Genomic DNA, 72,089 nt, shown 5'->3' with positions numbered 1-72,089 from the left:
TAGTTAGAGTAGTCTCCGCCCCTGTCAAATCAAGTAGAGGTAAATAAAACTCATTGAGTTGCCGAAGCGAACCTGGAGCAAGCCAGAGTAATTAAAAACATCTTACCTAATCGAATTGATCGGGTCATGTAGGAACAAGGTTCAAGTCTACCGGTCTGTTAGGATGCCTCAGCTGCATAAATCACTTCCCAACGGGTAGAGGAGCACGCAGCTGAAAAACTTGAATATCCGTCTTACCTACATACCCCATCGTCACCACGCACCCTTCTCGCGCTAGGTTGCGCAGAAAAAGTTATTATTGTGCCCAGCCAGAACCTTTATGCCTATAGGGGCTATGTTCCACACACATATCTGTCCGGATGCAGTGATCGGATTGGAAGAAAATCAGGCCTTGCTTGACCCGCGGACTTGAAACTATTTAAAGGCGACGGAAAGAGCGACAAGCTAGGTAAGATGATGCAGGGGTGAAGAAAAGACACGGTGATCCTTCCTCTGTCACTAAATGAACCCAATTGCACTTAGTTTTTACAATCCTAAAATTTAGTATTAATACAAACTAGATAAAAGCCCGCACATTGCGGGGATATAGATATAATTTCAAATAACTGTGTTCAAATTTTTATAAATACAATTGACATTAAACGAGTAATAATATAAAATTAAAATTATATTATATTTGTTTTATATATAATACTCCATCCATTTCATATTACATGTCTTTTTGGAGAGTTGTAACAAAATTAAGAATATTAGGAAAAAGATTTTACTGTCATTTATTTAATCTACTATTTATTTATTATATGACAAGTCCATTATTTTAATTAATTTTCATAAACCTATGTTTTATAGCACACAAAATGTGACTTAATGTGTATTGATCATATAATATGACATGTAATATGAAACAAAAAAATTTCTAGAAAGACATGTAATATGAAACGGAGGGAGTACAACATATAATATATAAAATTCGTACATAAAAAAATATTAATTAGGAGAAAAGCTAGTCACCAAAGCGACCAAATGTATTTAGTCAGTCACGATTAGATCTAAGTTTATTAAATCTAAACTGTAAAATGATTTTAATCTCTACCCCATGATTTAAATAAAACAAAATTTAACAATGATTGACTAAATATATTTGATCAATCACATGAAACTGTTCCTAATTATGAAACTATGAACATTTCGTTTCCTAATTATAAGAGCATCTCTAATGGTGGTAACACCCAAGTGATGCCACCTAGACACAAGTTAGACTCAAAAGTAACGTCTCATTACTCTTTGTTACTTCACAATTTTGAGGAGTCAAAAACAAAAGAAAAAATAAATAAGAAACTTGACAGAAATTTAGGCATTATAAAGTAACTTTCTCCATACACTTTATGGTACGCCACACTCTCCTAGTGATATAGTGCAAGCCACTCTCTTATTTTGTGATGGCAGGGATGACCACTCTCCTATATGTGAGTGTTTGTTAGTTGTTACTTTTTCTTTTTTGTTAACATACTAAATTAAGTGATGGTTGAGAACAACCAACTCCCTCTTAATAACACATGTACTCGGGATGCTCTAATATCAACCACATTGTTTTAGTCATACTTAATATTGATCAGACAGAAAATAAAATGAAAAATGTAAAACATCTCCTAAAATTTATGTCTTTTGCTATTAGCAGTTTGTGGCATTAGGTAAGGCTGTAATCGAGCCGAGCTTTGGTCTGTTCAAAGTCGACCCGCTATAAAATTAACGAGCTCGAGCCTGAGCCGAACTTGCTATAAAATTAAGGGTTAATTACAAAAAACTACCATGTGGCTTGGTCGATTTGCGATGTGGTACCTGTGTTATTTTTTTTTCAAACACAACCTTGTGGTTGTCACCGTCAGTAAAATCAAGGAGACGACAGAAATTCTATTAAATTGTTGATGTGGCATAGGGGCATTTCAAATAAACGATTTATTTTTTATTTTTTGATTTTTCTTTCTCTCTCTCCTTCTTCTTCCATTTTTGTTCCTCCATTCTTCTTCTTCCCCATCCTTCTTTTTCATTCTTCTTTCTACTTCTTCTTCTCCATTCTTCTTCTTCCTCCTCCTTCATTTCCTCTTCTTATCTTTTTCATTTTATTCTGGAATTTCTAGAATTAAGCTGAAATTTTCAAGCGTTTAGAACGCTGGAATCAACATTCAAAACGCTGGAAACTTTCAGCGTGACTGGAAAATTTCCAGCATTGTGCTGGAATTTCCCAGCCTTAATGCTGGAACTTCCGGCAGTATGCTGGAAAATTCCAGCACTAACACTGGAATTTTTCCAGTTTAATGCTGGAATTCCCAGCATTGTGCTGGGAAATTCCAGCACAATGCTGGAAATTTCAACATTAGTCAAACGAAAAGAAAAGGAGGAAAATAAGAAGAAAGGAAGAAGATGAAGAAGGAGGAGAAAAAGAAAGAAAGAGGAAGAAGAAGGGAAGAAGGATGAGGAGAGAGTGTAGAAAAGTCAACAATAATGGTCAAAATGGTCATAAATTGCATATTCCGAAATTACCCATCTGATTTAACAGAGTTAAAAAAAATTGCCTTGATTTTGTTAACAGTGACAACCACAAGGTTGTATTTGAAAAAAAAAATACCACATGTACCATATCGCAAATCGGCCAAACCACAAGGTAGTTTTTTGTAATTTACCCTAAAATTAACGAGCCGAGCTTTGACTTGCTCAACGAGCTTGAGCCGAGTTTCGAGCCCAAAATCCTCTTTTGGACTTGGTTCATTAAGAAAATTATCTAATCATGAATTGTTTGTAAGTAAATCGTTAATTATATTTGTGAAGTTTGCTCGCAAATAACTCTTTAATTGTGTACATAAACAAGTTCACAAGCAAAGTTTGTGAATAAATAAACAAGATGCTTACAAATAGTTCGTCTATTACTCATTTATTATGTTTGTGAACGAACTCATTTAATCGCAAATGAAATAATATTAAGTTTAGATATTTCTGAACTAACACAAAACTATATAGTTTTCTACAAAACTAAAATTTGTTCATAAATGTTCTAATCGAGTCTGCTCGCGAACTTTCGAGCCCAGTTTGGCCTGCTCAAGCTCGACTCGTTTACGAACCGAGTCAGTAAATCATGTTCACGAGCGGCTTGTTTACAAATCGAGCCAAGTCGAGTCGAGTTTTTATCGAACCGATCACCAAACCGCTCATGAGCGGCTCGACTCATTTACAGCCCTAGCATTAGGCAATGAAGTTTATTTATTCATTGCAATGGCTCATCTTGTGTTTCTAAAAAACCTTGTTGCCAACTTCTATTGCCTTTAGACCTGTCCACGAATCTAGATATCTGACCCGCCCGTCTAGACCCATATCCCTTGGACCAATCTTGGATAATAAAAATCGACTTTAGTCCTAACCCGATCCAGACCCACTAAAGTCTGCCTATTTTTTGGACGAACTTAGGACAGATGAAAATAACACGAACCGACCCAACCCGACCTGCCTTATTAATATTAATTAAGAAATTTATACATTTATAATTAAATATTTATTTTTAAGTATAAATTTTAATTTTTATAATTAAAAACTATGTATATTTTTTTTATGTAAGCTGGACTTGGGATGAGCATTTCCACATAAAAGCCCGTTAGACTCAACCCATCCCGACCCATGACAAGTCTAATTGCCTTAAAAACTATACGGTCATGATAGAAGATTGGTATGGAACCTCATCAAGGCAGAAGAAAAAATTGAAATTGACTAAATAATTCAGTCTAGATTTTAAGTGCCTTGAAAAATCCCTGTATATTTCTACTAATAAAAACATCCATCTGAATATTGTTCTTCTTGAAGACCTAATGAAAAAATCAAACCTTTAACTCACATAAAATATAAAAAACGAGAGCCAAAAACAAATAAAGCAAGTTAAGTTGAGAAAGAGCAAATCTATCCATAAAAAACAAAGTCATCATCTAATGGTGGAAAAAACAAAGTAATGATTACTTTGTAAAAAACAAAGTAACCATAGTGTCTATCAAAGCAATTATACTACATTTGTAGACATAACTAATATGGAGATTCCAAGAAATCTAAATAATGAGGTAGAATTTGAATTAACCTTCATCGTTCAAAACCAAAATTCTCAATCATGTAACGTCCCAATCAACTTAAGTTCTTGCCTAGCTCGGCTTCGCACCTTGCTTTCAAAGTGGTCCATAGATAATTCAGGGTTAGACCATCAACAGAAGATCGGCAAAAGAACTAAATCATCCTTAAATTAAAAAAATCAGAACACCCCAAGTGAAACTCACGAATAATTGACCTATTCATCATCTTAAAGCTTACGTCGCCACCAAACACTATCCTCTATAAACCTAATCACCACCACGACTTAAAACCCGACCATGCCTTCTGTGATTTCCCTTCTTCCCTTCGTCTCCTTCGCAATTTCACCCTTCCATTACTGGTATCAGTGGAAAGAAAACAATTGGTGAAGGAATACCAATCCAGAAAGAGCGGGTTTGGCAGATCTAGTCCTAGGGTGCCAACACTTCTTGTAAATTCTCGGATAGATAATTCTATAATTAAACCATGATATTTAAGATCCCAAGACATGCAGTATGCTGAATGAATTTTACAAGCTTGCCTACTTGCCTAATTCGACGTCCTAATGCGAGTACTTGAAATGTGTAAGCAACCACATGCATCTTTGATGACCAGTGACAACATTCAACAGCATCAATCATGGAAAAGTACTTGAAATTAACATTCTAATTCAGTCTCAGAAAGTTGTCACAACTTGGAATCAAAATTTGCATAAAATTATAATCAATAACTTAATGTTAATAGATAGATACTTGAGAAATGACAGTAGCTTTAGCATTTGTTTGTTCAGAACACATGTTGATCAAGCACTTCAATTCTTACTAACGAGGTAACTGGTCTCTATTATAATTTAGGGGGCATATATGAACAAGCGACTTGACAGCAGTAAGGTTCATCATTGACGGGATTCGACTGCATTTTGTAGCTAAGTTTGATAACCATGGAAAACACTCTACCCTTCCATCTTACTTTTACTTCTACTCTCAGATGGGAATCGCCCCTGCAAGTCCAAATTAGAAAAAAATGATTTCATTAGGTGATTAAGTAAATCCATTCAGCTCAAGATCCTTCGAATGGCTACGTCTTTTCCCAAATAATCAAGTTATGGTCAAACAGAGGCTTGTTATGAACTGAAATGAAGTCATACGGCTACCATAAGTACCGGAAATTAATTACGCAAATAGTGATGACACGAACAAGAATACACAAGCCATTGATGATCAATGTTATAGATTATGGAAATAGAGGAAAGTCCATGGGATACCATATAGATTAAGATACTAAATGAATATATTTACTTAAAAGCAATACACATATGTATACAAGGTTCTCCTTATTATAGGCCCACACCAGCCTACAACAGTCCTATAGCAGCCCAACCGTATTTTAGCTCACTTGGGCATGTACCATTTATTACATTGAATTATTATGTATTGCCTTCTGCTTCTTTCTAGATGCATTCTTCACTGGCCTTCCAGGATAGGGAAGGCAACTAATGGAGGGAACGAAAGCAAGGCAAGCTCAACTGTCGAGTCAGGGGAGGAAGAAAGCTTTAGCCCTAAATCTGTTTCCCCTCAAGCTGAAGCATAGATTTTAATTTAATCATGCTCAGCTTGCTACAAATACAAATATCAGAGTCTTAAAGACAAGTACATCAAGATATTTTGGAATATAAAATAGGGATAAGATATCAAAATAGGTCTAAGGTTTTTAGGAAAGTATCAATTTAGGCTCCACGTACCAATTTAGTCCTCGACAACGAAATGTGATACATCATTCATATTACTCTGTGAAGTTCTGATTTCTCTCTTCACGTACAATTGAGAGAACTTAACGGAGTAATATGAATGACGTCTCACGTTCCATTATCGAGGCCTAAATTGGTACCCTTTTAAACGTTATGCCTACATTGATGCTCTTTTAAACGTTATGCCTACATTGATGCTATTTTGGTACCTTATCCATATAAAATATAATCTAGGATACCCAACCTAGAAGAACAAATCAGACAGGAGAGATGACAACGGAACATCAAACTTTGTCAATGCACAAAAGAAGACGGACAGGTTGAAAACAGAGAGGCAACAGTGATGGAAGAAGAACTGAGACTTGGAACCCTAAGTCCAAAAAGTCTGCTCACAAGGCAGACAATAATGCTGAAAGAAACAACCCAAAAGTACAAACCCAGAAACCCAAAAAATCTTTTCACAAAGCAGCATACAAATTTTGGAATCTCAATCCAGAAACCCAAAATAGAAGTCAAAACAAGGCTCTGGTACCATGTAATAAACCATGTAATACACTAATAAACCATGTAATACACTAGAAATACATGGAATACCATGTAGATTAAGAGACTACACTGATATATTTACTTAAAAGCAATATACACACATATATATATATACAAGGTTCTCCATCAATCAAGGAGACATTGTAGACCCACAACAGCCTACAACAGTACTATAGCAGCCTAACCATATTTTAGCTGACTTAGGCATGTAGACATTTATTACATTGAATTATTATGTAGCGTTCCCCCTCAAGCTGAAGCATAGATTTTAATTTAATCATGCTCAGCTTGCTACAGATACAAATAACATAGTCTTAAAGACAGTACATCAAGATATTTTAGAATATAGACTATGATCTGGGAGACCCAACCTAGAAGAACAAATCGGACATGAGAGACGACAGCTTAACATCAAGCTTTGTCGGAAATAGAGGAGCAAAACTCTAGGGACGCCAATGCACAAAAGGAGACATAAAGTTGTATAGAGAGGCCACTGCGACGTAAGAAGAACTGAGACTTGAAACCCTAGGTCCAAACAGTCTGCTTACAAGGCAGACAATAATCATAGTTGTTAAAGGTGCATGGCGCACTAATGCACTAGAGGTCCTGGACCCTTGGCGCACCGCGATGACGCGCACCATAGTGAGACAAGACGCACTTACAAAAACAAAAGTTATAAAACTATAAAACTAACATAAAAATGCAATAAATACTAAATCATAAAATATTCTTAAGCATAAATAACTTTTAAAATGTAAAATAAACCCCATGTTAGAAAGCTAAAGTTGAATACTAAATCCTAAGTTCTACTCCTGATCAAATCTCTCCAAATTCATCACTCCGGTTGAATTCGAATTCCCCTTGGCTGCTTTGTTTCTGTTTGAATTCGTTTTCTATGTTTTGTTCTACTAAACTTCTTCCTCTTATAATAAGACTCTGTCACTTCCTTTTCTAATTGTGTCTTCCTCTTCTAATTAATTCAAACAAGCTCTCTCTTCCTTCTTAATATTTGTTTTTTTCCCTCATTTGGGACCCTTCAGAGCACTTATTCCAGATATGTAACTGTCAAAAAAACCCATAAAACCGCCCCTATGTCACCAACCTTTCGCAACTGCCCCTTGGCGCAAAATGGCGCACCACAGCAGTTGCACCACGCCATGGGGTGTCATGGGGGTATTGAGAAATTTTTTTTTAGTAATGGTGTATGATAATATTTTGGAGAGAATTATATTGACTCCATGTAGTATTATTTCAATGTTTAAAGGTAGAAGAGATGGTTAAGGATGCTTGTTTCTATTTGAAAGGTCCTATGTTCAACTCCCTCCAACCTCATTTTCTTCTAAAAAGTTTTTATTTATTTTAATTTTATTTTTCAATAATTATAAAACCATTTTACCATTATTAATTAATTTAAATGGACTCTTTATTTTTATTTTGATAACACTTTTGAATTCATTTTTAATGTCTTTACCATTAAAAAAAGTAAACATATTTAATATTCATTTTTATTATGTCTTTACTATTAAAAAAAAGTAAACATGTTTAATTTTCTATTAGTTCAATGCTAGTTTCTAAAAAATGATAAAAAATTTACAGTTTTAACGCGTTGGAGGCTAAAAAAATTTTGCACAGCCTAACTGGATGGACTTTGAAAATTTACCGTCAACCGCACGGTTAAAATTAGCCCCCTAAATTATTGTGTTAAAAATTATTGAATTTTACGTGATATAATATTTTTAACGTTATAAAAATTTATTATTAAATATTTAAGCCCCGGGTTAGTTTGGGTTCTGGTTCCGCCACTAGCGCTAAGGCCTTTAATAACTATGACAATAATGCTGAAAGAAACAACCTAAAAATACACCAAAAATTCAGTTCACAAAAGTAGAATACAAATTTTGGAATCTCAATCCAGAAATCCAAAATAGAAGCCAAAACAAGGCTCTGATACCATGTAATAAACTAGAAATACATGGGATACCATGTAGATTAAAAGACCACATTGATATATTTACTTAAAAGCAATACACATACATATATACAAGGTTCTCCTTCAATCAAGAAGACATTGTAGACCCACAGCAGCCTACAAACAGTCCTATAGCAGCCTAACCATATTTTAGCTGACTTAGGCATGTATACATTTATTACATTGAATTATTATGTAACAACTTAAAAAAGAAAAGAAAAAGCAGAGCCGCTACACAAACCTGATGCTATTTTCCGTCAAGTGTGCATGCAAGAATTAGTAACCAGATTAAGTGGTGACAAGTTAAAGAAATTACTAACCAAAGAAGTTTCCATTAAACTTGTTATCATCCTTCCTGGTCCTCTGCATCCAAATCTTCTATGAATTCCATTTCCTCTACACCATCATCCTCCTTTTGCATCTGGATTGTTATCTCCCTCCCTCCCACCATGATTTTCACTTCCGAATTGGCCTCTTCAGAAGCATCATCTGCCGTCGAAAATATATGTGAAAATATATTCACAATGGCCTCAGTACAAACAATATCCTTTTTTTGTAAGAACAAAACATTTTCAATCGATATATAAAACCTCATCGCAGAAAAGTATATGCACATGTCATAAATGCCAACATATATGAATTATATGCCCGTTCCATCTAGACCCGTATCGCTTAGGCCGAACTTTGACAATGAAAATTACTCTTAAACTCAACCCGTTCGGGTCTACTCAAGCTCATCTATTTTTTGGACAGGCTTGGGACTAATGAAAATAACACGAACCGGCCCAGTCCAGCCTGCCTTATTAATATTAACTAGGAAATTTATACATTTATAATTAAATATTTATTTTTAAATATAAATTTTATTTTTTTATAATTGAAAACCTTGTGGTGGGAGTCTTAGGAGCGGCCTCTTGCCAATTAAATTGGCAAGGGAAGGCTTGCCCCCAATACACCCTTGTGGTGGGACCCCTCCCCGGACCCTCGCTCAGCGGGGACGCGTAATGCGACCGGGCCGCCCTTATAATTGAAAACCTTGTATATTTTGTTAGGTGGGCTTATATGGACTGGGTTGTGATTTGATTTTTAAACCCAACTCCATCCCGACCCGAGGATGCCTAAATTAATAATAGACTGTACTGAGCTTGGGATGAGCAATTTTACATAAAAATCCGTTAAAAACTATAGTCATGATAGAAGATTGGTATGGAACCTCATCAAGGTAGAAGAAAAAATTGAAAGAATTGACTAAATAATTCAGTCTAGATTTTTAAGTGCCTTGAAAAATCTGTCTATATTTCTACTAATAAAAACATCCATCTGAATATTGTTCTTCTTGAAGGACCTAAAAACAGAAATCAAACATCTAACTCACATAAAATATAGAAAATGAGAGCCAAAAACAAATAAAGCAAGTTAAGTTAAGAAAGAGCAAATCTATCTATACGATCTTTAATAAGTGAAGCAAATCCTACATTTAAAGACATAACTAATGTGGAGATTCCAAGAAATCTAAATAATGAGGTAGAATTTGAACTAACCTTCTTCGTTCAAAACCAAAATTCTCAATCATGTAACGTCCCAATCAACTTAAGTTCTCTTTGCGCCTTGCTTTCAAAGTGGTCCATAGATAATTCAGGGTTTGACCATCGACAGAAGATCGGCAAAAGAACTAAATGATATCCCTAAATTAACAAAATCAGAACACCCCAAGCAAAACTCACGAATAATTGACCTATTCATCATCATTGAAGCTTACCTCGCCACCAAACACTATCCTCTATAAACCTAATCACCACCACGCCTTAAAACCCGACCATGCCTTCTGTAATTTCCCTTCTTCTCTTCGTCTCCTTCTCTATTTCCTCCTTTGCAATTTCGCCCTTCCATTACTGGTATCAGTGGAAAGAAAGCAATTGGTGAAGGAATACCAATCTAGAAAGAGCGGGTTTGGTGGATCTAGTCCTAGGGTGCCAACTTATCCAAAAGGTCTCTAAAACACTTATTGTAAATTCTCGTATAGATAGATAATTCTATAATTAAACAATGATATTTAAGATGCAAGGCATGCAGTATGCTGAATGAATTTTACAAACTTGCCTACTTGCCTAATTCGACGTCCTAATGCGAGTACTTGAAATGTGTAAGCAACCACATGCATCTTTGATGACCAGGGACATCAACATTCAACAGCATCAATCATGGAAAAGTACTTGAAAAATTAACATTCTAATTCAGTCGCAGAAAGTTGTCACAACTTGGAATCAAAATTTGCATAAAATTATAATCAATAACTTAATGTTAATAGATAGATACTTGAGAAATAACAGTAGCTTTAGCATTTGTTTGTTCAGAACACATGTTGATCAAGCACTTCAATTCTTACTAACGAGATAACCGGTCTCTATTATAATTTAGGGGTCATATATGAACAAGCGACTTGACAGCAGTAAGGTTCATCATTGACGGGATTCGACTGCATTTTGTAGCTAAGTTTGATAACCATGGAAAACACTCTACCCTTCCATCTTACTTTTACTTCTATTCTCAGATGGGAATAACCCCTGCAAGTCCAAATTAGAAAAAATGATTTCATTAGGTGATTAAGTAAATCCATTCAGCTCAAGATGCTTCATGGTCAAACAGAGGCTTGTTATGAACTGAAATGAAGTCATAAGTACCGGAAATTAATTACGCAAATAGTGATGACACGAACAAGAATACACAAGCCATCAATGATTAATGTTATAGATTATGGAAATAGAGAGAAGTCCATGGGATACCATATAGATTAAGATACTACATGAATATATTTACTTAAAACCAATACACACGTATATACAAGGTTCTCCTTCAATGAAGGAGACATTGTAGGCCCACAACAGCCTACAGCAGTCCTATAGCAGCCCAACCGTATTTTAGCTGACTTAGGCATGTAACATTTATTACATTGAATTATTATGTATTGCCTTCTGCTTCTTTCGAGATGCATTCCATCTTCACTGGCCTTCTGGGATAGGGAAGGCAACTAAGGGAGGGAACGAAAGCAAGACAAGCTCGACTGTCGGAGTCAGGGGAGGAAGAAAGCTTTAGCCCTAAATCCGTTTCCTCTCAAGCTGAAGCATATATTTTAATTAAATCATGCTCAGTTTGCTACAAATACAAATATCATAGTCTTAAAGACAGTACAGCAAGATATTTCAGAATATAAAATATAATCTGGGAACCCAACCTAGAAGAACAAATCAGACAGTAGAGACGACAACGGAACATCAAGCTTTGTCGGAAATAAAGGAACAAAACTCAGCTGAAGCAACACGCACGAGGCTGCCAGGAACGTCAATGCACAAAAGGAGACAGACAGGTTGAAAACAGAGAGGCGACAGTGACGGAAGAAGAACTGAGACTTGGAACCCTAGGTCCAAAAAGTCTGCTCACAAGACAAGACAATAATGCCGAAAGAAACAACCCAAAAATATAAAACCCAAGGGGGGTTGGGGTAATGAGTTTAGAAGACTTTGGGGTCTACTCAAAACTAAAAATGGGTAAAGGGTTTCATCGTTTTGTTCAAACAAACAATAACAAAGGGAATTATAACTTCTCATTCCCTTACCCAGCGCCTCCTTAATTTAATCATGCTCAGCTTGCTACAGATACAAATAACATAGTCTTAAAGACAGTACATCAAGATATTTTAGAATATAAAATACAATCTGAGAGACCCAGCCTAGAAGAACAAATCGGAAAGAGACGACGGCAGAACATCAAGCTTTGTCGTAAATAGAGGAGCAAAACTCTAGGAACGCCAATGCACAAAAGGAGACAGACAAGTTGCACAAAGAGGCGACAGCGACGTATGAAGAACTGAGACTTGAAAACCTAGGTCCAAACAGTCTGCTTACAAGGCAGACAATAATCATAGTTATTAAAGGCGCATGGCGCACTAAAGCGCTAGGGGTCCTGAAGCCTTGGCACACGGCGCACTAAGGCGCTAGGGGTCCTGGAGCCTTGGCGCACGGCGATGGTGCGCGCCATAAAAATGCAATAAATACTAATTCATCATAACAATATTCTTAAGCATAAATAAATTTTAAAATGCAAAATAAACCCCATGTTAGAAAGCTAAAGTTGAATACTAAATCCTAAGTTCTACTCCTGATCAAAACTCTCCAAATTCTTTACTCCGGTTGAATTCGAATTCCCCTTGGCTGCTTTGTTTCTGTTTGAATTCGTTTTTTATGTTTTGTTCTACTAAACTTCTTCCTCTTATAATAAGACTCTGTCGCTTCCTCTTCTAATTAGTTCACACGTATAATCTCTCACTTCCTTTTTAATATTTGTTTTTTTTTTCTCATTTGGGACCCTTTAGAACACTTCTTCCAAATTTGTAACTGTCAAAAAACCCATAAAACTGCAACTATGTCACCAAGGCGCGCCTTGGTGCGCCTTTGGCAACTATCCCTTAGCGCATCAGGCGCGTGCCACGGCGGTTGCACCACGCCATGGGGGTGTCATGGCGCTAAGGCCTGCAGCTGGTGCGCTAAAGGCGCGCCTTTAATAACTATGACAATAATGCTGAAAGAAACAACCCAAAAGTATAAATCCAGAAACCCAAAAATTCTGTTCACAAAGCAGAATACAAATTTTGGAATCTCAATCCAGAAATCCAAAATAGAAGCCAAAACAAAGCTCTGATACCATGTAATACACTAGAAATACATGGGATACCATGTAGATTAAGAGACTACATTGATATATTTACTTAAAAGCAATACACATATATATATATATACAAGGTTCTCCTTCAATCAAGAAGACATTGTAGAGCCACAACAACCTACAAACAGTCCTATAGCAGCCTAACCATAGTTTAGTTGACTTAGGCATGTATACATTTATTACATTGAGTTATTATGTAACAACATAAAAAAGAAAAGAAAAAGCAGAGCCGCTACACCAAAACCTGATGCTATTTTCCGTCAAGTGTGCATGCAAGAATTAGTAACCAGATTAAGTGGTGACAAGTTAAAGAAATTACCAACCAGAGAAGTTTCCATTAAACTTGTTATCATCCTTCCTGGTCCTCTGCATCCAAATCTTCTATGAATTCCATTTCCTCTACACCATCATCCTCCTTTTGCATCTGGATTGTTATCTCCCTCCCTCCCACCATGATTTTCACTTCCGAATTGGCCTCTGTCGAAAATATATGTGAAAATATATTCACAATGGCCTCAGTACAAACAATATCCTTTTTTTGTAAGAACAAAATATTTTCAATCGATCTATAAAATCTCATCGCAGAAAAGTATATGCACATGTCATAAATGGCAACATATATGAATTATGAGAGTCGAAGTGCGTAAACATGCAGTAGTGCTTTTAAAGAGGAGAGGATTGAATTGATATGACAATTTGCTAAACTCTTTTCCACTCTCTAACCAGCAATTGATGAACTAGTCATGGAAGCGTTATCATTTTTCATATCCTCAAGAAATGGCCCAAATACATGTGATTTAATTAGCTTTTTTACTTCTCTACTATGTATACACACGCACAAACCAGTCCACTGTCACACAAGATCAGAAAGCCAAGTTGGTAGCCCCACCACTGCTAATGGACTATATAAAGCACAACAATGAGCCAGAAAGTTCAAATATCCCAGTCTTAATTGTTATTCCAAAGCAATAATGAATACAAGTTAAGACCCTTTAACAATAAACAGGGCCAAGGATAGTCCACATATTTGATGGTAATTCAAATACAACAAATTAAGATCAGCTCAAAGTTCGTGGTTGAAATGAAACAGCCAAAAAGGTAACAGAACTTGGATGAGCTGATTGGTGAAATTTGTGTTGTTTTGTCATTGGTGGATTTGTCATGCGAGTATAGTCTTCTGAAAGGCAAAAGTGAGCTACAGCTTAGTAATACGTAAGACTTGAGGCTGTTGCTTACACTATTTCGTGTGTTCTCCTTCTCACTTATAACTTATGACGCTAGCTCATTGGTTTGATATAAAGAAAAATTTAAAATATAAAATTATTGAGAGAGGACGAGCCTTGGCACAACGGTAAAAGTTGTTGTCATGTGACAGAGAGGTCACAGGTTCGAGTCTTAGGAGCGGCCTCTTGCCAAAAAAATTGGCAGGGGAAGGCTTGCCCCAATACACCCTTGTGGTGGGACCCTTCCACGGACCCTCGCTTAGCGGGGACGCGCAGTGCACCGGGCCACCTTTATAAAATTATTGAGAGAAAAAAAATTGATATCCAGTTTCTTTCGGTTAACAAAACAAAGATACTTGAGAAAATAGCAAAATTTATGTGCAGGCATGTATTCAGCGACGGGTCTATCAATGGTGAAGGAAGCTAGGCAACAGAAAGCGTGTCTCCCACAACTCTAGAAGCTAAGGCCTTTCTAATCTTTGAAAAACTCTAGGTAGCTCTTCTAGTTTTCTCACCTTCTATTTCTAAGTGAAAACATGAGAATTGGTGTATCCATTTTCGTTTTAACTTTCCTATTTGAAATCTTTAGTTGAAGTTACTTTTTTAAGTCCCAACTCCCAATATATTGAAAAGAAAATTATTTATACAAGATTATTGAAATGGTTTTGTAAAATAAAATATTTAACTAGGTTGACAGAAACAGAAATAGTATAAACAAGAGTGTAGCTAGGTTGCTTCGGTTTCAGAATCCAATGGCATTTCACAGCCAATAGCCCAAAAGATAAATAAAATGAAATATCAGACAGAAAAATAAAAGTTGCAGCTAGACCTCAAACCCCAAGGATGAAATGCTCAACTTCCAAGATGATATGCATATTCACAAAGAGCTACGTAATTTAAGCTACAACAACTTAATATGCAGGTGGTTGTTCTTATTTCAAAGGATCAGGTAAGTTGGAATGTCAATTTCATTAAACATTTATAAATCTATTTCCAAATAAACTCGGGTTTGCCTATGAGTTTGAATGGTTTATTTAGTTGCTTTTGGTAAATTATTTTTGCATTTAGATGATATATCATTCATTATTAGGAAGATATCATTTAGATTATTACAACTCTACCTTTAACTCCACGTTCTAGTTTTCTCAAAATCATTTTCTAGAAATAGGCATAGTTTTCCACATTTAAACAGACACTGTTGTTAGAATCTTACGATTCACGGTTCGAATAGTACGATTCGAATCAGCTCTATTTCGAGCTGAATCTAAATTGTAACAAAATCTTACACGAATCACATGATTCGATTCAACTCTATTTCGAGTCGGATCTTCCTCACTATTCATCAAAAACTTCAACAACACTAACTATTAAATCCACTATCCTCTAGTTCGATTGTTATTTATCAAGTTATCAACTCAAATTAGTTTCATTCCATCATTATCAAGTTCACAAGAAGGCAAAAAAAGAGAGTAGGAAGCTCAAACTCTCCATCTCCACTAAGTTATTAACCAAAGTTCAATTTGTGAATTAGTTTTACTAGGATTGTATTTGCATTAGATTTGAATTATAAGTACTTGGTTGATATGATTTTTTTTTTTTTTTTTTGACATTAAAATTGTATTTCTAGACTAATATTTGATAATATTTTTAATTTGAACTGAATCTTATGATTTGATTCGATTCACGATTCACAAAATATGAATTTCGATTCACGAGTCGAATCTCGATTTGACAACTATGTAAACAGATCAGACTGGATTGACAGCACATATCTTCTTTAAGCTAGTGTGCACCAAAAGAATCTTGATAGAATTCCCCATTTGCTATCTTCTCCTCTAATAAGACACTGCCATAATAATACTTAACTAAGAATTTGGGTAACAAACTAACAATATAGCAGTATTTGCACTCTTCTCAGTTTCTTTCTTCTTTTTATTTTTCTTTTCCTTCTCCTTTTAAAGCTTAGGTCCAGCCAACAGATTTCTTTTATTCTAAAACTTAATAAGGATATAATCAAATGAAAACTTTCAATTTTAAAACCTCAAGCAACAAAACTGGGAGGTCTTAACATACAACCCAATCGACCATTGGTTGCTTCTGAATTCCATGTTTTGCTAATATCCAAATTTACTTGTAGACTATTTCAAAAATTAAGCGTTGCTAATTCATGCTCTACATACACTACTAGCATAATCTAGATACAAATTCTGACAAGACTGTTTAGCCACAAGCATTATGACATGTTAAATTCAACTGCTATCTTCCATTGATCTCGAATGACTCCATGTCCCATCAATTTCAAATTCTGAGTCAAATTTTGAACGGATTTTTTCTTGTATAGCCACCGATTATTTTCTCACATAGCTCATCTATTCGCTATATTCTACTCAATTACGCACGTATGAATAAGAGAATTTAGAATATACTGGGAGTACCTGAAACGAAATATTCATAGGAAGGCATGCCGCGAGAAGTAAGAGCGATGAACTCTTCTGCCGTAAACGAATCAACCAACTTCTGATCCAAATACGTAGCATTCAAGCAAGGGTTAGCCGGTGGAACCCAGAAAGAAGAGCCAGGAAGGAAAGGAAGCCAGTCGGGAGTAGAATTCCGGAGCATAACACGATTAACTAAGCCCTCCATCATCCGAATCCTTTCATCTCCGTCCACTTCCGATGCTGTGGACGACGAGCATGAAGCAAGGTCAATTTCAGTAAATTGAGGCTTGAATGAACAATATCGGCGAACTTTCGCCGTAAGAAAAAAGGAACGGTGAAAGGTTTTCGCCAGAAATCGTGACATTACAGAGAGTTAATTATGGATTGGGAATCTGATAACTCAATATAATAGATATATATGGACTGGGCTTAAGACTCAATATAATAGATGTATATGGACATGGGCTTCAATCAACTTCAATGAGGTCACGACTATAAATAAGGGCATGAATATCCTAATTAAATTCAAAATTATCTGATTATGTTATATATAATAAATATAATATACTTTCATTTCTAATTTAAAAATTATAAACTTAAATTCATAAATTCTAAATCATAAATAATATATTTTAGATCCCCAATTTATAAACTCTAATTGTTAAAATAGATTAAAAGTAGTAATTTTATTAATTTGATATAATTTAAAATTATAACTTGACATAATTATAAATAGTTTTTTAAAAGTGAATTTCTATGTAAATTGTTTATAAATAATAGAGAAAAGTTAACAAAAAAATCATGTGTTTTCGTGCTTTGAGTGTAACGATTAGGTGGTGCCAGAGTAAAAGACATAAGCGATGAGTAGTTTTAAGGGATGTCAATAGGGGTATGAATAAATAGAATCTCACATCAGAAATAGATAAAGTGACTAGAGCTAATTAGTAAGGTGAATTTTTAATACATATAGATGCGTTTTAAAGTCGTGAAGCATAAAATATTGTATTTGGATAAAAGCGTACAATATCTACATAGTATTGAACAACACTTTTACAATTAGTATCAAAGTGAATCCCTACGTACAATTTGTGGTTCGGGGACAAACTGGTCGGAAGTCAGTGGATCTTTAATGACCCAGTTCGGAGTAAGTGACGTCGTGATAAAAGGTTTGAGCAAGGAGCAGCCAAATTGATGGCGATGATGGTAGTAATGAACTAAATCTCACGTAAAAAATAGGAGAATGTGAATGAGAGTTATTAGTAAGGTGGATTTTTAATATATGTAGACGCGTTTTAAAGACATAAAATCCGGAGTGGATGACATCGGAATAGAAGGTGTGAGAAAACAGTCTCTTGCTTGAAGAAACAGCAAACTGCGGACCCGAAAAAAACAGAAACCGCCCGAAGAAACAGAAAAACGGCCCCTGGTAGAAGAAACAGAAAAATGGCTATTGGCTAGTGGAAGTCATTAGACTATCACTGCAATTCAAAACCAACTTCCTAAATTGGAACAAATAGATGGTAAGAAGATTCAAAACTTGCTACGATAAAAGCAAAGAAATCTTATACTTTTATAACACTTTGCAAGACAGCTAACTAATTAATGTGTTTCTTAAATATCTTCCACACCTACAATCTTGTATACACTCTTTTCAATTTGGTTTAGACTTGTTCATGAGTTGGGCTTGGCCGGGTTCGGACCAGGCCTAACTGAGCTTGACGTATAATTAAACTAGAAGGGCACAAATGTACGATGTGTAATACACGTATGTATTGAATTAAAAAAATATAATGTATTAAAAATTAACTAATATATTTTTTCAACAAAATAATAGTAAAAATATAATATATAATATAAAAAAAAAACAGGTCAGATTTGGCCGGGTTCGAGATTTTGAGAAAATCTCAAATCCAACCCAGCCAAATATAAACCATACATGTTTAAGCCCAATTCATAAAGGATAGATTTGGACGGACCAACGGGCTCTTCAACATGTATAATTTGGAGAAATTTACATAAAAATTCACTTCTAAAAAAATATTTACAATTATGTCAGTTCATAATTTTGAATTATATCAAACTCATAAAATTATTATTTTTAAAGACTAAAGTTTATAAATTAGGGGTCTAGAATATATTGTCAAGACTTTGAGATTTATGGATTGAGGTTTAAACTTTTTAAATTAGGTGTAAAAGCATATTTTATTTGGTATATATAGAAAAAATGATATATTGAAAATTAAGTTTAATGAAATGATTTAGTTGTAATTTTAAAGTCAATTATGATATTCATGTAAAAAGTCCTATAATTTGGCTGAAGAAAGTTGAAAGAGGATGACGGAAAAAAAGCGGATCTTTGAGATTAATTGAAGATTTTTTAAATTGAAATCTAACAACAAACACAATAATTCAATTTCTTTTATTATTATTTTTTCCTTCGAATTCCAATCTTTAAACGATAATATAATAGAAAATACAATAACATACTATCTTCATTTTATATTACATGTCTTTTTAGAGATTTTTTTTCATTATACATGTCATTTTATATAATCAGTACACGTTAAGTCATCTTTTCTTCCTGTTATAAAACATAGGTTTATGAAAATTAATTAAAATAATGAACTTATTGTAGAATAAATAAATAGTAGAATCAATAAATAAGCGGTAACGATGTCTTTTCTCTATATCCTTAATTTCTATGCAAATCTCTAAAACGACATATAATATGAAACAGAGAGAATAATTTTTATAACATTATTTCTTTTACATTTTCCAGAGTTCACTTTTAGCTAATACTCAAACACCCAATTACTTTATTAAACCAAAAAGAGTTTAATAAAATAGAATATTTTTATCCGTGGAACTGTATCTGCTCTCTATAATTATTTTATTTATATATTTATAAAGTTCTTAAGAGCGAAAATAGTAGATGTTGAAAGACTCAAGTCTGAATGTTCGAAAAGATCTAAATGATGAAGAATAGATTGTAACTGCTTTTTTGTGGATTTAAATTTACGAGAAACATATGATTTATAATTCGTGTGTGTTTTTATTTACATTTATGGGTTTTTTTTTTCTTTGTAGAACTTGTATTAGTTCTAGCATTTACTTGTGTAGGGTTTTACTCCATGCAGTTAGAACACCTCCAATGAAATATAATGAACTACTCGTTATATTCCTTCATTAAACTCTCTTTCATTAGAGTGAGAGTGAGTGTAATATATTAATATTTATTGATCACTCAATAGATATTGAATAGTTTATTATACTTTTGAATATTTTTATAATATATTTTTAATTTTTAAAATAATATAATAAAGTTTAATTAATTGATGGATCTATTATAATTGGTTGGATCATTAATAATTTAATAAAATGAAGTTTAGAAAAAAATGTGCTTATAGTTTTATATAAAAATGTATATAAAAAAAAATTGAGGGAGGTAGGGTATAGTAAGATTGTTGAGACATCATTACCAATTATGTTTATTTGGTATAATTCAACATGGCTGAAGTAAATATCCAACTTGTTCCATCATACTGACAACATCTATCTCTTATTATATGTAAAATATAAAAATAAAATTTATATTCTTTTTTAAATGCTCAATTCCATATATATATATATATATATATATATATATATATATAACTAAACATTGCCAAACAATTATGGATAGAAATTCACTCCGGGAGCAGAACCGTGTTGCAGATCACTTGGCGGCGGCAGGCCATGAGGGGGTGTTAGGTGTTTCTACCCTTACCGTTCCCCCTATCGCTCTTTCTCCTCTTCTTTTAGATGATAGGATTGGGGTTAGCTTTCCTAGACTAATCTCGGTGTAGTTGCTTGTTTTGCTTTGCTTTCCTTTCCTTTTCTACCAAAAAAATAGATAGAAATTCACTTTTTAAATATTTTTATCATAAATAACCACTAATTTTCTAGTATATTCTCTTATTACAGTTTAAAATTATTAATTTTAAAATAAATTAAATGCTCTACATTTTAAAATTAATTAATGGTATATTAAAATATTAATGATATTTAATATTTTCTTATTCTATGTAAAATTATATGTATATCTATATATGTGGGACAAAATGTTACTCTCTCCATTTCATGATATTTGTGTTTCTAAAGAAATTTTTTGTTTCATAATATTTGACGTTTCGATACAATCAATGTACATTAATTGATGTTTTACCAAATATATCCTTATTTAAGTTGTCTTTTTACTTTAGGAATAGATAAAAATTAATTAATAGATGCAATTAATACAAGGGTAACAAAGTCTTTTAATTAACATTAATTGCATTTCTTAATTCATATGTTTTAATCTTAAGAAATAAATATTATGGCCAATTTCCTTCTTTTAAAATTATGTGAACATACCTTCGAGTAACTAATAAAACTTCTATTATTGCTTTAAAAAAATTATTAACTTTTTTTTGAATGAAAAAACTAATAACTTCTATCATATTCGGTAGTGGTGGGGTCAAAGGGGCATTTGCCCCCAAAAAAAAATTAGTCCAAAAAACATTTTGCGTCAGGAGCAATTTTACCCATAACGACTAAAATTGTGCAATTTTATTCATAATGTTGGAAGCCAAAAGAAGTTTTACCCCTAACGTTGATAAATTGGGTCAATTTGAGAAATAATTCATCAAACTGTCTTCTCGGTCATGAATCTTGTCATCTACACTTTACACATACGTTATTTTATCAGTTACAAATCACAAACATATGTTGGGATGTGAAAAAAAAATATTAAAAATATACTTTCTTTTGTACGAATTAGACAAAAAAAAATTTAAAAAATTCACCGAATTTATAAATATTAATCTCCAATTTTATTATTAAATTGCAAAAAAAACATTATATCATTTTTTTAGAACAAATTGATATGCAATTGGTGCAAAATAAAAAAAAATGACTGTATGTTATAATAGTATCTGAAATTGATCCAATTTATCAATGTTAGGGGTAAAATTACTCTTGGCTACAAACATTAGAGATAAAATTGCACTACTTTAGACGTTAGGGATAAAATTGCTCCTGACCCAAAATGTTAGAGGTATTTTTTGCTCTTGGCTACAAACATTAGTCTAAAAAAAATTTACATAGAATTTTACCCCTCCCTTAAATCCTGGATCTGCCACTAATCATATTGCACTTTATTAATAACAAATATATCATTATGGAAATAATAATATCTAATTTTCTATAGGTACTTTAAAATTTGAGTTCTCTTGAAAATAAATATAAAATTTTGTTATATTTTTTTATTTGATAGACAGGTAATATTTATTTATGAGAGGTGAATTAAAAGTAGATACTATATATAATGATTGGAATTTGATTTGATTATGAATTTCAGTTATTGGTTGATAATAACTTGATAATTATCTCAAATGGAACAATTTGAATTCAAAATGAGAAGATATACTTACAAAATGAAATAGTAAAAAGAATAAAATTGAAAAATGTGTTATAACTAAGGAAGTCGATGCCATCATGTGATTTTACAAGATAAAAATCAAGATAACATAATCCAAAGAAACAAACAAACAAACATGTGTGTTTATCTTCATATTTTTCTAAATTTCTTTTTTCTTTTGAAGCATATTTTTCTAAATTCTAATATTTTCTAGATACTACTTTAAAGGCTGTAAGGCCACTGTCTATTTTGTCCTTTTCCTATTATGCAATATATATAAATTTTTACTATGAGTAAAAGGGCATGTTTCATTTAAACTTTAGTTTATTAAAATACAAAATGGCACATGTGACATATCCATATATAGATCAATTTCATGAAAATATATTACTTTTTATCTAAAATTTCATGTTTAATATATATATGATTTATGGGCCATTTGAATTTGATTTGAGTTGTAAAAGCTTTCAGTAATTTAAATTAGGTATCCAGATTTATTTTTAATATATAAAAGGGTAAAATACATGAATATCACAATTAAGTATAAAATTACAATTAAGTCATACATGAATATCAAACTTAATTCTTAATATGTCAATATTCTCTATATATTATGATTTTACACTATAATTTAAAAACTCTAGACTCCAATTTATAAATCATAAACCCTAGAAAATATATTCTAGACTTCTAATTTATAAATTCTAATCCTTAAAATATATTAAAAGTGCTGATTTTACTAGTTTGATATAATCTAAAATTATAGTTTTTAAAAGATGAATTTCTGTGTAATTTTCCCTATATAAAAATCTTCATTTAAAAAAACACCTAGAAAATATTTGATTAGCGATTCATTTATATCTATTATTAATATATATATATATATATATTTATATATATTTATTTATTTATTGAGTTCAGACATTAAATTGTGTCCAAATAATTGTGTACCAAACAGTAATGGATGCTATCAAAAAAGAAAATGGAGAAGTATTTTTTGTTTATGCATTTGGAGGCACAGTTCATATGGAAAACTTCAACATCATTTTTGAGATCCAAAGGAGATATTGTACTCATTGTAGCATCAATTGGAATAGTTTCTCTTCTTATTCCTCGGGGAGAACTATGCATTTTCAGTTTAGTATACCGATAGTTATAAATGAAGCCTCAACATGCAACATCAAACAAGGAAGTGCATTAACCGAGTTAATCGTTAAGGCCAGACTTATCATATGAGATGAGGCACCAATGGTACTATTTTCCCCCAAAGGGGTGTGACTCTAGCAAGTGCACTATGTACAAGTAATAAAGTGTAAGTAAATTATCATCTCCACAGGGATAGAACAATCAAAAGTCAAGGACATTTCAATAGAACAGTCAGATTCTTACAGAGAGTTGGTTGTTTTAAGATTGGATTTTGAATAATTAAAATTAAACATAATAAAAACATTAAATAAATCAAAGATAATAATAAACATGCAAGATAAATTGATGGTGAATCAAGATAAAAGAGAACAGACTGGAAGCACAACCAACCGGTCAATGAACAAGCAGATTCCCCCTATTGAGCAATATCATGCACATAAATCCAATGTAACTTCCACTAATCTCACTAAGGTCAGGTCTCCCATTTCACGTCCATATCTAAATTTCTAGAATTTATACCTTGGTATTAATATATATTATAATTATTGGGGGTGTGATTTTTATTTGGTGCTATAGAAAAAAAAATTGGAGTTAATTTGATGGTTTTATGTCTAAATTAAAAGTTTAGAGTAACTTTTAAAAGATTATATAAAGATGGAGGACCAAACTGGATATTCGTCAGATTTGGATATATATATGCGAAGACGTGGAGATCAGGATCATCTTTTCTTGTTTTTTCTTTTTCTTTTCTCTGTTTCTTTCATTTTTCGTTTTCTTCATCGTTCTTCGACTGTTTCTCCACCGTTTCTTTGATTTACGGAGATTCGACCGTCCGAATTACTCGAAATTGGAACCATAGCATCCTTATGCATAGATCTAAGTCCTAACCGAAGATTTTTTGAGTTTCGGCAGTGATTGGAGGGAACGTCTTAGACAGAATTTAGAGGCGAATTGAACATGTGTGTTTTCTTCAATTAGTAGCCAAGGTAAGTAACTATCAACTATATTTTGAGTTTTATGTATATAGATAATATATAATCAAAGAATTTTCAGAAATTGATATTTTTTAAGGTTATACATGAATTTTGTAAATCATAATGAATTTTATAAATCATAAACCCTAGAAAATATATTCTAGACTTCTAATTTATAAATTCTAATCCTTAAAATATATTAAAAGTACTGATTTTACTAGTTTGATATAATCTAAAATTATAGTTTTTAAAAGATGAATTTCTGTGTAATTTTCCCTATATAAAAATCTTCATTTAAAAAAACACCTAAAAAATATTTGATTAGCGATTCATTTATATCTATTATTAATATATATATATATTTATTTATTTATTTATATATATATTTATTTATTTATTGAGTTCAGACATTAAATTGTGTCCAAATAATTGTGTACCAAACAGTAATGGATGCTGTCAAAAAAGAAAATGGAGAAGTATTTTTTGTTTATGAATTTGGAGGCACAGTTCATATGGAAAACTTCAACATCATTTTTGAGATCCAAAGGAGATATTGTACTCATTGTAGCATCAATTGGAATAGTTTCTCTTCTTATTCCTCGGGGAGAACTATGCATTTTCAGTTTAGTATACCGATAGTTATAAATGAAGCCTCAACATGCAACATCAAACAAGGAAGTGCATTAACCGAGTTAATCGTTAAGGCCAGACTTATCATATGAGATGAGGCACCAATGGTACTGTTTTCCCCCAAAGGGGTGTGACTCTAGCAAGTGCACTATGTACAAGTAATAAAGTGTAAGTAAATTATCGTCTCCACAGGGATAGAACAATCAAAAGTCAAGGACATTTCAATAGAACAGTCAGATTCTTACAGAGAGTTGGTTGTTTTAAGATTGGATTTTGAATAATTAAAATTAAACATAATAAAAACATTAAATAAATCAAAGATAATAATAAACATGTAAGATAAATTGATGGTGAATCAAGATAAAAGAGAACAGGCTGGAAGCACAACCAGCCGGTCAATGAACAAGCAGATTCCCCCTATTGAGCAATATCATGCACATAGATCCAATGTAACTTTCACTAATCTCACTAAGGTCAGGTCTCCCATTTCACGTCCGTGTCTAAATTTCTAAAATTTATATCTTGGTATTAATATATATTATAATTATTGGGGGTGTGATTTTTATTTGGTGCTATAGAAAAAAATTGGAGTTAATTTGATGGTTTTATGTGTAAATTAAAAGTTTAGAGTAAGTTTTAAAAGATTATATAAAGATGGAGGACCAAACTGGATATTCGTCAGATTTGGATATATGTATGCGAAGACGTGGAGATCAGGATCATCTTTTCTTGTTTTTTCTTTTTCTTTTTTCTGTTTCTTTCATTTTTCGTTTTCTTCGTCGTTCTTCGACCGTTTCTCCACCGTTTCTTTGATTTACGGAGATTCGACCATCCGAATCACTCGAAATTGGAACCATAGCATCCTTATGCATAGATATAAGTCCTAACCGAAGAGTTTTTGAGTTTCGAAAATGATTGGAGGGAACGTCTTAGACAGAATTTAGAGGCGAATTGAACAGGTGTGTTTTCTTCAATTAGTAGCCAAGGTAAGTAACTATCAACTATATTTTGAGTTTTATGTATATAGATAATATATAATCAAAGAATTTTCAGAAATTGATATTTTTTAAGGTTATACATGAATTTTGTAAAATTGGAGTTTTTCACGATTTTGCTTTTTACTGTGAAATTATGGTTCAAATGAAGCTATTGACTATGCTTCTATGTAAATTTCAGATTTTACTTGTTTATGTTGATTTAAGGCTTAATTTGATAAGGATTGATATTTTGAAAAATTATGGTTACTTTTACAAAAGGGCTAATTGAAGCCAAATGATTTATGGTTATGAAATAGTTTGGAATTTGATTGTGAAAGGAAATTTGAGCACGTTGTTAGACAAGGTGCCGAACGGCCTCGCCTGGGCGGACCGGGGGGTGGACACCTCATGGCGACGTATGCGGTGATTGGCGCCGAAAGCAACCAATCGTGGAATCAAGCTGCTCGGCAGGACCGGAGCCTGGAGTATGGAAGAGTCGCCACCCACGAATGAGAAAATGAACACCGATCCCTTGCGGGAGACCGATGAGGGTTCGGAAAACTTAGGTACGAGCCGAGAAGGCTAGCTCCTTTCTGGAGAAAGGCTACTAGGCACCCCGACATCGCCCGGTTATGAACCACCGGCCTCCTACTCAGCGTGTTAGGCGATAACGGACTAATCGCATATTTCTTTAAGTTCAAAATTCATTTGAAACCTTTTCTTTCTCGCTTTGAAAACCGTTTTGATCATGTCATTAAAAGCCATTTTAGTAAAGAATCACCAATTTTGCATAAATTAAAAATACATAAGAGAGAGAGGGGGAGAAGGAAGAATTGGTTTGTTCACAGTGTGATTTTATGCTTTAGACCGTACACTAACTCTAAGCTAATCTCATTTCCCCAAAAAACGAGCTCATTTACATGGTTCGTACCTTAATCACCGTTGGAACGATTTAGGTACGTTTCAAAACCCCGTTAATTTACATGACACCGACTCGAATCGCCGTTGGAACGACTCGAGTGTTTGAAAATGTGGAAAAAACTTTAACTCCAAAAAAACGTGATTAGGCATACAAGTCCATTTATTTTGTACAAACCGTTTAGTTAGGAAAATGATTCAAAACTTCGTTATTTACAATGAAAACGATTTTAATTACAATGTTCGCTTAATCCGTCGTTGGAACAGATTAAGGTTTCAAAACGTGACACTTTTAGAAACCGCTTAGAGTGGAAAACGAAATCAAAACATTACATTTACCTTTTTAAAGCATTTGAATACCTTTAATTAAAAAAGCCAAATTAAAACCTTTTGTGTGATTTATTCCTCCCTTTAGAATTGAACCCCTCCTTATCTAATTAAACCCCACAAATATATATAACACATTAAACCCACAAACCACCTAATCTATAATTACCCATATATATATATATATAGTCAAAGAATAAAAGTAATTAGTAAATATATACTTATAGGAAAAATAATTAGAAAACTATATCATATATATACATATATATAAATAATAGCTAATAGATTATAGGGTAATTAATTTATTAGTCCCTATATTTTGACAAAACACACTGTTTGTCCCTGTATTTTCAAAAACACATGGTAAGGTCCCTAACGTTTTTTTCGGTGAACTATTTAGTCTTTAGCGTTTTTCTCGGTGAACTGTTTAGTCCCTGCCATTAGACTCATGAAGATTCTGTTAGTCAATTTAGATTTGCGTTCTTCTTTTCCTTTATTTTCCTTTCCTTTAAACTCTAATGCATCTGGAATCAATTTAGAGTGTTCTTCTTCTTGATTTTCTTCTTAATTGTTCAAATTCGTAAGCATTGGGTCTGTTCTTTTTCTTGTTCTCTATACAAATAGCTTCTTCTTCTAAATTGAATTTCCTCTTCTGAAGTTTGAAGGTAAATAGTAAAGGGTAATTTAGTCATTTCCGAAATCATAAACGGTAAAAAAATCTAATAAACAGACGGAAGGACTAAACAGTTCACTGAAAAAAAGGTTAGGGACCTTACCATGTGTTTTTGAAAATACAAAGACTAAACAGTGTGTTTTGTCAAAATAAATGGACTAATAAATTAATTACCCTAGATTATATCCTATGTATTTTCATACTATATATATAATAAATAAAATATTTAAGATATATATATATATATATATATATATATATATATATATATATATATATTAAAACAAATAAAGTAGCATCAAAAAGTACCCCCACAACATTCTAATATACCCCTATATTTATTTACAATACCCTAATCCACAAAAAAACACCCAAAAACTCAATAAACAATTAATAATCAAAAAGTGTAAAAAATCATAATCGGTCCCTGCTTTATTAAGCAATAAAAAACAAAACCCCTAAATACTCATAAACTCCCTAACTACATACCAATATATATATGTATAATTTATAATTAATTAAAATTAACTCCCCCCTCTTTATCCGTATATATACATATATAAATGGGTCAAAATGGAGAATATCCAAATCAGTCCCTGGTTTTCAAACAATAATAAAAAAAATCCCCAAATATCCATAAACTATCTACCCATCTACATATAATATATAACTAACAATTAATTAGACTTAACCCCCCTATATATATATATAATATATATACATAAAGATAGAAATGAAAAACTCCAAATCAGCCCTTGATTTTATAAAGATTCAGAAAGGGACCCAAAACACAATAAAACAAAAAGATAAAAATATCAGAAACAGTCCTTTTGAAGTTTCAGATTTATAAAAAATATTAGATCTAGTCTATTTTGTCATTTTAGCCCCCCAACTACCCAAATCGGGTCATGGCTTGTAACGGAGGATTCTAAAACGACGTTTTATTGAAAACAATGGTTCAAAACATTTGTAAACACACGGATCTACGACATTTGGATCCCGAACTACCCTTAAATCGGGTCACGGTTCGTATGGGGATCCAAACGAAGTTTTTTATTTCAAAACCAAAACCAAATACTTGTTCAAATGCAAAACGAAAAATTAATTTAACAAATCAAAATAATCAAAGTGCAAAAACAAATAAATAAGTAGATCTAAACAATAAAAATGTAATAAAAAATGAAATGGGTCTAGTTCCTCGGATTGTTACCTTTCAATCGGTAACGGAGTCCAAATTAAGTCGATTGATTAGTGTTTTAGAGTCAGATTTTTTGGTTTTTTTGAGAGGATTCGGGTCTCGGTGAAATTTGCCAGGGGTTCGGGTCTCAATTTCGTTTCCCCATTGTCTTGGGCTCCATCCTATTTATAGACAAATGGAGCCCTAAAAAAATAATTTACCTTTGCTTGGAGCCAAGGTAGGCTCCAAGCAAAGGTTGGCATCTCACCCTTGGCTTGGAGCCAAGGGTAAGCTGCCAATATTTTTATTTTAATTATTTTTTTTATATATAAAATACCAAAATTTGCACTTGGCTTCGGCCAAGTGCAGCAAAAATGCACTTGGCCGAAGCCAAGTGCCATGGGCTAGGCCTGGGCGGCCCAGCCCACGTCACGGGCCGTTGAACGACCCGTGACGAAAATAGCGGTCCCCGACGGGACCGTATTTGTAAAAAAAAATAAATAAACTAAATAAATAAAATACACCTAAAATAACCAAAACTAAAAAATGATTTTTATCCAAAACCGATTTTATAAAATTAGCTTTTATAAAATCGGTTTTTTTGCAAAACTCTCTTTTTATTTTTCGAGTTCTAAAACAAAACCCTTATTGATCCGAAATAAGAAAATGGCACGAAATACTCCGAACTCGGCGAGACGGTTTAAGATTTCATTCGCGGAACCGATTCGACCGTTGCTCGATTAAATTTTCGAATTCAATCAAGCCGGTCTCGACGGTTCCTTCGAACAACGTTTTTTATTTATTATTTTTACTGACTCATCGTTTATTTCAATCGACTAATTTGGATCCCTTTTTATAATTTTTCTTCATCGGTCCTCCGACCCCGGTGTCTACAGTTGCCCCTACTTTCTATTTTTGGCAGTGACGTGTGTGCTTTTTCGAAAACCTCTTTTCGTGAATTCAACACATGCAATGCGAAATATATTAAAGTAAAAGACACCTATACAGTGGGAGGAGAAATACCTGATCTCCATGTCGTAAGTTCCTATCTTGTCTTCAATCTTCACTTTGGCTGTCCCGTCCTTGCCTCTGAATCGGCTGCCGGCGAACGCTCCTTCTGGGGCCCCTAGTCTCTAAATCGACCGCAGGTAAAATGGCTCTTTCTAGCAACCCTAGTCTAAATCGACCGTAGGTAAATAGCTTTTTCTAGCGACCCTAGTCTAAATCAACCGCAGGTAAGTGGCTTTTTCTAGCGACCCTAGTCTTCACATCGACCGCAGGTAAAGTTGCTTTTTCTAGCGACCCTAGTCTTTATCTCGACCGCATGTAAAGTTGCTTTTTCTAGCGACCCTAGTCTTTATCTCGACCGCAGGTAAAGTTGCTTTTTTTAGCGACCCTAGTCTTTATCTCGACCGCAGGTAAAGTTGCTTTTTCTAGCGACCCTAGTCTTTATCTCGACCGCATGTAAAGTTGCTTTTTCTAGCGACCCTAGTCTTTACCTCGACCGCAGGTAAAGTTGCTTTTTTCTAGCGACCCTAGTCTTTATCTCGACCGCAGGTAAGTTGCTTTTTCTAGCGACCCTAGTCTTTATCTCGACCGCAGGTAAAGTTGCTTTTTCTAGCGACCATAGTCTTTATCTCGACCGCAGGGACTCTTTCGTTTTGAAATTAATCATTCAACCCTAATCTCCACATCGATCGCAGACGTCCTTTCGTTTGCGTATCTCCACATCCATCGTTCGACCCTAATCTCTACATCGATCGTAGGCGTTTTCATGTATTGCAGACCTCCAAATCGAACATCCGACCCTAATCTATACATCGATCGCAGGCGTCCTTTCGTTTGCATATCTCTAAATCCATCGTTCGACCCTAATCTCTACATCGATCGCAGGCGTTTTCTTGTATTGCAGATCTCCAAATCGAACATCTGACCCTAATCTATACATCGATCGCAGGCGTTTGCTTGTTTCGCATATCTCCAAATCAACCGTTCGACCTTAATCTCTACATCAATCGCAGGTGCTCTTCATTGATGATAGCTGGGCTTTATCACTCGTCCGAGAGTTGGAATTGAGACCTCGTCCAAGAGGTTTTGACCGCAGTTGCTTTGATATTTGGGCTTTATCACTCGTCTAAGAGTTTGTGACTGCAGTCGCTTCATGCCGTAGACTGGAGTCCGTAGCGGGGCTTGTGCCCATTGATAATGCCGTAGACCGCAGTCCGTAGCGGGGTCTGTGCCCATTGATAATGCCATAGACCGCAGTCCGTAGCAGGGCCTGTGCCCATTGACGATGCCATAGACCGCAGTCCGTAGCGGGGCCTGTGCCCATAGATCGAATCCTAATTTGCCTATCGAAGCCTGCCTAGACTTGCACAAATTTCGTGGAGCTATCCAAGTATTTCTGCGTGCGGCTTGACTTAAGTCACGCCCATCATCTGGTGAGTATTGTATAACCTAGTGTAGTGATATGTATGCACATGATTATGAATGAATGTATATATTTTTTCTCTTTTTTTTTTCCTTTTTTACATTGTTTCCCTCCTATTTTTCTTTACAGGGAGGCCTCCATTCTATGGGCCGAAGAGTACAGGAGGGTGTGGCGGCCGGGCGAGGAGAGTCACTACAGAATGATGACGCTCAGATCATACATCGTTATCGAGAGATGGAGGATGAGTGCTCCAGCTGGGAGGAGCGAGGCCGGGCAACCGAGGAGAGGAGCTGTGTGGATATAGAGGTCCAACGAGCTACTGAGGAGAGTTTGCGGATTGCGGTAAAGGGTCATCGGGTTGCCGAGGAGGCCTTAGCCGAGGAGTGGGCACTTTACTTCAGAGGCTTTGATTCGCTTGAGGGCTTTTGGGACTTTGGGGTTCCTCCTCCTTGATAGTCCCATCATTGTTTTGGTTTACGACTTTATTAGTACTACCGTGATGTATAGTGGGTATATGTGAAAAAGATGTTTGTGTAGGCTTTTTATTTGGTGGTGGGGAAAAGAAATGTATAACTCATGACTTGTAATACCATGCATTCAGTCGATCATAATCATTTCAAACATTCTCTTCGAATACATTCATGCCTTTATTTATTTACAAGCAACAGAAATACTTAGCCACTTACACATTATTTCCATAATTGCTCAAGATATAACTACTGTTACCAGGACCCGCCTTTTTTCGGTTTTCAGGTCCCCGCGATTTTTCAACTCTCCTTTTATTATCCCGGAATTTTCAAATGAGCGCCCTCTTGGGTTTTCACTCATTGGGATGTCCCTTATTGTTGCATAGATCGCCCTTTGCAGGTTTTCAACCTATCGGGAATTTTTATTTCTTTTTTTTTTTTACGAAAAGTATTTCTTGAGCCTATCCAGATTGGTAGGTTCGGAGAACTCCATGCCGTCCATAGTAGCAAGCTTCACTGCCCCCTTACTCAGGATCTTCTTCACGAAGAACGGTCCTTCCCAGTTTGGCCTAAACTTACCCCTAGGGTTAGTGTGCGTCATTCGGATCTGTTTCAGCACCATATCCCCTTCTTTGATAGGGCTGGCCTTGACCTTTTTGTTAAAGTCTCGGGCCATCCTCCTCTGATATAGCCGTATATGGTAGAGGGCCTCCATCATTTTCTCATCGACCAATGCCAACTGCTCATACCGCTTCTTCACCCATTCCGCTTCGGGAATCTCTGCTTCTACCGCGATTCTCAGCGATCGCTTTTCAATCTCGATTGGCAGAACTGCTTCTGCCCCATACACTAAGGAAAACGGCGTTGCCCCAGTAGATGCTCTAACAGTCGTGCGATAGGCCCACAAAGCAAGTGGAATCTGCTCGTGCCAATTCCGGTGCGACTCCACTGTCTTAATGAGAATCCTTTTAAGGTTCTTATTAGCCGCCTCCACTGCCCCATTAGCTTGCGGACGGTATGGAGAAGATCTATGATGCTCGATACCGTACTCCTGGAAAAGAATTTTTACTTCTCCTTGAAACTGGACCCTATTGATCCGAAATAAGAAAATGACACAAAATACTCCGAACTCGGCGAGACGGTTTAAGATTTCATTCGCGGAACCGATTCGACCTTTGCTCGATTAAATTTTCGAATTCAATCAAGCCGGTCTCGACGGTTCCTTCGAACAACGTTTTTTATTTATTATTTTTACCGACTCATCGTTTATTTCAATCGACTGATTTGGATCCCTTTTTATAATTTTTCTTCATCGGTCCTCCGACCCCGATGTCTACACACGTTATGATTTTATGATTTTATATCCATCGAGAGTTATCCGGATCGATGGTTTTACATTTGAAGACCATGTTCAGTGAGGGACATGGCCTGTGTACACAGTCTGAAGACCTATTGGGTATGGCAGCGAAGTGTTGGGTAAGACTATATAGGATAGGCAATGTTAAGAGATGTCTCGACTATATATGTGGTTATGGATTGATACTTAAGGGGATAAACTCGATGATGGATACAATGTTTTAAGTTCATTTAGATTATGTTTTCGTTTATGATTGATTTTGATATAAGGTTTTACGTTTGATTGATGACGAGTTGGTTTGATAAAACGGTCATTTGATTATGAATTGGTTTGATGAAACGTTTATTTGTTTTGATTTGTTTTGACAAGATGCATTATATATATAAAGTTATATGAACTTAAGTTTTGAGTATATTTTATAAGGTTTTGATTAAATCCTTAGCTATGTTAAATAAATATTTGGATAAATTGGAGACTCCTAAGTATTAATTATGATCTTTTTATTTCACGCCCGATGCCGATTGAGGTCGTTTAGGGTCGGGTGTGACATCCCATGTTCCAAAGATTCTACTAAAAGCATGCAAACTAGTATAAAACGTGGGCTCACAAGAACTCTTATGCATTAAGAACAAGAAAGCATTTTAACCATGAGGCTAAAAACCCTTGGCATATCAATTGATCGTGTCTCCATCCTCAACTAATATGTGTTAGATTGCATTTTCTGTTATCTAACCCGAGTCTCCTTCGCGGTCATCCAACTAAAGGATAGGCTAGCTAGACCTTTCATGAATTGAGCACCCAACCTAACAATCTTCTAAAGATATTCTTGCACATAATAGGGAAGAAAAACCACTTATATCCACCAGCCTAAGGCTAGCTTCAGCCTATAGAGTGACTAATCACTCTTTGTCACCATGCAATACAAGAAAAAAAAATAAAGCTTAGTTTTAGTCTCCATGAGACCTCCCCTCTTTATTGAATTTCCATAACTTCAAAACAAACTTAATGATAATGTGTTCCTTACAACAACCCAAAGTGGGTTTAAATAATAAGAAAAATAATAAAATACTAAAACAAAGACAAAACTATAGAAAACAGCAGCCGAGAATAGTCTGCCGGACAGACAGCACAGTCTCACACAAAAGACAAACAGTCTGGCACAAAAGACAAACAGTCTGTACAAGCAGACAAAACAACTGCTGCATAGAACAGTCTGCAGTATAAAATAAAAAGACATAGATTACTGCAAAGTTTTATTTCTCTTGGCAAGACAAAAATATAGAAAAGATAATTTGATAGTTCCAATGACAGCTCCTTGAAAATGATGGTCTTAATTTTGACTTTATCTCCCACTCCTTCTATCTTCTATTTGACTGTTCTTTCTCCGAATAGAGAGCAAGCACGGGTAAAACAGAACAACTTGCATCATTAAGGCAAATTATGAGATTTAAGGTGAATAGAAGTCATAATTGAGCTCCGAGACATATCTAAACATCCTAAATAAATACGCATAATTTGCACTTATCAGGTACATAAACATTGTTTTGAAGCATTCGACATAACTTTAAGAGATATAATGTGTTTCTAAAATGTTAATAGCATGAGTTTGCCATATGGTGGAAAAGTTATTGTTTTTGGTGGAGATTTCAGGCAAATACTACCTGTCATTCCTAAAGGCAGCACACAAAACATTATTTCAGCCACTATAAATGCATCTTATTTGTGGACATACTGCAAAATTCTTAAATTAACCAAGAGGAAATGAAAATGACAGTGGAAATGAAAATAATAAAGAATTAAAATTGTTTTCTAAAAAAAACCTATTCAACCTAGAGTGAGAAGGTCTCACCTCTCTCTTCTTATTTTTTCCAGCTCATTCTCTAAAACAACAACACCACTATCCCCTTCATTTTTTCTTCTTGTTGTTTTCTTATTTTCCTTTGCTATAGATTTCTAACTAGATTACTTCGAGGAAGAGAAAGGAAGCTCCCATCTATGTTTTAGGTTTAGTTTTAGTTTTATATTTACATTTTCTTTATTTGTAGCTTTAGGTGGTTTGAAATCTATTACCTTGTTGAAATTCTTTTTCGTTAGATCTACATATGCTAGCTATACTTTCTTCATTTATCCTTGCACTATGTCATTTTCCCTTTCACATGACACAAGATACATGACAGACATTTGTTTTCGTATTGTCTAATTATTTTTCGTGACAGTATATTAAAATTCTGTCATCTAAAAGTTTAATTGAAAATGCGCTCGATTCACATGTGGCCTTCCGATGATACAATTCTGTCATCCCAAGAAAACGCGCGTTTTCTTTAAAATTTACTTACTCATCAGATGGCACTTGTAATAAATGATTGTCATTTTATACGGAAATAAAAAAAACGGCAAATGAAATTTCACTTAAGCGGCCCACTAAAACATATACCAAATTTAGGCGCTCAATCGTTTGACTTCCCTTTCACATCTCATATATAAACCCCTCTCTCTCATCCTAAACACCATTTTAGGTTTCACCATCTTCAACCCTCTCATCCCTCTCTACCTCCATGGTTGATTTCTACATGCAATCACTAGGAGTGAGATCGAAACACGATACTAGTAAGCCATATTTTTTCGTTCCTGAATGTATTAGAGTTTCATTGTTCCTTAATCTATCTTTTCCTCATCCGATTTACTCTTGTGTATGTGGATTTTAACAACTGGAATAAGGATCTATTAATTTTCACACCTTTTGTTGAAAAGGTTAGATCTCTCGCTTAGATACATTGATTTTATTGTATTCATTGGTAGATTGACTAATGAAAACCTTGGGTCTTTATCTTTTTTAATGTAGGGCAATTTAGTGCAAGATGCTGAAAATGTTATGAACTTATCTGATTCTTTTGTATTTGTCTTAAAGTACTATTTGACCTCTGATCTATCCAAAATTTTATCATTTGGCCCCTGATCTATCCCAAATTGGTGAACTTTCACCCAATTTGGATTCAAACTTAACCGAATCATTATCTCATTGATAAGTAACGATATTTTGACACTTAAACTTATTAGATTTTAGTTTAGGATTTGTTTTTTCTTTTTTTCTTTTTTTAATCTAATTAATTATTTCCACATAATGTGGGAAAAAACTTTAAAAAATATCATGTTTCAAGTTTAAGTGTCAAAATATCATTACTTATCAATGTGATAACGATTCCGTTAAGTATTCATACAAATTGGATGAAATTTCACCAAATAAGATAGGTAAAGGGCCAAATGTGACCAAATAATAGGTCAGGGGCTAAATGACACAATTTTATATAGATCAGGGGCCAAATAATAGTTTAAGCCTTTGTATTTTAACATAATATTTGCAGGGACAATAGAATGCTTAAGTACATGGGAAGGCTGACTGAAGAGATTGTCAATCAGCTCATGGAAAGATTTCTTTCACTTATATATATATATATATATTTATGTTGGTTTGAACTGGTTGGTTCCATGTATGATGTTGTTATGGGTGATGCTGAGATAGGTTTACTATATATCTTCCACTATGTATGAAGCATGTTTATGTTTGATGTTTTGTTTAGGAAGCTAGAACTGATTGAGTATGTGCATGAATGTTCATTGTGCTTGGCCATACTCTTATACATACGAGTTATACTGCTAGAACTGATTGAGTATGTGTATGTGTATGAAGCATGTTTATGTTTGATGTTCTGTTTAGAAAGCTATAACTGGCTAAGTATGTGTATGAGTATGATGTTGTTGTGGGTGATGCTGAAATCGGTTTACCATATATCTTCCACTTGGCTTGTTATCTGATTGAAACCATTCGGAATGGTGATGGGTTTTCGATGCTATCAGCATATAAGTTATGAACTTGTGGTTATAGCATCTCAAACTTCATCATCGTGCTCACTTTTCAATGAGTACAATCCAAGTGACAAGTATATCGTAAAGGGTTATGTATGTGCATTGCTATTAACTGTTTAGGAAGCTAGAACTGATTGAGTATGTGTATGAATATTGATTGAGCATGTAGCTGATTAGGCTTAGTCTAAAGATATGAATGTTCATTGTGATATGCGAAGACTCTTATACCTACGAGCCATACTGATAGAACCGATTGAGTATGTGTATGAAGCATGTTTACGTTTGATGTTTTGTTTAGGAAGCTAGAACTGATTGAGTATGTGTATGAATGTTGATTGGGCATGTAGCTGATTAGGCTTAGTCTAAAGCTATGAATGTTCATTGTGATATAGGAAGACTCTTATACCTACGAGCTATACTAATAGAATTGATTGAGTATGTGTATATGTATGAAGCATGTTTATGTTTGATGTTCTATTTTGGAAGCTAGAACTCATTGAGTATGTGTATGAATGTTCATTGGACATATAGCTGATTAGGCTTAGTCTAAAGCTATGAATGTTCATTGTGATATGGGAAGATTCTTATACCTACGCGCTATACTGCTAGAACTGATTGAGTATGTGTGTGTGTATGAAGCATGTTTATGTTTGATGTTCTGTTTTGGAAGCTAGAACTCATTGAGTATGTGTATGAATGTTCATTTGGCATGTAGCTGATTAGGTTTAGTCTAAAGCTATGAATGTTCATTGTGATATGGGAAGACTCTTATACCTATGAGTTATACTGCTAGAACCGATTGAGTATGTGTATGTGTATATGTATGAAGCATGTTTATGTTTGATGTTGTTGTGGGTGATGCTGACATAGGTTTTACGATATATCTTCCACTTGGCTTGTTATCTGATTGAAACCATCCAGAATGGTGATGGGTTTTCGATGCTATCAGCATAAGTTATGAACTTGTGGTTACAGCATCGCAAACTTCATCACCGTGCTCACTTTTCAACGAGTACAATCCAAGTGGCAAGTATATCGTAAAGGGTTATGTATGTGCATTGCTATTAACTGTTTAGGAAGCTAGAACTAATTAAGTATGTGTATGCATGTTCATTGGGCATGTAGCTGATTAGGCTTAGTTTAAAGCTATGAATGTTCATTGTGATATGGGAAGATTTCTTTCATTTATTGAGTATATATATTGTTATGTTTGTTTGAACTAATTGGTTACATGTATGATGTTGTTATGGGTGATGTTGAGATAGGTTTACGATATATCTTCCACTTGGCTTGTTATCTGATTGAAACCATTCAGAATGGTAATGGGTTTTTGATGCTATCAGCATAAGTTTTGAGTATGTGTATGTGTATGTGAATGAAGCATGTGATTGGCCATACTCTTATGATGTTCCTTTTCACTTGGCTTGTTATCGTAAATAAAAGCATTCAGCATGATGATAGGTTTATGATGCATTCAGCACAAAGAGAGTCCCTTATGGTGACATCATCATAAACTTCTCACCATGTTCATTGTTCAATAAGTACAATCCAAGTGACAGGAACATTGTAAAAGGGTCATTGAGCATTGTAAAAGGGTCATTGAACGTCATAAACTTCTTTACCTTGTAGTGAAGGGTCAATTTAGGCTACTTGCATGTTCTGATATGGCTTGCAAACGATAAGATGTCATTTGTTATGACTTGAATATACATATACATATGAACTGAATAGCAAGCTCTACTTTATATTACAAAAAGGGGGGGGGATAAGTGTTGCCTTTCGATTCTCCTCATTTGGAGCTCATATCCACAGTGCATGCTCCTCAGTCCATCTCCAGGTGATCCCATCATAATCTGCCCTGTTGCTGAGATATTGCTCAGCAACTTCTTCTTGCCCAGGAAATGGCGCCTCAGTGTGGAGCTGTAGTAGTAGATCATATATGTGCCACAACATCTAGAAAATGCATAGAATAATTAGATCACAAACATGATTAAGTGTTTATCAAGTGGACTAGATAAATTATGACATATCTATACCGTGGCAATGGGATACGGAGGGTGAGTAAGGAGACGGGGAAGATAAATCATCCCCTTAGGAGCCACGTTAAGATGATAGATCTTATTCTAGAAGCGAAACTGAGAATAAGAGGATACATTGATTAGTGTATGTGTATACAATGTCATGTAGGTTCATATATCTTAATGAGATAAGTTAATATTACTGTTGGAGGTATTTTTGGGAACTCCAAATGGTAGTTAATTCTTATTTCAAATACACCCCTTTCATATAAGGTGTATTGGGGGCCTTTTATTCCGGCCCCCCATTTTAACATGCTATCATCTAGAGGACCCGTTATCATCAAAGAAGAATATTTACAAGTAGAAAGAAGAAACCCGGAAGAGTTAAAGAAGAAAATATGGATTGACAATATAATACTTTCGATGGCGAGAAGCCACCCTGGGTTCTCCAGATACAAATCCCATAGGTCAGAAATGACTTGTTCCTGAACACTTGCAAGGGGATCCATTATATAATGTAAGTTTTAAAGGTCGTGAAAGGGGAAGAGTCCTTAGTGCATTTAGGGTTTTGTGTAATGATGTTAGTGTATTAATGACCTGCTTTGGGTTTTGCAGATATCAAGACTTTAGGATTATAGGCCTAATAATGACTTCAAGATATGAAGATACATCAAGATCTTGATTTGTTTCAGAAATTGGATATGTATTGCTTATCTTTTTTAGTTTTAATTCATAAATTTATGTGTACAAATGTAAACATGTTATGATCATTTGTCTCCAATAAAATTAAAACCATTGATACAGAATTTCATGTTCATTTGAGTATGTTTCATTATTCAGGTAAAAACCAGAAATTCACACGAAGAAGAAGGCAAAAAGTGACATTTTATTTTTAAGAAATGTCATCTAAACAACAATAAAAAGACATTAAAATAAACAAATATGTCATCTGAAAATAAATCCATTGACATGATTGATTAAGACCTATGCCATCTAAAACGAGCTAGAACGACAAAAATTATTATACGAACTGTCATCTCAAATATAATATGTCAATTTTCCATACATCAACTTGACGGTTTTAATTATTAGTATGTCATGTGATGACATTAAAGGTGGCAGTAGTAATAAATAAGCTGCATCGTAACAAGAGTAAGATGACAGTACGTAAATAGGCTAATGTCATATGTCGTGTCTTCACATGACAGAATCTAACCGTCGTCTGAAGGTGCAACAGATGGCAGCGAGCCCCAAGACATTTTTATATCTCGCGGGACGACGGTTTTTAATCGTTGTCTGAGAGGCTATTTGGCGTAGTGTTGTTTCGGTTTTAGCAGGAGTGGAAAAGGTTTATTTTGTCTGTAGATCCATAGATCTATGTGGTTGCACAACAAAAAAGGACTCAGATCCGAATGTTCGAGAGAGTCTAAATGATAAAGCATGGATTGTAGCGGTATTTCAACGAGATTCGAGTTACGAGAAATATATGATATCTATTTTCTTTATGTTAGTTGTACCTTTTGTGGTTTTTATTGCTCTTCGTAGTCTTTTTTCTGCCTTTAATGGATCTTGTACTGACGTTAGTCTTTATGAGTGTGAGATTTTATTCCTCCTAATTTTCATGTTGTATCTGAACTTTTTTATCTAATGAAGTGATACACACTATTTTATAAAAAAAATTGTTTTCTAAATTGATCTTAAGTATTGGGGATGGAACAATTAGTGGAGCAAATGACGGAGAAAATACATTTGATGTACCTAAAGATTTATTGATACAAGATAGTGGTAATCCTATTGAAGCAATGGTCAAACACACATATTCTAATTTGATGTAAAACAATCGAAATTCAATATACTTACAAGAACGTGTCATTCTTGCACCAATATTGGATATTATGAACAAAGTCATTGACTTTATGTTGACTTCATAGCCAGGTGAAGAAAAATGTTACTTAAGTTCAGATACTATTTGTAAAGTTGAAAATGGGAGGCATACCATTGAAGATGTCTACACTCCGGAATTTTTGAATAGTATAAATTCATCGGGATTGCCAAATCACAAATTGATATTAAAAGTTGGAATACATGTCATGTTACTGCGTAATATAAGATCAAACTTCTGCATTATATAACGACACTCGATTAATGGTTACTCAATTAGGAGAACATGTGATTGAAGCAGAGAAAATTATGGGTTGTAACATTGGACAAAAAAATTACATTCCTTATGTTGCTTTGACTCCATTAGATATCAAATTACCTTTCAGATTTCAAAGAAGACAATATCCTTTGGTTGTATGTTTTGCAATGACAATAAATAAAAGTCAATGACAGTCACTAGTACATGTTGGATTATATCTTCCACGCCCAGTATTTAGCCATGGTCAAATGTATGTGACAGTTTCAAGAGTTACTAGCAAAAAAGGATTAAAAATTCTTATTTGTGATGTTGATGGAAAAATATGTAACTCTATGTAAAATGTAGTTTTCAAAAAAATATTTAATAATATTAATTGAATTATTCATCATTCATTATACAATATTCTAAATTATAATAATTATAGATATTTTTTTTGAAAAGATAACTATAGATATATTAAATTTTAATATATGTAATTCTGAATAGCTATATAATGTCAATCAAAAAAATAAAACGATCGTGAAACGTACGGGTCTAAAACTAGTATTATAATAATAACACAGTATTTTAGTATTTTCTTTTAAAGAAAACAATTGTCTTTTTTACTTTTTCTTTATAATAAAAAACCCCCGGTTTGCATGACAATTTTCAGATTACATAATCATCAGAAAGTTATAGTAAATATCTATTATAGAGCCTGTGATATTCTTATATATTTACAGAATTACAGGGAGAATATTATAGTAATATACCATAACCAAGGTTTTAATTATATTGGGGATTTGTTGAATTAGGAATTGAATTAGCATCAGTCTTACTTTTTGCAACAACTAATGTTGAAAGATGTTTTTCTGCAATTGACATTATCAAGATCGATTGGTGCAACCGAATGGGAAATAAAAGTCTAGAGTGGTGAATGTCTAGAATGACGGTAGAACTACGTGGATTTGATTCCTAAAAGAGTTGATAGGATACATATGAAGCTTCATAATAAGAAATTATCAAAGTCCAAACCCAAAAGTTTAGTATATTTTGACAACTCGAGAAGTAAAAGTTGTTTGAGTTAGATCCGGGCGTTTTCCTTAGCTTATGGAACGTAAGAAGGAGTTTCGTCCCGAGCAGGATTAAATGCAGCGCTTAGAAGTTAGACAACCCTAAAGAGCTTTTTGAACTTTTAAGGGGGCTTCTGATAACATCATGATTTACAAATAATGTCATTAACTGTTATTCCTTCTAGAATGAAAAATAATGACAATTAATAGAAGATTGATGATAATTAAGCTCAATTAAAACAAGAGAGTTGTAAAAAAAAGTACATATCCCCAACTAAGGTATTGCTACAACAAGTAAGTTAACGACTTTCTCCTCTTTTGAATATTGATTATTCTTCTATGTTATTACATCTTGTCTACCATTAATGTTGTAGGTTAAAGAAACCAATATAAATACCTTAACATTATGGATCAAAGGTGCACTTATTAGTTTTAGAACTCTTATTACTCTTTTAATTCTATACTGATTTTGGTATCAGCGTATTTCCCACCGATCCCACCAGCATCTCACATTGAGAGGTATTTCGGTCAATAAAGATTTCACATGTTATCAATATAATTATCTCAAGGATACATATAAAAATATCCAACCATAAAAAAAAAAAAAAAAAAAAAAAAAAAAAAAAAAAAAAAAAAGCAAAAGAAAAAGAAGAGAGAATTAACAAGTGGATTTGAAAATGATAATGTAATCAAAAGTTAATGAACATAATAAGCCCAACGTATGATTGCCATAAACCACACATCACAAATAGCAAAACAAAACACACCAAAAAGGTTCAAATCATTACTGACTGTGCCTTCCATAGACACACGTGATCACCCTCCCTCCCACCCACTTGTTACGCTGCCACGTAAGCCCTAGAGAATCCAACTCCACCAATGGTTTTTTGCCATGTCATCAGATAAGAAACCCTTTCCTTTCCTACAAAATCTAAATGAAAAATTGCAGGTGGTATGGGTGACAGAAGCTTTTAGATAATCCAATCACTCGATCCATGCTTGCCCATCATAACGATTACCCTTTTTTCTGACCATTCTACCCTTAACCCCCCTTCTATTTTCTTTTTTAATTACTCTAAATTCTAGTACTAACTTTTAATTTTATAACAATTTTTTGCATGGATTTTTCTCTTCAAGTAGTAACAACAAAACAAAATATATAGATATTTAATAATATATATAGGTTTTAAAATTGTAGTAAGATGTTGTGTTAAAATATCTTACTAAACTTGATTTTTTTTGGATTAAGCAGTTGTTTGTTTCCATTATTCGGAACTATTTTGGAACTATTTTTTTACCTTTTAAATCTAATTAGAAGATAAAAAGTTTTTGAAAAAAGTTCGAAACATCTACTTTTAATGGAAAAATTAGCTGATATCTGTTACCTATCAGTAACAGCAAACAACTAACAGCAACAAATAATAACATGTGAAACAAACAGATTCTAAGTATTTGATTTTTCATATCAACATGTATTGATTTTTTTAATCATATTACACTTTCTTTCTTTTTTAATAATCATATTACACCTTTCTTGACCATATAAAAGATAGTTTTTAATTTAAAATTTCGTTAACACATTATTATTCATTTCCTTTGCAATTGAATAGTTTGGAAACATTTTCATATGCGTGATGTGAATATAGATAAAGTGTACAAAAATTATTAATTTAAATTCTAAAAAATATAATTTCGGACAACGTTTTTTAAAGGAACTAGATGTTCATAACTAATTAATTTGACAAATATAAGTTTAATATGATAAAAAAATATCTTATTTATTGAATAAAAGATGAGAAACGTAATACACTAAAATTGAAATAATTAGGGGTCTCAAGATATTTTTATCTTTTAGAAATGATAAAAACATTATAGTTGTTTCTATGTTAAAATAATATGCACACTCCCAAGTACTTTTTAAATTATTATTGTTATTGATGAAAGTGTGATAATAATGCATTGTCATTATGGTGAACTTAATTTTAGCTTCAAAACCCCATCATCATTTGGAAATTCATTAATTGTTTAACATCTTTAATAAGATCTTGTGTTGACCCTTTTCTCCTAATAAATCATTATTAGTGTTGATAATAATCAATCTCTAATGAATTAATAACTCCACCCACTCATGATTATATATATTAAGATTTTTTTACTTCTTTATACGAATGTATTTAGTGGAAATTAAATTTAAAAATTCTTTCTCGTAATTAAATTCTACTTACACTATACGTTTTAAATTAAAATTATTAAGGGGATATTTTGTTACTCATTTTTCTTATCTTGATTGTCTTTTCATTTTAGAATAGAGAATTTTTAGTGTTTGATTAGAGATCTTATGTTTATTTTTTATACCTGAAAATTTGTTTTTACAAAAGTTGGAAATCTTTGCTTCTTACAAAATCGGTTTTTTAACAACAAACCGTGGGCCCGTTTATTTTACTTGTTGTTTGCTGTTTGCTGTTGGAAAAAGCTATTTTTTTTTCAAAAAGCAGAGATTCTCTGCTTTTGTAAAATGCTGCTTTTCAGGTGTAAAAGGCAAAAAAGAGGTAACTAACCAAACATTTAATGCGGCTTTTCAGATATAAAAGGCAAACGGGAGGTCACTAACAAAAAAACTTAAAACTCTTCCCTTTGAAGTAAAAAGGCAAACATGAGCACGAAAATGAGCAACCAAACACCCATGTAACAGAAAAAACAAATAGATCTTAATTCTTTAATTAGCATTGAGGTTGTAAATAGGTTCCAAGAAACTTGGAGGGCAATTTATGCCGACTTCTTCTAGGTTAGTAAAATAAAAGAAGAAAACAAAAGATTAAGAAATTAAATAGTTCACCTTATTATTAAAACACAAAAGGATTAAAGAAATAGTAAAAATAAGGACTTTGATAAAATAATAAAAGAAAAAGAGGGACAAACAAGTAAATGAGCAGAAGAAAATAATTGAAGATCCAAAATTAGAGAGAGAAAGAACAAACTCAAGATGTGGTACCCACTCATAGCTGGACCCCACACCAAAACAAGCTTTGTCTTGTCCTCTGTTCTCGTCTCATCTCGTCTCATCCTTTCTTTTTTTCACACTCTCCCTCGGTTAAATTCCTCTAGTAGTCACTAAACTTTTCTTTTATTTTAATAAAATTATTTTGTCAAAAAAGTTACCCAAATAATGATACAGCACCTACATTCAAAAAAATCCTACTTTAATTATCACTTATGTGTCACGTGATAAACAAAAAAAAATCTATATTTTTTTTATTGCTATAGTATCATTTTAAGAAGTTAAATTAATTTAATATAAATGTAATTTTTTTGCTGTCATAGTATTATTGATAGATATGTTATACTTATAATTATCACGTTATAAATTTTCATGTTTGATTAATCAACAGAGTTAGCGAACTTTTTGAAACATATTCAAGATTTGGTTACTCTAGTTAAATTTAAGGTAAATTATACTCATTAATCTTATTTTTATTATGGTTTCAAAAAAAAAAAAATCTTATTTTTTATTATAGCAATTAACTTTAAAATCTAACATTATGATTAGGAGTGAGCAAAATTAATCATTAATCCGATAATTGAACCAAAATTATATTTTAGTTTATTGGTTCGGTTTGATTTTAAAATGAGAAAATCTGGTTATTCTAAAAAAAAGTGTAATAAAAAATCGAACTGAATTATATATAACACAAAAAATATTTATATACATATAGTAATATTTATTCTATATTTTTATGATTTTAATTTGTTATTTAATATATTTATTTCTAATATACTAGGTTAGGTTAGTAACTGAACGGAACCGATAAAATTCAGTTCGGTTATATTCGGTTCAGTTTTAGTTTTAAAAACATTTCGACATGTTACTATCCGAACCGAACTGATGTTTACTTCTAATTACGATTCATGAGTTTTGCACTTTATTAATTAACAGAATGACCATTTTTATCTTGATTTAGTCAAAATAATTGATGGGGATCTTAAAGTAAAAAAATCAATAATTAAAATTGTTAACTATCACGTTTTAGAGAAACCGCTGCCTTTTTATTTCCAATCAAAAATTTAAAAATTAAAATTGTTTAAAATATTATGACATAAGAGTAATAGGGGTGTTTGATTGCTAATTTTTATACTCGTATCTGTGCTTTCACTTCAAAATGAAGAGTTATAAGTGTTTGATTAGTGATTTCCTGTTTGTCTTTTACACATGAAATCTTTTACAATAACAGGAATATCTGTGCAGCTTTTTCTCATAGTAAACCGTAACAACAAACAGTAACAGTACGTAAAACAAACGGGTCCGTCTTACTTCACCGCAATGGATCATTTGTGTGTAATTTTAGTACTTAGTCTGAAAGGGCAGTGGGTGTAATTTTAGTCGTCAGTCTGAAAACCACTGATGTTAGTGTGTATTTATGTCTGCCATACATTCCCTCCTTCAACGGTTCTTTTTTTAGTTTTTCTTTCGTCTTTCTCAAATTTAAACTCTGTGCCTGTGCGCATGAAAATATCTTTCATTTCATTTCCTTATCGGGTAACTTTCTGTTTCTCCTTTTAGCTTATTAATTTCTGGGTTTTATCTAGGGTTTTTCTTAAACCTCGGAATACCAACTCTCCTTTGTTTCTTCCTTAAAATGGCTTTAGGGCTTTTCCATTTCTCACTAAAAAGAAGCAAACTTTAACTCTTTTTCGAATTGGGTTTCTCAAAATTTCTTCCCCTGGTCTCCAATTTTAGCTCAATTGAGATAGATAGATATATATTCCAAGTAAGAATAAGAATGTCTTCTCCTTGTTTAAGACATTCATATGGGTTCGATTTAGATATAGTAAAATCCCCATCTACTACTACTACTTCTACTAGAACTTCAAACACTTCTTCTTCTCTATCTGAATCTAGTAATTCCCCAAGAGCTCTCTCCACTAGAAAACCTCGGACTCCTCGAAAACGCCCAAATCAGACGTACAATGAAGCTGCTGCTCTTCTCTCTACTGCTTATCCCAACATTTTCTCCTCCAAAAATCTTTCCCATCCTTGCAAATTCACTAAACCTCATCACCTTCTCGATGAATCCTCGTCGGAATTACTCTGGCCTTTCCGGGGTTTCGATGAAAATTCCGGCTTTCTACTCCACCAGCAAGTCCAAACACTCGAATCTGAGAAACCCAGTTTCTCAAATGAGGTAAAAGTTTCTAATTTTATGAATTCCTCTGACAAGGGGGATTCTAATTCCGTTGGGAATTCGTCGGAATTGGGTCGGTATGAGGAGGATTTTGATGCGGAATCGATTTTGGATGAGGAAATTCAAGAGGGGATTGATAGTATAATGGGGAATTTAAGTGTCAGCAATGAGAATTCCGATGAATTGACGAATAAAGGGTTCCAATTTAATGGGAGATTCCAAGGATTTGGGAATGGAATTAGTATGAGAAAAGGAGTGAGAGCATTCCGGCAAGGAGATGAAGCGAATTGGTGGTGTTTTCCGATTGTTGATATGCTTCAAATATCTCCGAGATTAAGCAATAAAGTTCCCGATTTTGATTCTAAACCGAAGCCTAAGCTAAAGCTAAAGCCGGTGGCCAAGCCCAATTCCGGCGACAAAAAGAAAACCAAGGTGGAGAAACCGGCCGCGGCATCTGCAGAAATTAAGAATTTGGAGAATTCGGTACCGGAATCGAGTGCCGCCGGATTGATGCTGAAATTAAACTACGACAGCGTTTTGAACGCTTGGTCGGACCGCGGGTCGCCGTTCTCCGATGAATCTTCAGGATCCGAATCCGCGAATGATGTCTCCGTATGTTTCTTATCTTCAACCCGGAAATGACTTGTGCAAATCTGGGAAATGGGTCCTTGGCGCGTGCTGTTACGCGCCTCTTTGTACTTTTTCAAAAATAAATAATCTGTTTTTGTTTTTTTCAATTTCGTCCTTAAAATGCCCACCAAAATTATAAAAGAATGGCCGTGTTCGAATTGAGTTTAAGAGGGAATAATAAAATTAGGAATTAAGGGTCAAAATGATTGGAAGCTTAGATTAATTTAGGCCAAATTAAATTTTAAGTATTAATTCAATCCTTATATTAGTAAATTTTGATAGATTATCCCCAAAATAATTAGTTTTAACACCTAAAATTTAGATTAATTTATAAAAAAAATTACTAATTAAAAACTTGATACTAAATATTCAATTTGGATTAAATTGGTTTTGTCTAATTCATAAAATTAGATATAAAAGAAAAGTTTCCTTTTGGGGCACCTAAAAAAATGTGTTGAAAAAGTTCATTTTTTATTATTTTTATTTTATACTCTGATTTTCTTTTCAGTTTTTATTGTTTAAATGGGGACCCTGTCACCTAAAAAAAATATTTGTTTTATATTTTATTAAGGTTCTTTTTGTATTGATATGTGAAAAAATAAAAATACAGTTCCGGGAATGAGAGAAAGTAATAAATAAGGGAATAATTAGGATGTGATTGATGAAATGACAAAGTTTGATGATTAATATGGTGATTGCGTTTCGCAGGCTAGGTTGGCGCAGATAGACTTATTATTGTTCACAGAAAATGGAGGTGTACGAGAAGCTAGCGTGTTACGCTACAAAGAAAAGAGACGTACTCGCCTATTCTCCAAGAAGATCAGATATGAAGTTCGTAAAGTCAATGCTGATCAACGGCCCAGAATGAAGGTACTGTATTCTCTCCTTATTACAATTTTATTTTATTAATTATTTTCCCTTCTTCTATTTATCCGCTTCTTTAAAAATCCTAAATCTATTTAATTTGTGCACTAAAACTTATCTAAATACTGACATGGCATTAAAGACTCACTTGTAGCCACTTAATCCACATCGGATAAAGATATTTAAAAAAAAAATCTCTAAAAACTTTTTCTAGTTGATCTCTAAATTTGAGAAGAAATTAAATACTAACTCTACAACTTTTATTATTCTCTCTGATCTATAATATTTAGTATCATTTATGGTTAAAATATGAGAATTAAGAAATGTAGTTTTTTTTTGGTAAGAAGGGAAGAAAAAAAAAAAACAAACAAAAACCTAACTCGGGATCAGTTTAGGAAGATTGACCCCAATTCTATCCTCAAGAAAAAAAGGAGGAACGGAAAGGGTAGAAACACCTAACATCCCCCATGCCCAGCAGCTGCCAAGCGATCCGCCACGCGGTTTTGCTCCCTATAAATATGGGAGAAGGTAAGAGAATCGAAGGCAGGACGAAGCCTCAAGATGGCTTTAATGAGATTCTGACTCTTAAGACAAACAGCCTGTCTATCCGAAATCCTGTTGATATCCTCCAAATTGTCAGACTCCACCGAAAGTCTTTTAACACCCATGCGAATGGCGAGTTTAATGCCAGACAAGATCCCCCAGAAATGTAGTTAATTTTAACTAAATAGACTTTATTATTATTGTATTAATTATATCTATTAATTAATTTTTATTTATTTTTAAAATAAAAAGACAACTTCAATAAAGGTATATTTGATAAAAGTCAATTAATATGTATGGATTGAATCAAAACGTCACATATTATGGAACAAAAAAAAATCTCTAGAAACACAAATATTATGGAAAGATGAAGTATTAAGGAGCTCTTAGTTTCTTTTTATTTTATTTTTTATTAATAATTTATTATTGAATATTCTCTTCTCTAACTATTGGTAAATATAATAACATTTAATAATTTTAATAATAAAATAATAAATAAGGAGTAAATATGATGAATATTATTAGAGATGATATGTACTAATTATTCCTCAAATTACTAAGAATCAATTATTGAAAAACATATGACTACATTGAAAATCAAGACAAAATTCAATATTTGGACTGAAAAGCTAATCTTAAAAAAAAAAGAACGACTTATATTTTGAAAAAAACTCATTTTCTAAAACGATTTATATAATAGAACGGAAAGAATATATCAATTATACAAATCAATCATGTATAACATAAGGTTTAGTAGGTTTTTTTTGTCATTAATATTTCAGTGAGTTTTTATAGACAAATTAACATAACAATTTTATTAGAATTAAACATAAAATTAGATGATTTAATAAAAAGAAATCAACTTTAATGACTATATATCCATTTTGCCCTAAAATATATTATTTTTAGAGTACTCTCATTGTTTTTGTTCTAATTTTTATTTTGTTTATTTGAAGGAATTTTATTAATAAATTCATAAAAAATTACTTATTGAATCAAATTAATTTTACCTTGAATATTTATAAAATTATACTCATTTAGATATTGTTTGAAACAGGGTAGATTTGTGAGAAGGCCACACTCAAGTGCAAGTAGTCATAGAAGAGAAGAAGAATAAAGAAGGGGGGTTTTCCCTCTCTTTTTTCCCCAAGAGTTGAGAAGTTTCTTTTTTTTGGACATTAATTGTTGTTTGATTGGTGATTTTTGGCATATGAGGAGTTGGAGACCATAGTTAAGAAGAGAAACATATAAGTTTTTACTTAATTTTTCCTTATTTGTTTCTCTTTCTTTTTTTCACTCTTTGGAATAATTTTCTTTTCCCTTTTTGGCACTCTTCTTCATTTTGTTCCATGAGTCTCATCATCATTTTTAGACATTGATATATTAGGAATCCTAAAACTTTGTTTAAAAATGGACTGAGACTTAGCTTCTTTCATGTTATTTGAAATGACATCATTACTTAAGGAGTTCCATAGGTTACTTTAAGTAAGTTCGGAATCATTATTCACTAACGAGCTTTTTCAAAATTTAAAAGGCCAACCGATTTTTTTAAGCCAAATTTAAAGGAACCAATATATATATATATATTTCATGGACGATCGAAAAATAAGAGAAAGGGGAAATGGGAAAGGAAAGCATGTTAATATTCTGTTGTGTGGTGTCCTGATTTGTGTATTTATAAACCTTGGGCTTTTTAGTTGAAAGCCCATGGGCAATTTTGTAAAGTGTCACTAAAAAACTATTGTTAAAGGCCCATTTTTTTGTATTGTGTATTAGACATGTTCATAAATCAACTGGCTCGTCTAAGCCCATCCTTCATGGATTGGGTATAGATATTCATATTTGATGTTCGACCCCGTCCTGTCCAAGCCCGCACATACAATAGATTGGATTTGACATTTGTCTTTAGAAACTCAAGTGAGCCTAACCCGGCCCGATTTTGACATTCATATTTGATGTTTGGCCCGATCCAAGCCACTCGCAGAAGCTTTAGCACTCAAATCAAGCATAGAGTGGGCAAGGGGATATATTTCCTAGGAATATCATTTTTGAAATCGATGCCAAGTTAGTAGTTGATTGTATCTTATCACAAAGGTCAGATATTATTGAATTTGACATAGTAATTAATGAGATTAAATCCCTCCTTAGTAATCACCATAGGTTTTCGGTAATTTTTGTTTCAATGTTAGCAAATGATGTGGTTCATGTATTGGCACGAAACACTCGTTTCTACGCTAATTCTTTCATTTATTTATTTGTTCCTGTATTCATTGAGAACAGCCTAATTCGAAATATGCTAATTTCAACCTTGTCACGTAGGGGTGTTCAAAATTGGTTGGGTTATTATAACCCACCAAATTTGAACCCATCCAACCCATGTAAGATAGGTTAAGTGGGTTACAATGGGTTAGATGGGTTGAATGGGTTATAAAACTTATATTTGATGGTTTATCATAACCCATCTTAATAACCCGTCTAACCCACTCAATCCATATAATTCTTCATATTCTCACTTTATCTTTTATTTGTCTCATTTAAATTTTAAAAAAATATGGTTATTAATAATATGATATTTTTTAAATTAAAAAAATAAAAATTGTAAAACCAGACAATTGAGAAAACAAAAAAAAATCTAAAAAGGAAAAAATACGTACTTGAATCGGATATGACGCCCAAATCGTAGGGTGTTCAAAAATCGAACTGGACCGAAATAACCGACCGAACCGATGAAATTCGGTTTTTCGGTCTATTTGATTTGGTTTCGGTTCTAATATATATAATATTTCGGTAATTTCGGTCGGTTCGGTATTTATGATAAAATCACCGAAATAACCGAACCGACCAAAATAAATTCTAAATAGATTGAGAATTATAACAAGATGATTAATAGTTTTCTAAGTTTTTTTATAATATTTCGGTTTGGTTCGGTTTTCAGACCGAACCTACCGTTGAACACCCCTACCAAATCGATAGTGAATCGAGCGAGTACACCGATTCTGGCGATTCATGTACTCCACTAAAAAAAATATGTTTAAAATTTTAAATGGATAAAAAAACAATGTTGGTAGGGGTGTGCATCGGTTCGGTTTAAACCACATACCGAACCGAACCGTATGAATTCGGTTTTTCGGTTTGGTTTTTTTGACATTTCGGTTCGGTATCGGTTTTAATTTTAAATATATTTCAGTATTTGGTTCGGTTCGGTTTGACAAAAAAATATAAAAAAACCGAACCGTATCGAATTACACATATTTTACATTCATATATCATATATTGTTAGGTTATCAAATTAGATTTCAATGTCAATGTTTTTGTTACTGCGTTTGAATTGGTCACTATCCTCAGTTATTTGTCATTTAAAGGTTCAACACATTAGAAAACATTCACAATCTGGTATACTATGCTGAGTTTGCTACCTTCTGCTTCTCATATTTATTTCTCTACATGATAGATGATTTTTTTTATGTAATCATTTTATTTGTTGTTGAGATAAATTTAATGAGAAAATGTAGTAGTTTTTTTTTGTTTTTTTTAACTTAATTCAGTTTGTTCGGTTTAAACCGAACCGAACCGAATATTTTGGTTCGGTTCTATTTCGGTTTTATCTATTATTCGGTTCGATATCGGTGTCAATTATTTTGATCATTTCGGTATTCGGTTTTTTCGGTTCGGTTCGGTTTTACACCGATGCACACCCCTAAATGTTGGCCTAATTAAAAAATAACTCAGCAGCTTATAAAAAAAAATCAACTCAATAAAAAATATAGAGTTGAATTGTTATATACAATTCATGATAAATATATAATAACCCATCCAACCCACTATAACCCAACCCATCTAACCCACTTAAAAAATTCAAACAACCCATCATAACTCACTATAACCCAACCCATCTTAAAAAAAAATTCCTTACATGGGTTGAGTTAAAATTATACTATAACCCACCCAACCCAAGTTTGAACACCCCTATTGTCACGTGTGGTTAGGGTGCGGGCGTGCCAGAGAAGATTACTTCTCAATTGAAATGGTTAAGTTTATGGAATTTGCGCTCCAAAACTTGAAATCTAATCGAAGCGATTGGCGAGGGACGCAAGGATTGAAAAAGTCCCTCTTGGGTCTCTCGCGCCGTTATAGAAACTTTGCGAGATAAATTATTTTCATTTAAGCTAAGCGTATAGATTAAAGACGGAAAAAGTAAAGAAATTGAAGGTGCGAAATTGACACGAGATTTGGTGAAAAATCGGTATTTTATTGATGTAAATCAAGGTTTGAATACATGTGTTTGAGGTAAGCATGAAATTGAAAAATGAATTACAATTGAAGAACTTCTATACTAAACATATAGTTAATTCAATTGAACGGGAAGAACAAATCAAATACAAGGAATTGAAATGCAATTAAAATAAAATTGGAATTCAACAACAAACTCGGAGCCACAATAGCTATCTCGGATTGATGTTGAATTTTGGTGTCGGCGTGAGGTCCTTGGAGAGCTGCAACCGGTCGGGCCCGTACGGTATATGATCTTGGCAATGGCAAAACGTTGGTAGACAAATGGGGCAGATTTAACTCTCAACTTCGGGAGGCTCTTTTGGGCGTTTAAGAACACGGAATTGGACGAGTAAATAGGCTAAATTTAACTTCGGAATGTCAGGAACAAACTTCTATAAGGGATCGAAGGCTAAAACGGACTTTAAATAGACGAAATTGGGAGTTGGAAATAACTGGACGAATCTGGAAAATTCTGGAAACAGAATATCTAAAAGAATTTGGGCTGTAAAGATCGGCTTGTAACTACGGTTTCTGGGCGCGGAATTGGGCAAATAAATACACTAGATTGAAATTCAGAACGTCAGTAACAACTTTGTTGAAGAGATTGAAAGCAAAAAATGACTTTAAACGGACGAAATCGGGCTTTGAAAGTAGTTGGACGAATCTGGAAAATTAATTTGAAAACAGAGTTTTAGCTAGGAATTGAGCAAATTAAAAGCTTGGAATGCTAAATTGAATTAGAAAACTTGAAAAGAGGCTTGAATTAAGGCTAAAGCACACTAAAAGAGCTAGAAAGAGAGCTGAAAAATGAAAAGAGGAACTAAGAACTTGAAGAACTAAGAACTTGAAACTAAGAACTAGAGAGCATTGAAAGGGCCCTTTAGAGAGGGGTTTTGTGTTGTGTTGAGTTGAGTCATTTTTTATGAAGGGGAGGGGGTCTATTTATAGTATTTTGGAGTGGCATTTTGGTAATTATTAAGTGGCATTTTGGTAATTATTCACCAACTAACTCAACTACCTCCATGCCACATCACCCCACTACCTCAACTTCCACTAACTACCATCAACTTCCATTGACTGCTTCCAACTGTTGCCGGAAGAGACGATACGCCCCGCGTATCCTTGGTTACGCCCTGCGTATTAGAGGTCCTGAAGCTTGTGCGTTTCGTTGATGGTATCTGCGCGTGGCGCCTCTGGTGTTACGTCCCGCGTAGGAAAGTACACGCTGCGTAAGAGAAGGACGACCCGCGTGTTTGTGCTCCTGAACTTGGAATGCCTTGTTGATGCGCTTTACGCGTGACATGTCTAGCTTTACGCCCCGCGTACTTGAGCCTCTGAAGTGGAACTTCTCCGGATGTGTGGTATACGGCCCGCGTATAGGAATACACGCCCCGCGTGTTTGATTGACGCCCTCATTGGCTGGAGGTGAGTTTACATATATATATTTATTTTATTTTTTTCTAGAAAAATGGAAACTATACCCTAAAATCAAATATAAACTTTCTATATACATGAAAATAAAATTTATTTATTTTGGGCCAACACATATAAGTATTTTATTAATTACATGTATATATTAGTAATAGAAGTAGATAAAAGATAGGAAATTAAGAATAAGAAATTAATAATAATTATGTTTCTAATTAATTAATTAACATGATAATTTTAAATTAATAATTTTCAAAGTAGAAAGTTAAAAAAATCACGTGGAAATTTGTTCTCTAAGACAAATCCAAAAATAAAACTTTTGTCCAGCCAATTTCAACTGAAGAAATGTATGTAAAACTCTATAGCAGAGATCATCGAAGAAAACTTCAGGGAAATTGACATAGCATCAATTAAAGGCTTATATACTTAATTGGAAAAAAAATTAATTTATTTTTTAATATCAATATATTAGATGGACGGGTGTAGATACTCGAACCGATGTCCTAATGATGAAAACTATAACTACAGAGAACCGTGATAAAGTTTGGAGAAAAAATCCTAGAAATCCTAGAAGTCCACGAATCAGTCAATCATAGTCGAAATCAAACATGAATTACTTAATTGAAGGTCAGTTAGGTCCCAATAATCTATAAGATGAGGAGAACTCGGGATTAACATTCCAACACATCCGACTAGGCTAGATTCGAATTTGTAATGAGCAACTTACGATCTAGAGAAGTTTGGGATGAGATCGAGTTTCGACCAATACACTAATCAATTTTAGAGTTTAGTAGAGCGTCCCATCACAGATTCCATCGAACTGGTCGGGATCAAATTGGATGTCCGGTTTGAGAGCTATGCATCTCGAAAGTTCTACGGGTATAAAATTCCGTTTTATTTTTTGTCTTGAGGAGTGCGCATACGCACTTTCGGTTGTCTATAGGACCACATATATGTGATCCTGTGTTCGTGTCATGTGGTACGAATCAAGACTGCTTTTACGCGGTCCTGGTTGCATAAGGGACCACATATACACGGTCCCATCGTCTTGCCTCATGGCACGATCAAGACCGCGTATACGCAATCCTGATCGTGCACGTGACTAGGTATACGCGCTCCCATTTACGTTCCCCATGAGATGAATTTGGTCCATGTATATGCGGACTCACATCCGATATGCGATCGGAACCGTGTATACATGGACATGTTAGAGCCGAAATTCAACTCAATCTAAAACTCAAACTATATCTATAAATTTTTTTTTTTGTCCAAATGGAGATTGAAGATTTCGTTTGCGACTAGGAGATGACTGATTTTTTTTGCTTGACCAAAAACAGTGACCTCAAAATTAAAATGAGCATTGACAACCTCAAAATTGAAAAATTTAAAGACTTAATGTTATTTTAAGCAATTTTAATTCTTCGACCTTTTAATTTTGATGTCATTTTTTGATGTCATTTAGATCTTATTTGGTGAATAGAGAGAAATTTAGATGTTTAGAGAGAGAAAATCTGAAAATGATGATTTTGGAAAATAAAAAATTTGGTTTTATAGTAAATATGGTACTAAACGCCTTTAATTCTAAATTTTAGTCGTTAACGATCATTTTTATAATGTCAAACTAAACAATTTTTGTTTTTTTAGCAAAACGAAAACCTTAATCCCCGTTTGGACAAAATTTTTTTACAAATACCATTTTGACAAAAAAAAAAAAAAAAAAAAAAGAACACATGGTTTTTTTTTGACATTTTTTCTTTATGATTTCTAAACTTCAAAATCGAATATAAAAAACATTAAACTTTATCTTTTATTTACATATAAATCCTTTTTTTTTACTGTTAGTCAAATCAAAATGATCACTTCCTTGAAGAAGTCCAAAACTTAAGAGTTATAAAATCACATTTTCAATGAAACTACCGTTCTTTATTTTCCAAATCACAATTTTTGAAGTATTTTCTCTAAATAATTATTTTCTTTCTCCTCGTCAAACAATACCAAAATTCAAAAAGTTCAAATAATTATTACATACAAATGATGAAGGGTAATTTTACCCCTCAACTAAAGCGAATTTGGTCCAAAATGAATTTTAGTTATACCATAAATTGATATATGTAAAAAGAAGTCATCAATCATATATTGATGTGCCTCTTCAAAAAAAAAAAAAAAAAACAAAATATATGGATGTGTTACTTTTATACTAATTGGACAGAAAAAAGAAGCCAAACTACATAGTAAAAAAAAAAAAAAAATTCTATGACTACATTTATTTTGGGCTAAATTAATTCGACAAACTAAGTTTAGGGACTAAAGTGACCTTTAATCCTACAAATCATAATCAAATCTACAATTATAAATTAGCAGAGATAGCTTCTCGAAGGAGTTTAGAAAGGGATAATAATAGCACATAACAAAACTAATTCAAATCAGAAAGTTATTGAAACTGCAATTCATATATTCTTCTGAATTATTACCTCTCTTATGAGACAATGTACAAATGCATGAAAGTACAATGATTGAAAGAGCCATTATTGCCCCTCTGTTTCACTTGAAACTTTTACTGGAAAGGCACTCACTTACTCTTATCTTAGATTCTTAGCCATCTGTTTCTCCATTTGATATGAATATAGGATAGTGAATATTTTCTTACCAATAACCATCAACTCATTTTTGACATGGGCGGAATTCGCAGTACCTATGGGGATGCGTTAAAGTGTACGAAGTCGAGAAGTAAATGCCTCAACATCATACAACAAACATGAATAATAGTACATCAGAATTCAATGATACAATTTAACTTAAAAAGAACACAAACTAGCTCAAGGCAGAAAATTAGTACAGCTGCCTCAGAAGTCAATAGGCAATTTCTATGGGGATAATATTACCTTGAAGCTGATCAGAAAGTTGAGCCATTAAAACCAAAAAAGGATCTCTGTACAAAAAAAAGAAAACAAAAAGAATCAACACAACTGCTCTGAAAACTAACAGAACTAGAAATTTCATTCTTTTACTCAGCAGCAATAATAGGATATAATATCGGTGCTTCTGGTTCATCATTTACAAGATAAAAGATTAATGAAATCACTTGAAATGCAGATATAGCTTTATTTACCTATTTACAGTAAGTAGAAAGCTATTCTATTCCTCCGTTCATATATACAAACGCAATTCATTTTGATTAGCAAATGTTTAGGTCCTATCACTCCATGTGGCTACAACCATTGGACTCATAAGGATAGAACTAATTCACAACTTCACAGCTGCAAGTTTTTCAAACATGTACACATAATGCTCGTTATCACACAGGCATATACCGCAAGACCATGTTTATCGACAATACAAATTCCCTACTGCAATTCTTGATGGAATAGCAGAACATGGAAAAAATCATCCATATAATCTTTTCCATTTTGATCCTACATAAACAACTTCCCTAGGAATATCTCAAGTAACTAGCATGTTAAGTAATATACATTATTCTTCTATGATATATATTTCTCATCATAGGAGAAGTGAGTGAAGGTATTCAAGGTCTTCTAGAGCAGCTAGTCCCAGCGAAGTTGCATTTTACCGGGATTTTTCGATCAACTTTTGAATTCCTTTTCTATTTCTAGTGTTTGCACGGCATTTTTCATCCATGACCACTAAATTTACATGTATGCAAACAGTTCATGTAAAAATAACTGACAAAACACTGATCATTATACCGAAGAAGACAGGCAGAAAGTCCGAAACAATTCACTCTTTTATCTTTCATTTTCTCAAATTAAGCACAAAAGGGGGCTACATGATAAAACCATATATATATCTTCAAATTGGCTCTAAAACAAAATTTACTCAAAAGAATTGATATATCTTCTCATTCTTTTGAAATTGGGGAAAGTTAGATTTTTAACTATTTACCAAGCTGGAATAGCAATTGAGAAGCAAAACCAATTACTACCTTCTGCAACATGGAATAGTTCAGCAAATTGTGACTTTTTAATTGATAATATGTTCATCTGCTTCGGAATTTAACTTTAATTGATGCTACAAACATCTCTTAGAACAGCTACTAAGAGCACCCACATTTTTCCTTGCTTATATATTTGTCAAAGAAATTAAGAGAAAGAAAGAAAAAACTAAGCAATCAAAGAAGAACAGACAATAAATTTTACCTCAACATCATAAAATTTAATGTAAAAGCGAGAGCTATCAATGGAGAGTTTCGTTTGAAGAAGTTCAGCAATAGTTGAACTGAGTTTTCCATTAACGCTGGGACTAAGACCCCCAATTGAGATCAATTCTCCATAAGCAGCAGGTTCTTCAGTACCAGCAAAGGCAATCGGCACCCCACCATTCAACAAAATCATCACATACTGAAGGATTGAAAAAAACACATGAATATGATGGGCTCAGTTCACAGAGTAATTTCATCAAACACATGATATTCATAAAAGGGGAAACAACAAAAACCCATCAAAATAAACCGGAAATGAATAAAAAATCTGATGGAATTGTATGAAAAGAAAAGGAGGACTCAACGGATTCAGGTTTGCCAATGATTTTAGCAACAGATTTGGTAGCATCTTTGAGAATATCAGAGGAAGTAACAGCATCTACAGGTATATTCGTGTAGAGATTTAAGGTTGGCATTTGTCTTCGGCTGCTGCTGCGGAATGGATGAACTAATGGGTGGCTTTGGTTTTGGAGTTTTGAGATAACGGCTTTGTGTTTGCTGTATTGGGAGTGCCAGAAGCTGGGATTTATCAGTTTCGTTCAAATACGTCCTACACTCATAAAGTGAGCTAAATTTACATTTATGGCATGTGATACATTCGTCCAAAATAAATAAATTTTATTTTCATGTATATAGAAAGTTTATATTTAATTTTAGGGTATAGTTTTCATTTTTATAAAAAAATAAGAAGAATAAATAATAATAATAAAAAAATATGTTAACCTCTAGCTCGAACACAACCACGAGCTAATCTACAAAGCCTAGTTTATCTCCACATTTATGTCTAAGTCTTAAAAGTCTCTCTAACCACAAAGTAGTGGGTGATGTGGCATGGAAGTTAGTGGTGGTTTGTGGAGGTTGAGAAAGTTAGTGAGGTGGCAAGTTAGTGGTCAAAATTAGAAAGAAATATAAGGGAAGTTGGGTGTGACACTAATTGCCCTTCCAAAAAACAAATAGACCCTCTCAGTCTCATAAAATTCACACACTCAACACATCCAAAACTCATTCCTAAGGTTCATTCCAATGCTCTCTATTCTTAGTTCTTAGTTCTTGAGTTCTTCCTTTTTGTTCTTCATTTTTCTTAGCTTTAATTCCTTCTTTTAGCTTGCCTTTAGCTTTAATTCAAGTTCCAATAGCTTCTTTCCAAGTTTTTCAATTCAATCTAGCATTCCTAAGCCTTTAGTTTGCTCAATCCTTAGCTAAAATTCCGTTTTCAAATTAATTTTCCAGATTCGTCCAATTATTTTCAAAGTCCGATTTCGTCCATTTAAAGTCATTTTTTGCTTTCAATCCCTTCAACAAAGTTGTTCCTGACGTCCTGTGGTTCAATCTAGTATATTTATTTTCCCAATTCCGTGCTCAGAAAATATAGTTACAAGCCAATCTTTACAGCCCAAATCCTTGTAGATATTCTGTTTCCAGAATTTCCCAGATTCGACTAGTTATTTTCAACTCCCAATTTCGTCCATTTAGAGTCCGTTTTAGCCCTCGGTCCTTTATAGAAGTTTGTTCCTCACTTTCTGAAATTAAGTTTAGCCTATTTACTCGTCCAATTCCGAGTTCTTAAGCACTCAATCGATCCCACCGAAGTCAATGGTTAAATCTGCCCCATTTGCCTACCACACGTTTTGATATTGCCAAGATCGTATACCATACGGGCCCAACCGACCGTGGTGCATCCGAGGATTTCAAGCCGACATCAAAGTTCAACGTCCAGCCGAGATAGCTATTGTGGCTCCGAGTTTGTCGTTGAATTTCAATTTTATTTTAATTGCATTTCAATTTCTGGTATTGATTTGTTTTTTCCATTTCAATTGATTGTCTATATATTTAGTATAGAAATCTTTCAATTGTAATTCATTTTCAATTTCATACTTTTTAAACATATGTATTCAAACCTTGATCAAATCAATAAAGTACCAATTTTTTCACCAAATCTCGTGTCAATTTCACACCTTTAATTTCTTTATTTTACCCGTCTTCAATTTATACGCTTAGCTTAAATCAAAATAATTAATCTAGCAAAGTTTTTATAACGGCGCTAGAGACCCAAGAGGGACTTTTTCAATCCTTGCGTCCATCGCCAATCGCTTCGATTAGAATTCACGTTTTTGGTGCACAATTTCACAAACTTAACCATTTTAATAATTGAGAAATAATTTCTCTGGCACTCCCGCACCCTAACCACACGTGACAAGGTTGAAATTAGCATATTTCAAAAATATCGCTAACAGCCACGCTTTGAAATTAAATAAACTGAATTGAATGTTGCTGAACTAAATTTTACTAAAACTGAAATTATAATATAATCTTTCAAAATCGTAATAATTAAAATAAAATTTTTATAAAAATACTAATAGATCTAATTATAATAAATAATGATAAATTAATGGACTGAATGTTACTAAACTGAAAATTAGTGATATTGAAATTAAGTGACAAGCATGATCTAACGTTTCCTTCTTGATGAATTATTAATATTTGTTAAGAATTACGATAAATCTCCGATGAGGGTGGATTTAGGGCAATTAAAATTCAACATGCTATTTACAATAAGCGGCTTGATTTTTGCAAACACTCTGTAATTGGGCGCGTTACTCTCTCCAAAGGGGAATCCCCTTGGAAACATCAAGCTCTTAAAGGTAAACTCAATTCGCTTTGGGGCCTTAGTATGGATTGGAAGCTAATTTCACTTGGTAGGTTTTTTTATCACATTCTTCTTCCAACGACGGAAGCCTTACAGACAGTTTGGAGTCAAGGGGCAGTCGTCCTTAAGCCAAGGCTTATGAGACTCATTCCTTGGTCCCCGAGCTTCAATCCGGACTCGTATAAATCCTCCTCGGCTCAAGTTTGGGTAAGATTCTATAATCTTCCCTGGAAATTTTGGGATATACATATAATGGCTAGTATTGCAAGTGTTGTAGGAATTCCACTTCATTTTGATCGAAATACGGTTGAAGGAGAGATGGGGCATTATGCTAGAATCCTAATTGATATGGATCTTTCAAAGGAACTTCAGTATAAGCTGCGTGTGGATACAAAATCTTTGATGCAGTGGGTCTTCTTGGAATACGAACGCCTCCCGGACTTGTGTTCAATTTGTCATTCTATTGGTCATTATGCAGGAAGTTGTAGACGTAATCCTGACTGTGAGGAACAACCCAAAGTAGAGTTCATCCAAAGGGAAGGGAAACAACATGTTTAAGATTCGAAGCAGAGTAATACTAATCGTGTTTGGCAAAAGAAAGTGCAAACAACGAAAGCGGTAAAACCTCCTACTAATGTGCAAACTACTGAAGCGGAAAACCTTCCTCCTAGTGATAATTGTGAAGAGCAGAATGACTCAGGGAAGCAACTAGTTCTACACAACATGGCTAATTCTTCAACTCGCTGGGCGGATTGTCCATCTAATGGTGAACATGATGTAGAACATGGAATTCATTCTCCTCAACTCGACCAGGATCTAGAGAATCTTGGATGGAAAGTTCACACCTCTTCAGGTAACTCGCAGAGCCCTTTTGTTCTGCCTTTGGAGTCATCTGATAAAGTTGCAGATTCGACTCTGGTATCGAAAGTTCAGGACAAGGATCCTTGTACTACGGTGCAAAAAAGAATAAAAGTTCCATTATCTCATCGGGGACTCGTACGAAAAGGCCTAGCAAGCCTCCATAGTGTTTCCAATGATTATTTTATTTTGGAATTGTTGGGGCATTGCAAATGCCCGCACATAGCGTGCTTTGAAGTTACTCTATCTTCATACCGTCCTGACATACTCTGCCTTGCGGAGCTGCTTGTTCATCATGACTCTATTTCTGATACCTTTTGGCGTGCAATTGGAATGTCTATTACTGCCTGGAATAATAAGCCTACGCTTTCACTGTGGGTAATTGCTAGAGATTGCTCAGTGGTCTCTGTTTTCTCCTCCTCTGATCAGCAGGTGACTATGAAGTACGTCTCTAGGGGCAAGTTTCATCATCTTTCTTTTGTTTATGCCCATAATATTGCCTTTGATCGACGGTATCTGTGGTCGAAGCTCTGTAATCTAAAGGACAGTGTGAGTGAAAATTGGCTCGTTTTTTAGGATTTCAATGCAATAACAGGTTCTCATGAGAAGACTGGTTCTCCTCCATCTCCTAGCTCTTGTCGGGATTTCAGGAACTTCATTAATCACTGTGCATTACTTGATATTGGTTCTCTTGGGAATTTCTATACTTGGACGAATGGGAGGCAAGGATCGGCACACATTGAATGTAGACTAGACAGGGCTTTAATTTCTGCCAGATTTATGGACACTTGGGATACTGTCACTTGCACTTCGCTTTCCAGATACCGTTCAGACCACTCTCCCGTGATTTTAAATTGCCAATCTGGGGGTCAGCGTGTGGCCAGATTTAGGTTCCATTCTATGTGGTTAACCCATGGTTCTCTTAGAGAGGTGATTTCATCACATTGGTCAGCGTCTCACCTTTCCCTTCCCCCCGCCCAGCTCTTCTGTCACAAACTTAGGATGCTTCGGCCAATCTTACGAGAATGGAATCGGGCTGTATTTGGGCGGGTTGAAAATAACATCAGGTTGGCTAAGGGTTGGCTAAATGATGTGCAAAGACGGATTGAGGAATTGGGTTGCTCAACTAAACTTTGTAATGCTGAAATGCAAGCAAAGGAGGATCTGAATATTCAGCTATTACGACAGGAAATGCTTTACAGGGAAAAGAGTCGAATTAAATGGCTAAAAGCTGGAGACAGGAACACATGTTTATTTTATAGATCAACAAGAGTCAGACAATCAAGGACTGAGATTCAGAATTTAGTGATTAATGGGCAGCCAACATTGAATATAAACACAATTGCTGATAATGTAATTGAGTATTTTTCCGCTCTTTTTACAAGCTCAAGCGAACGGGTTGACCTTTCTTCTGTGAGTACTGTGATTCCTTCACTGGTAACCGCGGAGGAGAACAACTTTCTAACTACCAAACCTACTAGTGAGGAGATATGTCGAACGGTTTTTAAAATGGATCTGGATAGTGCTCCTGGCCCGGATGGTTTTGGGAGCAATTTCTACCAAGGCTTTTGGGACGTGATTAGAGAGGATGTATGTAATATAGTAGGTTCTTTCTTTGATAATGGTTATGTCTATCCTGGATTGAATTCTAACCTTATGGCCCTTATTCCCAAATTTGCCGAAGCTGATGGAGTGGAAAACTTTAGGCCAATTGTAATGAGCAATTTTGGTTTTAAAATAATCTCAAAGATATTAGCTGACCGTCTGGCAGGAATTGCAACCAGAATTATCTTTGTTAATCAATATGGATGTTTAAAAGGTCGAAGCGTTCATCAATGTATTGCCCTTGCATCAGAAGGGATTAACATGTTGGATATGAAACGTTTTGGGGGACACATGGCTTTAAAAATTGATATTAGAAAAGCCTTTGACACTATCGATTGGAATTTCCTACTTGAGGTCCTTGATTCCTTTGGTTTCTCACTTACTTTCAGGGTTGGATTTTAAACATTATATCTTCTTCCCGTATTTTTGTCATGGTGGATGGCATCCTGAGAGGATATTTTAGATGTTCCCATGGTGTGAGACAAGGTGATCCCATATCTCCCATTCTCTTTGGAATTGCTGAAGATTTCTTCACCCGATGGTTTTTAAAGCTTGAGCATGAGGGGGCTTATTCGACAATTCATTATCCTGGTGGGGATTCATTCCCTTCTCATCTGGTATTTGCAGATGACATATTGGTCTTTGGTGTTGCTTCTATATAGAATATGCATACACTTAATAATCTTTTTCAATTTTATGGGAGCATTTCTGGTCAACAGGTCAGTTGGGCAAAGTCCTCTGTGTTCTTTGGCAAGCATGTGTCTAGTATCAGGGCTAACAGGCTGGCGGGTTACCTTGGAATCCATATGGCTCAGTTGCCTTTCATATATCTTGGAGTTCCTCTATTTAAGGGAGCACCACAGGCTCGGTTTCTGTACCAATTAGCTGACAAATTTCTTGCTCAATTTAGTAATTGGAAAGGAAAGGCACTATCTTTTGCTGGGAGATTGACTCTTATAAAATCAGCAAAAACTGGTTCTCTTGTGCATTCTTTTCTTCTTTACAGATGGCCTACGGGATTACTAAAAAGACTCAATAGAAATGTGCGAAATTTTCTTTGGAGTGGCTGTACCGATACGAAGAAATTAATTGCGGTCCCTTGGCGGATTTGTTGCCATGGCATGAAAGATGGAGGACTGGGAGTGAAGGACTTTAAGACCTTTAATCATGCTCTACTAGGCAAGATGTGTTGGGAACTAATCCAAGGGACTAACTTTGCTATTCATATGATGCATTCAAGATTTCTCTCAAAATCGGGTTTACCTAAACTCTTCATTGCTCCATTGTCAATCTGGTCCTCTTGTCGAGCGACTTATGATTTGATGAGGGATAACTCGCATTGGTGGATTGGCAGATCATCAACTTTGAATTTTTGGTCAGACAATCGGATCAAGCCGACGGTAGCCGACAGCCTTGGTATTTCTGCGCGGAATCAACACTAAATGTTTAATTGTGTTGATGATTTCTGAAATGGGATCGAGTGGTACAATTTAGACCGAATTCCTCTGCATATCTAGAACCGTATTCGGTCAATTGATAGAGGGTTGGATCAGTCAAACCTTTACATTTGGAAGCCCGATATGAAAGGAGAATTTTCGGTAAAGACGTTCTATTCTAATCTAATTCCTGGTATTTCTAGAGCTGATTGGAAATCATTCATCTTGGGTCAACATATTCCCCCATCTAGATTAATGCTAATCTGGCAAGTAATTCATGGCAGAGTGGCAACTCAATCATTTCTTCAGAAGATGGGCTTGCAACTGGTGAGTCACTATGTGCTTTGTTATATGGATATTGAGAATATTGATAATCTTTTTGTTCACTGCAATTTTGTAGGGGCTCTTTGATGCGCCTTCAGAGAAGACTCACTAAGGGATAAGTGTACCCCGTCGTTATCAAGTAATAAAATTCTGGAAAAGTCCAAGTATCGTCCACATGATTTATTTCTGCAAGTATCAAGCTACTTGGGTTCAGATGTTATCTAGGCTTTGGGGGTTTTGAGTTTGGTTTTGCTTAAGTTAATCTACTCCTAGGTTGAATTATACTACTCCTAGCTAAGTTATCTAATTCTAACTAAGTTATTCTACGCCTAATTAAGTTACTCTACCCCTAATTAAGTTAAACTACTCCTAGGTGATCTTTTACCAATGTAATTACCCGAAGGAACATGAGGGGATACGATGATAATGAAAATAGGTTATTTAGACAACAGAATTAAAACCTAATCTAAGTCACTTGTGTCCGAGGTGATTAACCCTACTGATAGGGGTATTTTACCCCTATCTTTTAGCGTGATTTACGGGTTGATTTTGGATAAAATAAATAAGTTTAATTACAAAAATAAAGCGTTTTGATAAAATAAAGAAATAAAAATAAATTTCGTACTTTCAGTTAATTTTCCGTGTTTTTGATTAGTTTAGGAAATAAAAACGTCAAGCTAACTCGGCTCGCAAGATTTGTATTTCAGGTACGAGCAAGGAGCAAAAATCTACTCAAATACACGGGGCGTATCATCCTTTACGCGGGGCGTGAAACATGGTGTCAGCAATGATTGCCTTATCCGCAGACGCCATGTGGAATTGACTCAGCATACGCAGGGCGTATGCCACCCTAAGCGGGGCATATGACACATGTCGGAAATAATTGGCCTAATCCTGAAAGTCAGACTGCACTGTCTCCTTAAGTCAACTCTTCGTATGCGAGGCGTATCACCATACACGCAAGGCGTACCAGGCAATTCCTCAATGATAAAAACTCAGAGACTCATTTACGCGGGGCGTGCTTCAGCTACGCACGGCGTAAAAGCTCCAATTCAAGCAATAAAACTTCAGAGACTCAAACATGCAGGGCATACTTCAGCTACGCAAGGCGTGCTTGAGACAATAAGACATGGAATTGGTCCACATGCAGGAGATTTCTGACGGAATGGGCACTTACACGGGGCGTAGACCACCTTGCGCGAGGCGTATCATGGGATTTCTGCACCAAATAATGTTGCTCCATACTTGTGCTTTGTAAAGTTACAACATTGCCCTTACTTGATGTTTATAAATAGGAAGCTCTTGAACTCCATTTGATAAAAAAATTACACACTAGAGAGCAAAACTATACTCTTTTGATTATTGTAATTTAGATTCAGATTTTGTAGTTAAACTCTCCCCCTCGAGAGCTTTTTCGGTTGTTCTGGCGTTCCATCGAAGTTCCGTTCCACCACTCGTCACCAAGCTCGAGAGTTCCACCTCCACGACCTAGGAGATGGCTTTGAGTCCGGTTAGCTAGTTCCAAGGGCGGATTCTCCCTTTTTACCTGCTAATTAGCTTGTACTCTTCCTATGTACTAGGCTTGGTTGTATTTCAGCTATTCACTTTCCATATTTATAATTTATGATTCATAATCTCTATTTCCCTTTACGTGTTAATGTTTATTACTTGTTTTGATATTCGTAATTGATTATTGTGTAGGAGAACGCGATTTCCGCCGCCATTCGGGCTATCCTTAGAGATTTATATAGGTGTTGCCTTACCGGAAGTGACAAACCGAAAACCGTAGGAATTGACAAGCCACGGAACTTACGGGCCCTAGTTTCTAATTCCCCCGCATTAGACACGCCTTGACTAGGAATCACGTAGTCTAAGTGCTTCACGGGTCGGTCCTACTACACTTAGTCATCTTTACAAGAGTAAATTATTATCCGTATACATTTAGAGTCGTTATTTATCGTGGTTATAACTTATCGTTATTCATCCTACTTCATAGGGTTTTAGCTACATAAATCTGTGTTGCCAATAGTTAGGAATATTGTGTAGTTGCGTCTTACTTTACCCCAAAGTAATCACCGCTTAAATAACATACGAAACCGAGTCGTCTAATACTTGTAATTATAAATCCTGTGGATTCGATACCCGGTCTTAACCGGATTATTACTTGATACGACGGGGTACACTTGCCCCTAAGTAGTCGTAGTGTCTTGTGGAGTTAGAACATTTAAAAGATCACATCCATATTCATAGCACATTCACCGCAATACACATTTAGTCATTAGAAATCTCTACCTAGATCCTGCGCCGCATCAAGTTTTTGGCGCCGTTGCCGGGGATTTATAATCTCCTACAATATTAGACAAAAACGTTTCATTGTTAGTTTAAGCATTCTTTTTGTATAAATTGTTTATATATACTTTTACTAACATTATTCTTTCTTGTTGATAACTCTTTTATACTTGTTTTACTTTATGCACACCCGATCTAAAAGTGATTCTCTCGTACCTATTGATCTCGAAATTGAACGTACTCTTTGTAGGTTACGTAGAGAAAGAATGGCAAACCCCAACGCCGAGGTCAACCAACCCAACGGAAACCAAAGGCCGCACGTGAACAACATCCGCGGGGGCAATGATACGCGTTCGATGATGGAGATCCTTGCTCCGCATCGTCCCTAAAATCATAACGGCATTATCGCTCCCATGATCCCGGCCAACACATACGAGATCAAGACCGGTATGATCCAACTGATACAACAATGTGGTCAATTCGGAGGGGAACTCCATGAGAACCCCAACGAACATTTGGATAAATTTCTTATGTGTGCCGATACCTCTCGACAAAATGGTGTTCTCGTTGAGGCTGTGAGACTAAAATTGTTTCCTTTTTCATTGACAGGGCAGGCGTTGGAATGGCTACACTCATTGGAGGCGGGATCCATCACGTCATGGGAGGAGCTCGAAAAGGAGTTCCTTTCCTACTATTTCCCGCCATCCAAAACAGTCAAGTTACGGACCGATATCACGTCCTTCAGGCAGTTGGAATGCGAGGCCCTTCATGCAGCTTGGGCTAGGTTCCGGAAGTTGCTCCGAAACTGCCCCCACCATGACATCCCGAAGCACGACTTGGTAAGCACTTTTTACCACGGGTTAACCCCCACTAACCGTGCGACTGTTGATTCCGCTGCAGGTGGGGATCTATTTCGAAAGTCAGCTAGTGAGGCCTACGAGCTCATTCATGAGCTCACGAGGAAAAGCGTGCAATGGTAAGAGGATCGGCTTGCCGGCCCGTCGCGACACCAAATGTTTGCTGTGGAGAAAGAGGCTCTGAAAAGCTCCATAGCAGAAATGCATAAGAAACTTGACTCATTAATTGCCCAGCTAAGCCTCAACAAAAGTGCACAGGTCCTGATGTGCAATCACTGTGGTGGAGACCACGACGGACTCAACTGCCAAGCCAGTAGCCCTTTCACCGGTGACATCGAGAGTGTAAGTTACGTAGGAGGAAATCCAAGGTATAATCCCAATCCAAACTCCTATCACCACCACAATAATAGTAACGGCGGATGGAGGCCTCGGTACCAACACCCGAACTTGTCATATGGCAATAATAATAACGTGTTGAGGCCCCCATCCGGCTTTGAGCAAGAATTTCGGGAAAACGGGCTCGGGCAATCACAAGCCGCGACCGGTAATCGGAACGCTCCACCTTCCAACAATGTACACGACCAATCGGTCACTGATGCGGTTTCTGGGAAACCTCACTAAGGGATAAGTGTACCCCGTCGTTATCAAGTAATAAATTTCTGGTTTAAGTCCAGGTTATCGTCCACAGGATTTATTTCTGCAAGTATCAAGCTACTCGGTCTCGGATGTTATCTAGGCTTAGGGGGTTTTAAGTTGGTTTGTTTAAATTAATCTACTCCTAGGTTGAATTATGCTAATCCTAGCTAAGTTATCTAATTCTAACTGAGTTATTCTACGCCTAACTAAGTTACTCTACCCCTAATTGATCTTTTACCAATGCAATTAACTGAATGAACATGAAGGGATACGATGATAACAATGATAGAATGTTTAAGCAATTGAATTGAAACTAAGTCACTTGTGTCCAAGGCGATTAACCCGACCTATCCTCCTAAAGTCCCTAGTTCGTGATTCCCTTGTAAGGCCAAAACTAGCTTTAAGGCTCAGTAATTTGGGCTTAATCTTCTATAGGGTCGTCAATCCTATAGGCACTGACTAGGTCAGATTCAGCTCGTAATATGTGCCAACCTAATTTTAGGATCATCGAATGAGTTAAACCAATCAGACAAAGCGTAAGACAAAGATTAAAACATCAAAACAATTGAATAAACAAAAACTATATTATATATCAAAGATGGAAATATTGTCACGAAGTTACAATAAACCTAGAATTCATAGCATGTATCAGAGGCTAGATAGAATATAAAAGAAGAAAAATCCCTTTCAGGGAACCTGTCTACCAATGCAGGCATCTTTCTAGGATTTAAGGATGAAACTTGAGCAATCCTCGGTGAACGGAGCTTCGGAGGTGTCTTCAATGGAGGTTTGAAGGATATGGAGGAGGTGGAGAGGATTTCTCAAGGTGGAAAGCTAAGAAAATTACAAAGGAAAAAGATATCTAAATTACAATGGAAAAATCCTATTTATAGACGCGTCTCGGGCCTCGTTTTGACCTATTTTCGTGTCCTTGTTGGTGTAGGAAGACGTGGGGCCGAACGTGGCTTCGTGGGGGCGAAATTGGTCTTTTTGACCAATTCCCGCAGGGCTGCTCGCCGAGCAGGGAAGGCTGCTTGGCGAGCAGGGCTGCTCGCGCCGAGCAGCCCCCTGCTCGTCGAGCAGGCGCCTGGTGGCCTGCTCGGCGAGCAGAAATGGCCCGTGGGGCCCTACTCGCCGAGCGTTTTCGCCCGAAGCGTGCTCGATTCATGCCGAGTGACTTCTATGCCCTTTTTCGTCCGAACTTACACCTGCACACGCATAAAAACTCCAGAAAACTTTAGTCCAAAAGCCAAATTGATCCGTCAATCGCCTATTTTGAGCAAACGCTTCGTTTGGTGCGACTTTTGACGTACCAATTAGCTTCAAAAGATAACGGAATTCTACTATGCATGCTATTTCGGCCGCATTTGCCTAAATTGATCACAAAACGAGCCTAAACGACGAAAAGTAAATAGAACGTTTCCAATTCCTAACTAACTCACACAAAAGCATTTAAATGCGAGAATTGCTCGCTTATTAACCAAATAACTCTAAAACCCGTCCTAAAACCGTACCCAAAGATATGGGTTTTTGACCCCTATCAAACCTCCTCGCACTTAAAACTTTACTTGTCCCCAAGTAAACTAAAAACTAAACCCGCCATCACAAGCAAGCTAGAAAACCTCCCGGTTTGACTAGGTGCTTGACACAATTTCGAGCATCTGTAATTACATGCATTCGGAAATACAAAGTAGAGACACGATATCCAAAAGCCGCATTTCAATTATCATGGGTCATAGTTTTAAGCAAATGGACACATGTTCAATTAAACGAGTTTAAGGGGATCGCTAAGTAAAACACCTCACCATAGGTAGTTCACTCATTTCACACAATTTTGGTGGCTAAAGTGTTTACTTTCGGCTTATGTTCTTGCTTAGGATTATGTTGATTTTGCACGTTCATCCGCGTTCCTCTACTATGCTATATGATTCTGATGATATCAAAAACAACCTCTAATCGGGGTTGTAATGTGG

General features: G+C 34.6%; 2 protein-coding genes and 1 long non-coding RNA gene across 7 annotated transcripts; 1 reads left to right on the top strand and 2 right to left on the bottom strand.

The window, feature by feature from the left end:
* Positions 1–4,744: 4,744 nt before the first annotated feature.
* Positions 4,745–10,924, bottom strand: LOC136202568 (uncharacterized). 3 transcript variants are annotated; one of them, XR_010674495.1, is made up of 5 exons: positions 10,680–10,924; positions 10,123–10,255; positions 9,905–10,048; positions 8,684–8,852; positions 4,745–5,101 (listed from the first exon to the last, which is right to left on the bottom strand). It is a non-coding gene; the product is annotated as an uncharacterized lncRNA (long non-coding RNA). The 3 variants fall into 3 exon arrangements; XR_010674496.1 differs by having other exon boundaries at positions 9,905–10,035; XR_010674494.1 differs by having other exon boundaries at positions 9,905–10,255.
* A 35,846-nt stretch (positions 10,925–46,770) lies between these two features.
* LOC136202009 (protein CHLOROPLAST IMPORT APPARATUS 2) lies at positions 46,771–51,027 on the top strand. 2 transcript variants are annotated; one of them, XM_065992426.1, is made up of 3 exons: positions 46,771–48,123; positions 48,850–49,011; positions 50,611–51,027. In XM_065992426.1, the coding sequence occupies exons 1-3, from the start codon at positions 47,110–47,112 to the stop codon at positions 50,641–50,643; spliced, it is 1,209 nt and encodes a 402-aa protein (XP_065848498.1). In that variant the 5' UTR covers positions 46,771–47,109; the 3' UTR covers positions 50,644–51,027. The 2 variants fall into 2 exon arrangements, with proteins under 2 accessions (XP_065848498.1, XP_065848497.1); XM_065992425.1 differs by having other exon boundaries at positions 46,772–48,123; positions 50,606–51,027.
* A 6,461-nt stretch (positions 51,028–57,488) lies between these two features.
* On the bottom strand, positions 57,489–60,006 carry LOC136202919 (uncharacterized). Of its 2 annotated transcripts, XM_065993905.1 has the most exons (4): positions 59,770–60,006; positions 59,403–59,603; positions 58,131–58,177; positions 57,489–57,940 (listed from the first exon to the last, which is right to left on the bottom strand). In XM_065993905.1, the coding sequence occupies exons 1-3, from the start codon at positions 59,878–59,880 to the stop codon at positions 58,142–58,144; spliced, it is 348 nt and encodes a 115-aa protein (XP_065849977.1). In that variant the 5' UTR covers positions 59,881–60,006; the 3' UTR covers positions 57,489–57,940; positions 58,131–58,141. The 2 variants fall into 2 exon arrangements, with proteins under 2 accessions (XP_065849977.1, XP_065849976.1); XM_065993904.1 differs by lacking the exon at positions 57,489–57,940 and having other exon boundaries at positions 57,991–58,177.
* Between the last annotated feature and the right edge of the window lie 12,083 nt (positions 60,007–72,089).

This window comes from Euphorbia lathyris, chromosome 8, assembly GCF_963576675.1.
Source record: "Euphorbia lathyris chromosome 8, ddEupLath1.1, whole genome shotgun sequence".
Classification (NCBI taxonomy): domain Eukaryota; kingdom Viridiplantae; phylum Streptophyta; class Magnoliopsida; order Malpighiales; family Euphorbiaceae; genus Euphorbia; species Euphorbia lathyris.
The sequence above is the reverse complement of the archived record's forward strand: the minus strand, read 5'-3'. Positions and strand labels throughout refer to the sequence as shown.

Coding starts and splice junctions, on each gene's coding strand:
- LOC136202009 (XM_065992425.1), top strand. CDS start 47,110: ATGTCTTCTCCTTGTTTAAGACATTCATATGGGTTCGATTTAGATATA. Junction 48,124..48,849: donor AATCCGCGAATGATGTCTCC/GTATGTTTCTTA, acceptor TGCGTTTCGCAG/GCTAGGTTGGCGCAGATAGA. Junction 49,012..50,605: donor ATCAACGGCCCAGAATGAAG/GTACTGTATTCT, acceptor TGTTTGAAACAG/GGTAGATTTGTGAGAAGGCC.
- LOC136202919 (XM_065993905.1), bottom strand. CDS start 59,880: ATGCCAACCTTAAATCTCTACACGAATATACCTGTAGATGCTGTTACT. Junction 59,604..59,769: donor TCATTGGCAAACCTGAATCC/GTTGAGTCCTCC, acceptor TCAATCCTTCAG/TATGTGATGATTTTGTTGAA. Junction 58,178..59,402: donor TTAAATTTTATGATGTTGAG/GTAAAATTTATT, acceptor TTTTTTGTACAG/AGATCCTTTTTTGGTTTTAA.